At 39.1% G+C, this 67242-nt stretch overlaps 5 protein-coding genes across 8 annotated transcripts in view; 4 read left to right on the forward strand and 1 right to left on the reverse strand.

The window, feature by feature from the left end:
• bola3 (bolA family member 3) overlaps positions 1-2365 on the reverse strand; it is a 3409-nt gene extending 1044 nt beyond the window's left edge. Inside the window, exons 1-4 of the mRNA XM_026320441.2 lie at positions 2118-2365; positions 1894-1999; positions 757-845; positions 1-631 (exon numbers count right to left, since the gene is read on the reverse strand). The exon at positions 1-631 is cut by the window's left edge and continues 1044 nt beyond it. Of these exons, the coding sequence (XP_026176226.1) occupies positions 566-631; positions 757-845; positions 1894-1999; positions 2118-2186 (330 nt within the window). The 5' untranslated portion in view covers positions 2187-2365 and the 3' untranslated portion in view covers positions 1-565. The remainder of the gene's footprint in view (positions 632-756; positions 846-1893; positions 2000-2117) is intronic.
• A 1944-nt stretch (positions 2366-4309) lies between these two features.
• Positions 4310-21692, forward strand: LOC113138191 (polycystic kidney disease protein 1-like 2). Its single transcript, XM_026320440.1, has 41 exons — positions 4310-4631; positions 5585-5743; positions 5833-6021; positions 6766-6876; positions 7091-7238; positions 7334-7563; positions 7672-8082; positions 8183-8301; positions 8446-8593; positions 8988-9186; positions 9580-9691; positions 9757-9898; positions 10106-10294; positions 10578-10720; positions 10852-11031; positions 11155-11292; positions 11515-11661; positions 11757-11881; positions 11972-12092; positions 12575-12703; positions 12783-13008; positions 13261-13451; positions 13582-13812; positions 13983-14084; positions 14222-14400; positions 14514-14660; positions 14757-14956; positions 15381-15607; positions 15696-15912; positions 16412-16884; positions 17204-17300; positions 17385-17525; positions 17618-17803; positions 18407-18737; positions 19349-19482; positions 19576-19703; positions 19801-19961; positions 20604-20814; positions 20929-21030; positions 21116-21247; positions 21443-21692. The coding sequence occupies exons 1-41, from the start codon at positions 4310-4312 to the stop codon at positions 21605-21607; spliced, it is 7443 nt and encodes a 2480-aa protein (XP_026176225.1). The 3' UTR covers positions 21608-21692.
• A 1374-nt stretch (positions 21693-23066) lies between these two features.
• Positions 23067-51913, forward strand: nfat5b (nuclear factor of activated T cells 5b). Of its 3 annotated transcripts, none has more exons than XM_026319897.1 (13): positions 23067-23354; positions 36640-36765; positions 39489-40113; positions 41106-41292; positions 42143-42333; positions 42620-42792; positions 44267-44401; positions 44738-44790; positions 45621-45753; positions 46204-46278; positions 46502-46605; positions 46749-48699; positions 49396-51913. In XM_026319897.1, exons 1-13 carry the CDS (start codon positions 23282-23284, stop codon positions 49632-49634), a joined length of 4065 nt encoding a protein of 1354 aa, XP_026175682.1. In that variant the 5' UTR covers positions 23067-23281; the 3' UTR covers positions 49635-51913. The 3 variants fall into 3 exon arrangements, with proteins under 3 accessions (XP_026175682.1, XP_026175683.1, XP_026175684.1); XM_026319898.1 differs by having other exon boundaries at positions 46541-46605; XM_026319899.1 differs by lacking the exon at positions 23067-23354 and adding an exon at positions 38944-39006 and having other exon boundaries at positions 36638-36765.
• A 1438-nt stretch (positions 51914-53351) lies between these two features.
• Positions 53352-60617, forward strand: kars1 (lysyl-tRNA synthetase 1). 2 transcript variants are annotated; one of them, XM_026320409.1, is made up of 15 exons: positions 53367-53440; positions 54175-54342; positions 54659-54803; positions 54915-55080; positions 55178-55271; positions 55717-55903; positions 56441-56566; positions 56733-56852; positions 57048-57210; positions 58099-58272; positions 58548-58633; positions 58731-58816; positions 58903-59029; positions 59163-59306; positions 59496-60617. In XM_026320409.1, exons 2-15 carry the CDS (start codon positions 54203-54205, stop codon positions 59568-59570), a joined length of 1833 nt encoding a protein of 610 aa, XP_026176194.1. In that variant the 5' UTR covers positions 53367-53440; positions 54175-54202; the 3' UTR covers positions 59571-60617. The 2 variants fall into 2 exon arrangements, with proteins under 2 accessions (XP_026176196.1, XP_026176194.1); XM_026320411.1 differs by lacking the exon at positions 54175-54342 and having other exon boundaries at positions 53352-53440.
• Positions 60618-62141: 1524 nt separating this feature from the next.
• On the forward strand, positions 62142-66850 carry gcshb (glycine cleavage system protein H (aminomethyl carrier), b). The gene is made up of 5 exons (XM_026320603.1): positions 62142-62333; positions 63480-63559; positions 65824-65887; positions 66117-66248; positions 66412-66850. Exons 1-5 carry the CDS (start codon positions 62183-62185, stop codon positions 66507-66509), a joined length of 525 nt encoding a protein of 174 aa, XP_026176388.1. The 5' UTR covers positions 62142-62182; the 3' UTR covers positions 66510-66850.
• The last annotated feature ends 392 nt before the right edge of the window (positions 66851-67242 follow it).

Raw genomic sequence — 67242 nt, forward strand, 5'->3', positions numbered from 1 at the left:
AGGATTCAGACTGAAGGGAAGGCAGACAGATTCACGTGAAATCCAATGGTTAGTAACCATTTAAAATGACACATGGACACTACACATGGAACAGTAACACAAAGTGTCATCACAATGCCATTAAAATAAAGATTTACAATCTGATTTCTCCCCATCTTAAAAACTCTGTGGCTATTCTCCAGTATTAAGGGTAGTTATATTGATTACTTCCAGGACTGCTTTTTATTATATTGCCATCATTTCAACCCTGAGAAGACCCAAAAGTGGGAAGAAATCTACATGACTTGACATTTAACCAAGTCACTTTGTGCGTATCGTAGCCTTCGCCAGTTCTATGTATTATTTTAGAGAAGATATCTCACTAGTAAATAACATGGTGTAACCTTATAGTTTATAGTAAATTTGTACACTTTTAATGATGATATCCCTCAACATTTCTGCCACTGTCACACTGACAATAATCATGAAGTTCATTTAATACACTTTATACCCTTTAAAACTCTACATTCATAACTGATTGGGTGAACAAAGCAAAGCATGTGGGTCAATAGTGGAAAACCTTGCTTTAGTCTTTTGGAACATCAGTGAATATTCGCAGTCCATGCATTCCTTGAATCTCCTCTTTGAGTGCCTGTGGAGGGCAAAACACAACAGCTAATGAATAAATTGAAATAATAAAAATCTTAAACAGTTTCCTAAATATGTTCTGACAGGCAAGACGAAATATGACAGACCAATTGCTATTATGATTTTTACCTGATTGACTAATTGGTGTTGTTGGACAGTCCTTTTTCCTTTGAACTCACTGGACTCTATGTGGATCTCATACATGGCCCCACAGCCACCTAATCACAACAGAGTCACACACAAACAACACTGATATTTCTCTAGAGTGTGATGTTACCATTAGTTGTCTTCACAGTATATCTGCATAATCTGAGGTTGGAGGAAACAAACCTAGACAAAACTAAATAACACCAACATTATGAATGTCCTTTAGCTGTGGGAAAGTATGATGGGCAGTTTTCACTTCTTACTGACATTTAACATTTCAAAACATTTATCAAGAAAATAATTAGCAAATTTATGAAAAAGAACATAACTGTTAGTGGCAGTGCAAATTATATACAAAGATTATGCCCAAAGCTATAACTTATTTAAAAAAACTATCTATGTAGACAAACACCATGCAGACTGGCAAAACTCAAGGAAAAATCATTTTCAATGCCAGAGTCCGCAGGAACATTAAATATGTCGGGCTGAAATCTGGGGGTATAAAATACGGCGGCCGACAAGGGCAAACGCAACGGCTGAACGCCGCAAACGAGATAACACATGCAAGAAAGAAATGCTGCATGTTAACGGAACGGAAGTGCGCCAGGCCTCTAGGGGGACCCCGGACTGAGGGATGCTATGAACAAAGTTTGGCTAACTTTTAGAGAGGTGACAAAAAAACAATTTCGTTTTCCGTTTATTTCTTTTTTAAAACACTTGGCCGTCATCTCACCTGGTGCACTTCCATTCCATAAATATGCAGCATTTCCGTCTTGCATGTGTTATTGGTATTTACAGCGTTTGGCTGTTGCAGCGTTTTTGTATTTGCGGCGCGTTTGCACTTCTCGGCTACCGTAATAACATGATAACATGGTGTAGAAACACCAAACCAGTCTTGGATTCAGTTTATTTAATCCAGTAGAAGCACCTAAACTTCAATGAAGAGCTGAAATAAACTGGCGATTAAACGAGAGAAAAAAAAAACAATCTGCAGATGAACCGACAGTGAAAACAACCAAAGGTCTTTAAATGCATCGTGTTGTAACTGTGGTCAGTGCTGTCATTCTTCCACAGTTGCTGCCATAACCTCATGCAGTGCGGCACAGAGAGGTCGGTTACCTGAAATGTCCACAACCCTGAGGGCCGAGGCTGAGGGAAACTTCTCCTTCAGTATCTTTGCGATCCGGACCTCTCCGTCTGTTTGCGTGGCCAGACATCTCCGCACCTGAGGAGACAAAAAGACGAGTTAAGGCGAGTTAAAGCGAGTTAGTCAGCTGCTGTCCGCACTAACGGCAGACAGTCACCGTCCATCCTGCGGGGCAAGGACGGTAAAAGATATTTACTCCATGAACGCGCAGAGTCCGGACTGCAGACATCATGGTGCTAGTCAGGCTCCCTTTACAAGACAACATTATGAAGGCGCAGCAGCAGCTTATTCATCCGACCCTTATCACATCCACACAGCCATGTCCTCAGACCATGGATGCAGGATCACAACATGGCTCCCATTCATCCCAATGGCTCTGGTGCATTAGCCGTACATCCATGCGCATATCCGAAGATTGTCCTTCCGGGCCCACCGCACATGCGCATTTTTGTCGTTCCCATAATCCCCTCCGCTCATCTGGGCCTACGTGAACGAGTTTACCGCGTTCTGGGCATAGATCAGCGCGTTCACGGCGAGTCTGTGTATGTGACGTCTCCATTACTGGCTCATTATTCTTTAGTTCTTTATTTTATTTTATTTTATTTATTTTATTTCCAACATACTTCAGAATTATAATGCCCACAAAATTAGTGTTTACTCCCAAAATAGTTGCAGGCTCAACATGGATTCATAAAAGACATGACTGACACATGAAATTTGATTTGACAAAATGAAAAGTACATAAATGACCAGTCCAGGTTGAACCCCTGCCCAATGGATGGAGGGAAAAGTACATAAAATGGTGAAAAAAAAATAGTGAATCTAAAATGTCAAAGAACATAAACTGCATAGGAAGAACTATACATTCGTGATAGGGGGCAGCTATGTCAACATAGGAAGGAGAAAGTCAAATAAACCATGGGCTGCAAAGGCTGAGGCAGATTGAGCCTGTGATGGGAGGAGGTTAGGGTGAGTGTCCTGGGGGAATAGAGCAATGAAAACATACTGAAAAAGCATAAATAAATAAATATGGGTTTACATTTACTTGCTGCTTTTACTTGGTTTTACAGATACTGGTTTTACAGATACAGATGTCACAATAAAATACCTTCAAATCTAACGCAAATTCAGTATGTTATTCTTGAAGTGTTACATGTTTTGGAAATAACTTAAATCAAGGTTTGTCATATCCTTGTCTTGTCTACTGATCCCACTGTTGAACTGCACTTTGCCTTGGTGAGGGTTTTTATCTGTGACAGGCCTACACGTTTTTCATTACTGTGTAAGGTCATTAGATGACATGGATTGTAGATGCGGTAAATTGTTTAAAACCATGGGCGCACATCACATAAAATGATCTCATAATTAATTTTAACAAAATGGCTGGTTATCAATGATCATTTACAGGAGCAAATAAATGAAAACAGTGATATCTAGAACAAATTAGGCAAACAGTCTATCAATGAAATGGCAAGCAAATGACAAAAACCAAAATAAAATCATGTTGATGTTTTAAAATAAAGGTTCATGTGTGTGTAATTCATTTGGGTTTCCTCTTACCTTTAGCACATCTGTGATGTCCTGCTGAAATAAAGAGCTTTTGGAAAAGTTTTACAAAGATTCAAACCCTTCATGAACAGTTGTCTCTTTAATCACTAAAGTCTATGGAGAAAATGCTCTCAGGGCTTAGGAGGGTTTTTCGTTGCAATACTGAAAGTAACAATACAATACAATAACTGTTAGGTACAAGGTACAATATGTAGCCTAAATGAGTTTGTAAAGTAATCATTTCTGAGCAAACAACATTTCATAAATTTTAATAACGCAAAATAATAGCATTGTGAGTAGCTTTCTATAGCTAGTGGTCCTATGTGTTATTAAACTCAACCATTGCTAACATAACTAGTAAAATACAGGGAACACGAGCCACTATTTTTGTGGTAACACCTTCTGTTTTTCCTCTTATGACAATAAACATTTCTGCCATGAAAAATGCCTATTGATCTTTTCTTAAAGGGAATTAAGCTTTTTTTTTTAAAATAAAATAAAGGCTACTGCCTGTCAAATATAATGTTTTTAGTTCAGCCTTTGATATCACTCTGAGCAGCATCAGGCAGTTTTTCATGGTAGGAACAGGTATGAATGGGAAGCTTATCTCTCTCTGCAGGTTCTTGAGCCATACAGTAATGGAGACAGAGGAGCATTAAGTGGCTGTTGACAGGTGGCTATCCTTTTTTACTGCATGTCTGAGCTTTGTTTGTGCCCAGGAAATATGGACCTGACACAAAGCTTAATGTCAGAAATGATCTTGATTGGTGTCTTTGCTGCTGACGTCAGTACCCTTTAAAGACATGTTGTCAGAGAGTCTGAACAGATGCCGAGACTGAGATGGACAACACTGCTGTCCCCACACTGATTTTGGTGGGTCTCTTCCTCAGCTGGACTTGCTACGCTGTGGAGGATACAAAGACACCGTCCTGCCCCGAATACCAGGAGGGTTTTGATGACTCCTGCTATGAGTTTGTGGGTCTGCAGCGAACCTTCCTTAGTGCCCAGGGATGGTGTGAGCGAGGTGGAGGACACTTAGCATTTGTCCTGAATGATGAAACACAGCAGTTCCTTCAGAAGCACCTGGAGCCAGACAAGGACTGGTGGCTCGGACTGGCACCTGCAGCTCCAAACCTCACACTCGACTCTGTTGCCACTGAGGGTGAGAGGGTATGGGAGCAGGGGAAGCAGAATAGATACTGTATGCCTAAAGTTCTTTTATACATTTTTCATAAGTTCACATGTATTTGAATGATATGATATGTGCTTGCTAGAGCTGTGTCACAAGTGGAAATTGTCATTCATTGATGCCAGTAAATGGTGCTTGCATGGGTTTACTCCAGGTACTCCAGTTTCCTCCCACAGTCCAAAAACATGTATGTCAGGTTGATTGGTGACTCTAAATTGCCCATAGGAGTGAGTGTGAGTGTGTGAGGTTGTTTGTCTATATGTGGCCCTGTGATGGACTGGTGATCTGTCCAGGGTGTACCCCTGCCTTTCACCCAAAAGAGAGCTTGAGTAGGCTCCAGCAGATCCCTGTGACCCTGGTTAAGAAATAAATGGAAATAAATGGTATAGATGATGGATGGATGGATGATACCAGTAAATTTTACTGAAATCTGTCTTTCTAACATTTTATGTACTTTGCTGAATATATGAGCAACAAATTTTCAATGTCTTTGGTGGATAATTGTACAAAATGGGGATATTATTCCCTCAGCTCTTATCTCATTAGTCACCTTACATGCCTGTTGTAAAGATCTGTTTGTTTAGTGACATTTGTTAGAAGACAATTGGCACGTTTGGATATCTCCCTCAAGCAGCAGGTGTAATGAGAGATATTTCACTGGAACTTGTCAATTTGCTGTCAAGTGGGCTGATTTACAAATGTGTCTTTATTTCCCTTCACAGGCAATGAGCCATTCACCCTTGTCATTAGCTAAACAAACTGGATTGTTGTTTTATGATTCCTTAATTACAGCTTAACAATTAATTCACCACAAAGAAAAGCTATAGAGAATGGACTGAACACCCACAGTGATTAAATCTTTTGCCTATTAGCAGAATTCAAAACACAAATTTGACCAAATTATGTTTTTTTTTGTCCTTCTCCAGGTTCCCTTGCCTGGCTGGATGGCTCAGATGTCAGATATAGTAACTGGGTGAACAGTCCAGATGCACAGGCTGCCTGTGGACATATCCTGAGACATTCAAGCTTTCAGTGGGAAGCCACAGGGAACTGTACTCAGGAACTCAACTTCATCTGCCAGTTTGGTATGCACTCCTAAATAAATCAACATATGGCATAAAATTTATGCTGTTTTTGTTCTCCTTCAATAATTTTTGATTTTCTTCCCCCTTAGAATTTGGGAAATCTATTGCATGTGATGGCCAAAATGCCACATTGCAGTGTGGTTCTGGTCATGTTATACAGATTAACGACAGCTTCTATGGCCGAAAGACAATTCACTACTGCCAATCCAAACCTACAGCCTCACCCACACCCTCCCAAGTGGAGTGCAGCTGGATAGATGTGGTAGATTCTGTAACAGGTATTATAAACATATTCTTTTCATAAACATGTACAGTTTAGATAATATCAATTTTTAATTAATTGTTTGCTATTAGTGATAGAATATTTTGTGTAAAGGCATATTTGTATTTACAGTACTGATGTGAACAGTGAGTTTGTTAAAGCCCCATTACGAAAAATACCAGGTAAAACATACTAAAAATTACGACAATCTATGCACAAAAACCATCATGATTGCCCTGTGACTGCAAATAAAAGCATTACACTGCCAGAAAAGCCACAAAGCAAATCACCTCCTAGGAGATAAATAGATGGACTTGACATTCACATTCACCTCAGTCTGGGAGTACTGATGCTGGAGAGATTTGTGCAGTCTCTCAACAGTTCCTATTTCTCCTTACTGTTAATTCATTTCTCAAAAGTGCTATTAGACCTTTTCATTAGAAGGTTGTAGAAACACTAACAAGATTATTTAAATGTAATAAGATTCAAAGATTTTAAAATGACCTCTTTTTAAAACCTTCTAAGACAGACTTTGCAAAATGTCTCACTTAGTAAAATGAAAATAAATCTTGCATTCTTGAATCCAGGCTGATAAAATAGTGATATTGGGTATATGTGGCCAAAGATAACATGCCATATGGAAAAATAGACATCTCTCCTGCTTTGTTGGTGTGTGGGTAATTTCTCAATAAGTAAGGTTAAAAATAATCCTGATAACCTGTAGTAAATTATCCAGCTCTCTACTTGTGTGTCGTTTCAGCCCAGTGCCATGGATTGCAGGCTTGCCAGGCTTCAGTGGATCTGAGCTCTTTTGGTGAACCATGTCCTGCACTGGGAAGTTACCTGTCTATAGAATACTACTGCAAACATGGTCAGATCGATAACATGTCCTTTCTACTCCCACTATACCTAGGCTTTGTCTGTGTAAAAAAGGAATGCAGATCATTATTACATAGGGCAGATTGCATAATATCTCTAAAACATGCCAACATGTTTGATGTTGTCACGCTGCTGTTGATGTTGTCACCCTCAGACTATGTGCCATGTTCTGTTGTTATTCAAATTACCATGTGGTTTCCTCTCAGGACTCCAGTTATTGTTGAGTGCAGTGGCGGCCGTTTTTGATAATGTCACCATCACTATGAAGTGGCTCCTTCACCCATTTCAGGGAAACTTGACGTGCACATTGAATGCTGGAGATGGTTATACTATTGATTCATACACCCCAGAAGAGTGAGCACATCTTTGCATTCAGCTAGACATTAAAAAAACATAGACAGATGGAGGCTTATTCATTCATGTTTATGCAAATGGTAACTGTTTCACAGGATGGAGAGCACTCTGATGCACAAATTCAGCCGTCCTGGTGTTTTTGTGGTTGGGATGGAGTGTACTACCAGTGACTGGCATGTCACGGCTCAGAAATCCGTAACCATTCAGGAACCTGTCGGAGAGTTTCGTGTGGTGAAGTGCTATAGCAGCAATGAGTCAACAGATGGCACTAAATGCAACATGCTTTATGGCAGACCTGTTTATATTGAGGTTGTGGTAGAGGCAGGTGAGTCAATAAAATGCTGTGGGTAAAAAAAAATAAAATAAATGCTTCTAATAAATCATTCCTCAAAAAAATACAAAATAATTTGATTTTCTTGTTTGCTGTTAACAGGTACAAATGTCTCCTACACAATTCAGCAAGAAGACAGTTTGGTTGCAAACTTGACAGTGGACAGAGGGGCCACACCCCACAACATTACACTGAGTCCAAGTGTGGTAGAGGAGCTTGGACATGGCTGCCACAACCTGACGCTAAGTGCGTCTAACAGGGTCACAACCCACACAGTGTCCACTGATCTGGAGCTGTGTCTGCTGGAGCCCGTGGAGGGCCTGCAGGCCTCGCTGATATCAGAGGAGGGCGTGTGTCCAGACTCCACAGATCTCACCATAGGCATTTCATTGGAGCGAGGAGCTCCTGTTCAGCTTCTTTTCAACCTCACAGGAGCCAGGGACACTTTGTCTGAAACCAGAAACATGCTCAATAGTAGTTTACAAGAATATACATTCTCCAGCCCCTTGGAAGGTAATTAAAGCTTAAGCTGTGATGAAATTACATGAACATAATTTTGCTATGTTAGTTCTGCATGTGTTTAACCCACTGACATACAAACTCTTTTGTAAAGGATCATTAAAAGTGACTGTACGAGCCATCAACGCCTTTTCGGACTCTGATGTGGATGTGGACATTGAGAGCATACTCAAGGCTTGTCAGAATTACTCTGATTTGGAGCAAGGAAACACAGTATGTAAGATATTGGTGTCGAACAATAACAGACTGGTAGACTTGTGCATGAAGGAACTGTGCCCACCCCAACATTACCTTTTCAATATGCACATTTATCTGTTTGTTGCTGTGTAATCTCAGTTACATTGTTTTTATCTACAGATGAGTGATATGAGTGTCTACAACTCTACTCACTTGAAAATAATTGCTGCTCCTGACACTTTGGTTGACTACAATCAGAGTGTTACTTTGAGGGTATCTGGAATTGAATCATTACCCAGCAAAGGATTCACATTTGAATGGAGATGTAGTAAGTACAACAGCTGCCCAGAGAGCATTTAAAATTTGTTTTAAATGGCTAAACTAAATTAAAGTAATTATGGTTAGGCAAACACATTTGAGGAAACACAGGTTGTCTAAGGCAGTAACCTTTTAAGAACGCTGAAGCTTTAAATGTTCTGCGTTTTTGACAGTGAGAAGGTTTTTATGCACATTACTAATATTGGTCTTATTCCAATATTAATCATAACCTGGATATGATTTTGACAAAGAACATGACAAACCTGGTTATTCATCTCCAAGTCTTAATTCAGGTCTGCGGTTGTAGGTAGTGATGGTGTTCTACTAGATCACACTGTGTTCTTGTTATTTTGCCCATGTTGAAATGTTACTTTTAAATTCTGCCTCTGCTTCTTTCCACACAGACGGAAACTGCAAATGCAGGAACGTAACAAAGGATGAATCTTATGTTGTAGAGAAAGCCTGCCTTCCAGATCCCTTTGAAATGGTCAAATACACATTAACTGTGAAGAAAATAGCCTGGTTTAGGAAATGGGCTAACTTTGCTTCAGTTTCAAAGTGCATCAGTGTTGTTCCAAAGAAGTTCACAGATGTCACCATCAGGTACAATAGGACCAATAAGAATAATTACATAAATAACCGTAAAATGATTATTCTGCAGGTTGTAAGTTTTTGAAACATTGCTAGCTAAAGAATTCAATCCAAAATGAATGAACATCAACTTAATTGTGTCTTTAGAACAGACTTGGTGGTACACCATGATATTTGTGTATATATTTTTCAGTTGACCTTATATTAAACAGGTTCGACAACAGGCACCGTTTCTTGCAGTGGTCCCTACATGCTCTTGGAAATCGAAATCAAAAGATTGTCCTAAATTCAACTTTTGAAAACATTTGGTTTTACAATTTTGGACCCAGCAATGCTATGTGGTGCTACAACTGTTTCAGAATTTCTGCAAGACTTATAGTTATATATTTACTTTTATTTTTGCAGTTGTGATAATTGTGCATCAATAAATGTGAGCAACCATGTAATACTAAGACTGAACTGTGTGACAACTTGCCCAGATGTAGTTTGGTATATCGAGGACCCCAAACCTTTGACGGTGAGTTTGAAACATCACTTAAATTGGTTTCAGTGAATAAATATTAACAGATGATGCTTTCCCAGGGTGACTTTGAAGACTGTTACTCCAAAGCAGGCCGGAGGCCACCTATTGAGAGGCAGGATGGCAACACTGAATATGCTGTACAAAGCCAACATTTACTGGTTTCGATGGACACACTGCACAACATTACTGTGATTGCCCACGGTGTGTTTTCCTCCCATATAGTCATCCAGTTAATTCATTATTTTATGAAATGCAAAATTGTGAAAAATTAACATCAAAGTAAAATAATTAATGATGAAAAATGAATGAAATCATGAATGAAAAATCTATCTAACTGTACACTGACATACCTGACTGACTGTACCTGATATACTGATTTTTTTTTTAAAAAGTTTTTCTTTTTTACAGGCAAGAAAGACCTAGGTTTTGCCAAATACACACTTCCAATACCAGGTCCTGAGATAACAACACCTGCACACCCACTCTCATGCAGCATTTCTCCACCATCAGGGACAGTTCTTGATGCATTTGACATTACATGCAAAGCAGGCTCTTTCTGCTCCTCTGGCTGTGATTATTGCATCAAAACCAGCACAGGTGAGAATGTGTTGCACTGCTGTGCCTTTATTTTATTCACAAACATTAGATTGATGTGTTAAAGCAAAGGAGGTGAACTTGACTTTGCTATAGATGGTTTAGTTAAACAATACATGGTGCATATAATGCTTCTAAATTATTAGTCTAGTTTGTGGATTGTGGCATTAATGGTTAAAAATGAGTTTTGCTCTAAACATTTGCATGATTAATGTTGATGCTACATGCAGATACATTTTCAAGAAATCATTGTAACAGTTACTAAATGAACTTTTTTGCTATTAAGGCACACATCTCCGCTGCAGTAATACAAATGAGGTGAAGGCTGTCTTCCTGCCTCTGGGAGATAAGAGCAACAATTATAGTTTGTCTGTCGTGGTGACAGTTAAAAATGAAAATGAGAAAGTCACCACATCCGTCACCACTCAGGTTTGTCATCTGCTAGTAATCGTGTACCTCAAATACAGGACAGCTAGAGAAATCAAAAGTGGGAAGAAAGTTGGTTGTCCAGTTGATGTAAAAGACTTTAAGTAATTTTGATTCATTGGATCTTCTTCAAGGTATGGAAAAGTGAAACCAGTACCTCAGTGCAGACTCTCCAGTCTGCAGTGGAGGATACTGTCACTCAGCTGGAGCAGGAAGGTCTGCTTTCTGGTGAGGCACTAGGGCAAATGTTTAGCTCAGTTTCTGACATGCTGAACACAGAAACTGGCCAGGATCAGAAAGATGCAAGGACTAAGGTAACAGAATGGAGTGAATGATGTAATAGGAGAGGCAAATATACTGATGCAATGCTTGTAAGGCTTGTATTGCGTGTGCGTAGAGAGCATCACAATGTTAATCAGTATTTCCATCTGTTTTAGCTCAGAGAGCAAATGCTGACCAAAATGACCACAGTGCTGCTTGACTCGCCCACCAACACAACTCAGGAAGTGCAAGTGACGGCCAGAGCTGTGGCTGGACTGACCCAGCGCTCAGATGAGCTCAGTGATGCTGCGCAAGTACTGTACATTAGATCAGTTCATCAGTATCCTCAAAAATCTTGCTAAAACGTTTTTAAATCATTGGGTACACGCAGGAAATGTCCAATTTATTGAAGAACTGTGAACCTCTTAAAGCCAGTTAATGTACAGTTAATGCAGTTAACGAAAAGTTTACAATCAATCACTTGAACATAGATTAAGGCTAATCTTTACTGTCTTCTGTTTCTATATCCTGTCCAGGAAGAAGCGGGTTCACTCTTGGTAGACCTCAGCTCTTCCCTAAGCACTATCAGTGTTATCCAGGACAGCAAGGAGGATGGAGAAGTTTTGCAAGCAGCTACTCCAATAGTTGAAGCAGCCAGTAATATTTTGAATGTTTCATCAAATGTAAGAAGAAAGACCAACTGAGATTTCCAAATTTTAGTTCTTTTGCTGTTTGGCATGGTCTTCACTGAAAAGCTGTCAAATTATGTTTTCATCAGAAAAAAGTCTCAGAATTTCTTCTGACTGGGATAAACAATGTTCAAAGTGCTTTGCTGAATAATAAAAAGCTGAATGGAGACCCTGACATCATTGATTCTGGTCAGATCAGTGTGTATGTCAACAGGTAGGAGATAACTGACACCGACTAGAACATGTGCTCAAGAAAAAACTGGTGCTAAAATCACTGAAACAATTTTGATTTCTCTTTGTGCAGAGTATCTCCAGGAGCCATGCAGATGCATGATATAAATGTCCAAAAGAACAGCTCATCCAGATTTTCCTTCCCTACGCTGCCTGGAGATGTTGTCTCTCCAGAGGAGCCAGTGGATGTGAGAGTAAGTGTATGGACATGTGGCATAACATTAAAAACAACATTTAATTTACAGATGTTGATGCGGCCACTATAAGGTACGGTGTTCCTCTCTGCTGAAAATGCATGCTGGACCGGGTAAAAAAGGCAGAAGTAAACTAGTTCTTTCCTCAGAAATGATGAGTTCTTATTGGATCAGTTATCATCATCTGCAACATGGAACCAACAAAAAAAGGAGGCGACATTTTCGCTAACAAAAAGAAAGGAAAATTGTAGATAAAGCCCATCTCAGATACAGTCTGATGAGCTGCCTTGTAATGCTTTGTGTTTGTACCTACATGTGCAGGTAGTGCAAATAGAAATTTGCCAAAATCTGGTACAATGCACTTATACTGTTAAGAATAAATGTTGTTTTTACTCTCTAACAAATAATATAAACCTAACAAAATCTTTAAAGTCATCTTTTAAACAGTTTTGCTTTTTAAATATACACCTTTCTCCTTCTAGATGATGAGCTTTGAGAAAAATCCATATTCTTGGAAGGAAGATAACATCACAGGAACTGTAGGATCCATCTCTCTCACCAGAGTGAATGGCACTGTCATTCCTGTCGAGAACTTGCCTGAAGAGATAGAGGTAATATTTGTTTTAGAGATACTTTTTAGTTGCTTTTAAATCTGAGCCGCTAGATTGTTCAGAATAATGGGTCTTTCAGATTCTCCTACCAAGACTTGATGTCGGGCAGGAGAACAGCACAGTCCTCGACCTCACCAATTTCAGCACATTAATAATTGACGTTCCGTCACCGGATGTAACACTGGTGCTGAAAATGGAGCCATCTGAAGACATTTCCTTTATGCTATTCCTGGGAAGTGAAGATTATCCGACTGAGGAGAACTATGTTGCCAAGACCAGGATCCCTCTAGAGAACACAAAAGAAGGTAAAATTAAAACGACCACATTTTCTTTTTGTAGCACACTCTAGATAATAACACTGAATATCAAATTGATACTATACTAAAGAGAGGCAGTAAGATGACACAGCTTTCAACTGGTTGTCCAGAGATGAGACAAGATGAGATGAGAATTAAAGATCATATTGCTATAATTATGCAGTTTTTTACGATTACAATTTGTTTGTTAGTCTGCATGTGTGTTTTTGTACATGAATATTTCTGTTATTTTTAACACAGAGGAAAAACATACCTGGGTGCTCAGGCCCAAAGACAGAACACAAGCTGTTGGAGTGCACTACCTTGTTATAAAGCCCATCGTAGAGCCAGGCACCAAATCCATCAACGCCACTGTCACTGTCATTTCCATTGCTGCCCAGTGCAAATACTGGAATGAAACTAAGTCTTCTTGGAGTGAAGATGGCTGTAGGGTGAGCGAAATGCAAAAACAAAAGCAACACATTCAGAGTAGTTTCTTCAACACTTCTTAGAAGAGTGAGCTGTGGAGTTTGACCAGCTGTTTTTTTGTTTGTTTGTTTATTTGTTTATGTTTTTCTATAGGTCGGCCCGCTCACCACGCCTTTGGTCACTCAGTGCCTCTGTAACCATTTAACCTTCTTTGGCAGCTCTTTTTTTGTCATGCCAAACCTGGTGGATGTTTCACGGACCGCAGAACTTTTTGCCACATTTACTAACAATCCTGTTGTGGTGTGTTTTGTGGGGGCCATCTTTGCTGCTTATCTCCTGGTGGTTATATGGGCGCACAGAAAAGACATCCAGGACTCAGCCAAGGTAATTCGTTTTAGATATCACTATGCCATGTAAACCCTAGCATGAGATTAGCTTTGGCTTGTTTATAGTGTAACAGCTGGGCACAGTATGTCAGCTAGTCATGTAAGCTAACTGTTTTTATACTAATTAGAAAGATTCCCTGAATGCTGTGTCCGTGTATTCATTGTTAGGTCAAGATAACAGTGCTTGAGGACAACGACCCCTTGGCTGAGTATCGGTATATGCTGAATGTCAGCACAGGGCATCGGCATGGTGCCTCCACCTCCTCACAGGTCAGTGATGTCTGTTAAAGCTTTGTGTCGCTCACAGAAACAAAACCTGTCTGATGTTTCTGTTGCACAACACTTATGATGCTGACACTTTCCAGGCATCTCTGTCCATCTTGACTGACTATTTTTTTGTCTTTTAGGTGACGATTACTCTGCTGGGTACAGAGGGAGAAAGTGAACCCCATCACTTGACAGACCCTGAGAAACCTTTGTTTGAGAGGGGAGGGGTGGACATATTCCTGCTGACCACACACTTTTCTCTTGGAGATCTGCAGAGCCTCAGACTGTGGCACGACAATTCAGGAGATCACCCTGCATGGTATGAGTTAAAGAGCGAGAGCCTGATGTGACAGCAAAAATGACTACGAGTGTAAAGTTTGATTTGAATTTATTATTATGAGCACAGTAGATAATTAGTAATGTTATGTCCAGGTATGTCAACAAAGTGATGGTGCAGGATCTGGAGAATGGTCAGAAATGGCATTTTCTGTGTAACTCCTGGTTGGCTGTAGATGTGGGCGAGTGCACTCTTGACAAAGTTTTCCCAGTAGCCACAGAAATGGATTTAAAGCGGTTTAGGTGAGATCCATTACCATGAAATGAGACTTAATTCTCTATTATTCACCCTCTATTATTTCCTCTAACACTCTGTTATTTGTCTTCCTAACTTCCTAGTAACCTGTTCTTCATGAAGACAGCCAAGGATTTCCGTGATGGTCATATCTGGTTCTCAGTCATCAGTCGGCCTCCGTGCAGCACCTTCACACGTGTGCAGCGAGTGTCCTGCTGTTTCTCTCTTTTGATGTGCACCATGCTGACCAGCATCATGTTTTGGGGCATCCCAACAGATCCTTCTGAGCAGACCATGGACCTGGGTATGTGGCAAAATCTAAGTCATTCAAAGTTTTCAACAAACTACAGGTGAGATTGAGTGACTGAGCTGTTAAATTCTGATTATTTTACTTAACAACAGAATTTTCAAATTGGTTGTTCAAAACCTCCCAAAAGCCAACTGCAAATCTTTTCATACACATATGGTAAAAATGTGATTATTGAATTTTTTTTCTTCCTAAAACATCATGCAAACTATAAATATTTCTAATAGATTTTTAAATTGATATTTTGCATGGCAAGGGCAAGGAAAGTATACTGGTGTATATATGATGACTACTTGAACATTTTGTGTAGATTGTGCATTCTTGGATCCAAGTTAATTGAACTCAAAGTCTCACCAAAAGATTAAGTGAAAGAAACTCTCCTTTGCTGACATCCATATACACTCTCTTACCTTTTTTGCAGGTCACATTGAGTTTACCTGGCAACAGGTTATGATCGGCATTCAAAGTTCAATCATCATGTTTCCCATCAATCTCCTTATTGTGAGTATCTTCAGAAACACTCGACCCCAAGAGAAATCCACCAGGACAGACTCGTCTAAACAGGGGAAGAGCGGTCGAGTTGCTCCCTCACACACTTCTTCCCCACAGAAGGAGCTGAAAGACATTACACCAGACACTGTGATCAAGGTGAGGTGGCGGGTATCTTCATTAGAACTTGAAGTAGTAACCTCCCTGTTCTCCATGTCTGAAGAACCTGATGTTATTTCTGCATTAGGACATAAAAAGAATTGCTCAGTCTCTCTCAAAAGCCATGAAGAGTCCACTGCCACATCTGGAGCTCCATCCAGGTCAGCAGACAGACATCAATACTCTGCTGTCTCTGGTGGAGGATATCATCAGGCAACAGAACCGAATGGCTGGAGACTTCTACACCGACTCTTCTAAAAGGGACCGCTCTATGATCCTCAGTTTAGGTGCAGTCAATCTACAAGGTAAACTGCACCAGAGTCTTTACAATGGTCTTATCATATAATGTGTTCTTGTTTTTTTTTTTTTTGGATGGTTTGTTTGCTAGACCAACATTATTATGCATAATTACACAATAAAATATTATTACTATTAATATATTACTACTGTTTTTTTTTAAATGCCAGTTGAAAGACTGGATTAAGCTACAGGGCAAACTTCATTTTATAATTTATATTCAGATTATAAAGTTGCCAAGCAAAATCTAGTTCTAGACTCATGCTAGACTGATCAGATGATGGTTGATGAGCTAATTAACAGAATAAATCATGCAAGCACCACAAAGAAAATCCCACTAAAGAAAAATAAATGATCTAAAGTTAAATTCCACTGAATTTGAAAACTAGAAGTATATTTATTGTTTGATATCCAAAATTACCCTTTTAATTGAACTTTTGATTCTACATTGAAATTTTAGCATAATGTGTTCAGTGAGTACTAGCTGAATAATTGTGATTTTTGCAGAAGACAGTGTGTGGGGCAGCCCTGAGAAGACTTCAGATGAAGTTCACAAGAAGAGTAACAACACCCGATACCTGTACAGGCAGCTGCGTCATGTTGAGAAAGAGCTGGACCTGTTGGGAGCGTCTCGTTTTCCAAACCCAGAAAGCTACAACCAAGCCATGCAGCAGGTTCACGGAATGAAGGGTCTTCTTGAGTACCACCTCCCTTTCTCCAGCCTGGAGAGAGCCCATCTCATCCGCAGCCCCAGTCCAGATGAGGGCATCAGTGGTGACACCAAGAAGAAATGCTGTCAAGGAGGGCTGCCATGGTGGTTTGTCTATATTGGCTGGATACTGGTGATTGCAACCAGTGGTGTGTCAGGATATTTCACCATGATGTATGGGCTGACCTATGGGAAAGACCGTTCCATAAGTTGGCTTATATCGATGTTGGTCTCCTTCTTTGAGAGTCTCTTTATTACCCAGCCCCTGAAGGTGAGGCATGATTAAAATATTAAAGGATCACACTGTATTCATCAACTGACATTTAACTGGAGCTTCTAGGATTTTCAACCAATGTTCAGTCACTTTTTGTAATGAATAAATTTCTATTATGCTGAGGCACATATGGTATAATTACCAACAATTGTTATATATATTATATATACAACAGTTATATATTGTCAGAGGTCATTGATTAATGAATTGCTTTATAAACATCTGTATGGCATTCCAACTCCCAGCACAGTAAAAAAACATACTAATCATTATGTCCTGTCCTTTAATGCTGAAGTCTGAAAATCTTCTGTCACAGGTTCTTGGTTTTGCCGCTTTCTTTGCTCTTGTCCTGAAGAAAGTTGACCAGGAGGAGTACGGAGAACCTCAAATAGATGAGACTTTCAGAAGCCCAGGTAGGGTTTTTTTCTTATTTATCATTTTTGTTTCATTGCTTTGTATGAAAAAACTGACACATGACTGCAAAATGTGTCCTTCAGATGATCCTGATGCAGTGCGGGCAACAAGAAGAGACAGCACCTGCAGCTTTTATCAGCCACCACCTCCCACTGACATCGAGAGGATGAGAAACAACATGATTAAAGAGCAGAAAGTGTTTGCCCTCATAAGGGAGATTCTTGGTAGGAGAACCATTTTGACAACATAACAACACAGGGCAATGCAATACAACTCTGAGATGCTGGTCTAAGATATTTTGCTTTGTTTGATGCAGTATACATGGGATTCATGTGGATGTTGCTCCTGGTGGCATATGGTCAGAGGGACCCCAACGCTTACTTTCTGACCCAACACATTCGACAGAGCTTCAGCAAAGGGATCTCAGACAGTATGAGCATTCAGGATGTGTTCAACTGGGCAAACACAACTCTGCTGAGCAACCTGTTCGGAGAGCACCCAGGTCAATATGTTCTGAATTCAATAACTGTCACACAAAGCTGCTTTGCAAATCTGTGTTTGTTTATGACATAATGAACAATGCATGCATGTTTTTTTTATTTTGGAGTTCATTTGGTAAATTAGCTATAGTTGAAATTAACTTATTGTTAATTTTGGCTTCAGTTGACTGATGGTAATTCTAGTCCTATATTAAAGCTCTTTTTATATATCTTTATTTGCACAGTATATTCTTGATTCTTGATTAAGTAAAAAAAATGAAATTCTAAAGACTTATGGTGACAATATTTTTTTATTTATTAAGACATTTCTGCATTTTTCAAATTTAATTTTGAACTATGCATTTAATAGTACTAATCTCGACCCTATGTGTCCCACTAAACATTACTGTACTTCAACATATCGTATATAAGTCTTTAAACTGAATACTCACATGTGCTTTGTTCCCACATATCCAGTACTGCTTATACTACAACATATGAACAGTAGCACATAGTAGCACAAAGCTGTAACAGTGTTATATGGTTCAACTGAAACTGAAACTGTGACAAATTAACTGCAAAATGACACAAATTCATTGTCACGTTTGACTGAATGTCTGTCACAGGGTTTATCACAGATGGAAACTCAAAGCTGGTGGGTAATGCTCGCCTCCGCCAGGTGAGGGTGATGAAAAACTCCTGCCATGTTGCTCGTTCAATGCAGCAGTCTGTGGCGGATTGTCACTCGCCATACTCATGGGAGCTGGAGGACATGGGCTGGTATGGTCCAGGCTGGAACCGCTCTGCAGGAGGTAACACCTCCCTGAACCTTCACAGCCCATGGACATATCAGTCCCAGGGTAAACTGAGGGCCTACCCCATCTGGGGCAGTGTGAGGCTCTACAGAGGAGGAGGGTTTGTGGTGGATCTGGGACCAGATTTAGAGAACTCCAGAAGGTAAAGCACTCACCACAATTAATTTAGCTGTATGGTATGAAGATCTTTACTACTGGAAGTAATAACCAACTTATTGCTAAATATACCAAACATTTCAGCCCTTGTACCAGCACTTGACATATAGTTCTCATCCATTAATCAATTAGTTTCTCAGCAGAAAAACAAACATCCTCACATGTGCTGCATTTCATTGTCGTATGTGATCATAAAAGGACTCTCCTTAGAGCTTTGGAATATTGCTCAGAAAAACAAATTGCTGCTATCACTGTTTGCCAGTTGTCATGGGCAATTTTCATTATTTTTTTGAACCAAACAATTAATCAATAAAATATTATTATAAAATAGTCAGCAGATTAATCGAAGCAGTAATAAATAAATAAATAAATATTAATTACAGCCCCAATAGTGGCCCTAAAGAAAAGAAGACAGAGTAACATAGTTTAAATACTAACTAAGCTCATCAATGAGGTGCTATACATGGGTTGCTGTGATGCTTCAGTAAACATGGTTTAGAGTTTGTCTTTTAGGACTTTAGGAAATAACTATTATTCTTGAGTCCCATGTAAAGGCATAATATGTATAAGTCATATTATTTATTCGTCTCTATGTAGATCCCTACAGTACCTCTATGACAACACCTGGTTTGATATGTACACCCAGGCCATCTTTGTTGAGTTCACTGTGTACAACGCCAACGTCAACCTCTTCTGCGTTGTCACACTCATGCTGGAGACCACAGCCATAGGTAAGCAGTCTGTGTTTGCAGACTCTGTGAGAGCTCCACAAAGACTGGGCAGTTACAAGAATTGTGTTGGCTGTAATGTCATGTTTCTCTCAGGAGCTTTCCAGTTTCGCAGTGAGCTACACAGTGTGCGTCTCTACCAGTCGACTGGTGGCCTCCACATCTTTGTCATGGCCTCTGAAGTCATCTACTTCCTTTTCATCATCTATTACATGTTTGTTCAGGTCTATAGTCATTGTCCTTACATTACTACCATTACTAGTAATCATACATAATAAAGTAACTCCCCTGAACACTTGACTTCTCCTTGTGTCCTGACAGGGAAAGCTGATGAAGCAGCAGAAAGGGGCTTACTTCAAGAGTAAATGGAACCTGCTCGAACTGGCCATCATCATCCTCAGCTGGAGCGCACTATCTGTCTTCATCAAGAGGACTTTACTGGGGAAGCGGGACATGGAGTATTACCAGAAAAACACAAACCAGTAAGCAATAAGGAAAACACAACCTAAATTTATAGAAAATCAAAGAGCTTAACATTGAACAATACTATGAACAATAACATGCTTATAGTGACTGTTCCAGCACATCCTCCCTGCAGTACAGTACCTGCTGTGTACAAAGCTTTTATCTCTGCTTCACCATAGAGTCTGATAAATAGCAACTCACTGACATTAAAACCATCTTCAATTAAGTGCTGAAAATGTTGGTTCAATATTAGTGAGATGCACGGTATGTTTATATTGTCATCTTTTCTAGCTAGTGAAAGAACTTGTGTACCATATAATTATATGACATATTAGGGCTGTATACTTTATATAAAATAGCTTATTTAGCTGTTTGATGTATGTCACACTTATATAAGGCCGATCTAAAGTAATCCTAATGGGCTCTGTATTTACCTTTTCCAAAATAATTTTTACACAGAGAATTTGCAATTTATAAAAACATCAGTTTCTGAAGCTGTTTAAATAACCTTAGTGTGTTCACAATTGTAATTTTTAAGTGTGTGTTTTTTTGGTGATAAAATGTGTGTTGTTAAGCAGAAACATTGTACAGCGCAAATTATATTTTTCTTTAAAGTTGTGAAAACAAAAAGGCTGTCTTCTCTCATGCTCTGTCTCCAGATATGCAAGTTTCCATGAGACAGCCAAGGCTGATGCAGTCCTGGGATATCTGATTGCTTTCTTGGTTTTGTTAGCTACAATCAAACTGTGGCACCTGCTGAGACTGAACCCCAAGCTGCACATGATCACAGCCACACTGCAGCGAGCCTGGACTGATATTTCAGGCTTCCTAGTGGTCATGACCATCATGTTTCTGGCCTACTCCATTGCTGTGAGGAATTTTCCACACTTAACATCAACATGCTTCTGGAGTCACAGATTTTTTTCCTACTTTATCTGTACTTTCTGAGATTCAACTAACCCTGATGAAATTTCTACTTTACAGTCTAATCTCATGTATGGGTGGAAGCTGTACTCCTATCGGACTCTGCTCGATGCCACGTTGACCATGGTCAGCCTGCAGCTTGGTATTTTTAACTATGAAGAGGTTAGTATGGGAGTATTATAATTTTACAACAGCAGATTCAGACTGTTGGTAAGAACCAGTGTATTTCTGTCTTTTCGTCCTTTAGGTTCTGAATTATAATCCAGTCCTCGGTGCTTTCCTAATTGGCTCCTGCATTGTGCTCATGACCTTTGTGGTGCTGAACCTCTTTATCTCTGTCATCCTGGTGGCATTCAGTGAAGAGCAGATACATCACAAGGTAAGTCACCCATGCTGACTCTGAAATGTCTTAATACTGCTGATGCCAGTGTCTGCTTGTCCTAGCAGCCAACTGGCACCTATATCTGAAAGTTTATTGTACATGTGTTTCAGAGGAAATCGGATTACTATTACAGAAACAGCCTCAGAAGAAATGATAATCCTTGAGTTACATGTATCACTTTCTGTTTTACAGCCATCAGAAGAGGATGAGATTGTGGATCTGATGCTGATGAAACTCTGCAGCTTGTTTGGACTCAAAAGTAAGAAACAAGGGAATGACAACTTATCTCAGAGGCCAGGTGTTTCATCTGCTTCAAATGGCGGACTGTCAACAATATCTTCTGGAAATGTTCATTAGGCTTGATATGCTACACTACAGTCAAATGCCAGTTCCCAATTATACGACCTGCAGAATGCTTTGTGTCAGCCGCTGCTTGCCAAAGCTTGCTTGTTTTATTCAGACCATCTTGTTGTTGCTTTATGGATGAATATTAACCATTGCAAGTCTACGAATTCCTGGCGTTTCTATGTAGAGCTGTGCATCTGTATTGTAGGAGACGCTGAAACACTGACTAAAGTAGGAACTGCTCATAATCCTTATGTTATGCATTGAAACATTGTATTTAAACTACAGTACATTTTGTTAAACATATCAAATGTTTCTGTGACTAGGTATGTCCCGTAGTAGATATTAAAATATCCAGCAACATGTCACAGTTAGTGTGTCATCATGTTTCTCTCTCTCAAGTAAAATATGAAGAAATGCCCTAATAATATCCAGTTTCAGTGACAACAAGGTCAAGCTTTTGTTATCACTGTCCTCTAAATAGTTGACAAGACATATTTTAAACAACTTATCACTCCATGCAATGAAGGCCTAAGTAATAACAATATATTTCGACTGGGAAACAATAGATATTAAACTACTGAGTTGATTTTAAAATGCTGTGGTTCTTAAAACATATGATGCATCTAGATCTGGATGCACCATTACCAACCATTCACACTTGATATCCATTGAAAGCTTAAATAATTTTTTTTTTTTACAGTTTCAGTATGTTGCTCCTACAACTCACCTGTGGCTCTAATATGCACAGATTGATTAGACATTATTATCAGGTATCCTCCCCTGTACTGAGGAGAAAGCAACCATGCTGCTGTTTACTGAATCTTGATATTTTGTTTTCTGTGTTGCTGATGAACTGACCCCATTACTTACTAGGGTGCACATGTTTGGGTACATGGTTACAATATGAAAGGGTATGATCTGTAGCAAAAAAGATACTTATAATAAAATGTAAAAGTCAAATGACAAAAAATGCCATTAGTAGAGCAGTATGGATCGATCGATTGAGACTGGGGAAAAAAGGAAGCTGATTTGAAGATGACAGCATTATAGACTGATAAATATCAGTCTATAACATAAGTAGAAATAGGGAAGCATAAAAAATGTGGTGAAACTGTTTGATATAATTTTACAACTTGACTATTTTCCAAGATGTTGACATAGGGTCCACCTTCCGTCAAAAACTAAATATTAAATTAATATATATGCTACCAACGGTTATATCTACAGTTTATAGTTGTGGGGACACAAGTCTATAATATTTACATCATTTTTTTATTATAAAAACTTGATCAAGCCCTTTTTGTCACAAATAAAGGTGATAGGACTGCCACAGACCTAAATTCATCATTTCATGTTTAGACTGAAGTGAAAAATGAGTGACCCCTGTTTCGGAGAAAAAAGCCCGACGTAGTATTTTCCACGTGATGTCATCGGGGTGGGCGTGGCCTCTCGGGTCGTCCGCTGACAACAAGCGTGCGTCGTAGGCGGACCGAGGAGCGACTCAGAGGCCAAGTGACAGCGACACAGTTAAGCGGCCATAACGACAGAGCTGGGCTAGTGACTGTACTTGTCTGAGTACAACTTTGAGGAGTTCCTGGCAGGCACAGAGAAAATCATATTGCTCAGCGACGTCACGCTGTGTCTGACCGAGGGTGTCCGGTTTCCTCTCTCTGAGGGATTGCGATGCCCTCTGACTTTATCTCCGTTTTCAACGGGGACCTCGACCTGAATTCTCCCAAATCCTTGCACTCTAAAGGTAATACCAGCTCTTACGTTGTGTTTTGGTCGTCGCTCCTCTTTTTTGTTCTTACTCTGCTGTAGTTTGTTTGTTTGCTTGTAACTTATCTTTTCAGGCATGCGTCTGGTTCCGTTCAGCCTCCTTAGTGCCATTCATCCATAAACACCACACGCCTGTTGCTTTGGGGTTTTGAAAATCTCTACACAAATGCCTTTTGTCTCTTACTATTTGCTTTGTTTTCTAATGCTAAGGTGAGCTCTTGTTTTCTTTTTTTTTTTCTGTTTTTATGAATTTGTTTATTTTTTACTGAAGTAGGTGTGCGCACCCCAGTCAGGCCAGAGTACCTTCCCTCCACCAGCAGAAAAGCAGCGCAGTCTATTTTGTGTGGGTTGCTGCCATAGACCATCAACCCCCCCCCCAACCCCTTTCCCCCCGCCCTCCCGTGGCACAGCATGCACCACACTGTCCCTGACAGTGGCGCTAGTGGGACCATTAACATAAACCACCAGTCTGGGAGCCTCAGGTAGAATAACTGAGACCAGGTGTTAAGTGTGTAGAAAAAAGAAGAAACTCAAAGAGGTTCTGTGTCCTCAGTACAGCATAGTCTGGTGTTGGTGTATCAGCTGGGTTTCCTTTTTTTTAAAAAAAAAAGATCCCCTATATGTGGTTACTAAAGATGTAGATAGTTTATGTACTGAGCAGGACTTATTACAGTTGAAAAAAACAAACTACTCAACAGTACTTTTTCTGTATTAATGCAAATATATCTTTAGCATTTACATCCTGCAAAGTAATGTTGCCCAATCAAAAAAAATTTTTTGGGATATTCTTTACAATCAAGTCAGGACTTCTTAGACGTTGTCTGTAACCATCACACCCAGCTATTGTGATTTTTGGAAGCCAGTACAAAGACTCAGACCGACACTAACACCACACCCCATAAAATGTAAACTGTTTTTTTTTTTAATGCAAAACTGTTTTTACTCTACATCTGGTTATTAGATTGACTTTCAAAAATATATAAAGCTCTACACTTTTTTGCACCTTCTATTCGTTTTAAATTGCTACATTTTTTCCCAAAATGTTTTTGGAAATTTCTCCAAATTTATTAAAACTCCAAAACAAATATACAGTATTTAGACTCTTAACTCAGTACTTTGTAGAAGCCCCTTTGGCAGCACTTACAGTCAGGGACTTGTCCTGTGGCCACTCCAGCGTTGACTTGGCTGTATGTTTTGAGTAGTTGTGCTGAAAGGTGAACCGTTACCCCAGTTTCAGGTCGCGTGCACTCTGGAGCAGGTTTTCTTCAAGGACCTCTCTGTATTTGGCTCTTTTCATTCTCAGTTCTGACTAGTCTCCCTGCCCCTGCTCATGAGAAGCACCGAAAGCATCCTTCTCTACAGGGATGGTATTAGCAGGTGATGAGCACAGCCTGTTATTTACCTGAAATAATGTTTGTAGCTCTGCTCAAAGAGTTCAGTTTTTCTCTTATCGGGCCATAAATTCAAACAATTCAAACGAAAAAAGTCTAATTGAGAAGTCATACCCTGCAACTATACATGCTCTCAAAGTCCTACCAGTCCTGTACCATAAAGGCCTGATTAATAACTACACATCAAGAAAAAGCAGAATTCATTTGACCATGATTGAAGTGCCACAGCTGAGGACTTGACTACTGTACTTTTATATATTGAAATTTGCAAAAGGTATAAATAAAAAATATTCAATTTATTTATCAGCTGCAACCCAGAAAAAAAGCTATTTGCTATTAATTCACTGTATTATTTATTAGTACAGTTTAACTTGACTCATCAGAAATACTTTTATAGACTTTGATCATTTTCTGTGCACCATACAAATCATCTAAAGTTCCTTTGATATCTAGACCAATGGTAACCGGTTCTTTCACCTATCCTGTTTGTTTAATAATCACACTGTTGTGTATTTGTGTCAGCATGACTGACTCAGCTGTGTGTGAGAGGTAAAGTTAGTTGTGCATCTTGGCCAACTTGGTTGTGTGTAGGATTGCCCTTTATTGAAAAAAAAAAAATCAACTTAAATTGAAACAATTCAAACAAAATAATCTAATTCAGCGGGCATACCCTGCAATTATACATGAGAAACATGAAGCTTAACATGCAAGTAATCCAGGAAGAACCAAAGAAAAACCAGTCTTTCTAACAAAGGCAATCCAGACAGAAATAATAGTCATACTACCTTTTGTTGGCTGGTAAAGTATTTCCCATCAATTTCCATCAAAGCTGGCAATTGTCATGGCTTTCCCATAATTTATATCATATCCCAAGTTTAAGATCTAATTGTAAAATCATGCACCTTGACATAGTTTGTGTTTTTTTATTGACACCCATCAAAGCTCAGTCAATTATTAACTCTCTGTCTGCTCTGTGTGTAAACTTAGGCTTAAACAGCACTCTATTAATATTGACTTTTCTGTGCTAAACAAACTTAGCGGCATGCGCTTAAAAATACTTGATTACCATGAAAGCTCGTTGATATCTGATGATAAAAGAAGAAATGCTGTAGAGAGAAAGCATCTGAAAGATAAAGAAAGTTAATTTAGCAGTTCATAAATATTCTGTTCCAAATGAATCAATAGCTGGAGTCCAAACTCAAATCTGTAGTTAGGATACATAAATAAAAGACAGAAATATATTTTTTCTCACTGTTTTGAATATTGACATAATTAACTCAAGGCTCAGAAGTCTTGTGAACAGGGATGTCCTTACATTTTTATCAGTGACAATGTTTTGTCAGTGTTTCGTTGTCAACCACAGCTTCTTTATGGTGTCTTCATCTGTTTAACATTAACCCCAACCTGTTCTGCATTCTTCCAACAGTCGATGGGATCGTCTTGATTGGCTAGTTGCCAGGCATCACAGAGACAGCAAATGATCTCTGACACTGTACTAGTTATTAATTTGTTTGGACTCATTTTTTGGACTAAAAATGTGAAGAACTGCTAATTCCCCATACTGTACTCAATGTTGGCTTTATATCATATTGCCTTAATTTTATAACTGTGCTGTATACTATAATGTAGTGCTATGAATGCATTGGATCAGCACACTTAAATTTGCTCAGTATAGCCAACCGAACATGAGATTAACCCTAATCCTAATAAAACTGATCATATCACTCAGGTATTTTCTGACATTGTACAAATGTGAGTCTGGATGTAGATAAAAGAACCTCATTTTCTCCAGGGCCCATGGCATTCACCCCAGGGATTTGGGTGTGGCCTTTAGGCTCCTCAGTCATTTACAAATGCTATACTTGTCAAATCTACAAAGCCTCAATGTGATGTCCATCCCACTCAGGAGCTGTATCTCTATTTTGACTACAGTTGTGTTTGCAATATTGTAAGCTCTTGGAATCTCTTAAATTTTATGGGATGATGAGAAGAAAGAATAGAAGTTCAGAAAACCAAATTTAGCTTTGCTGTTTGTTTCAGAGTAGTTACATACTTACTAAAGTAGGAAACAAACCAGAAACACTTAGCAGGTTCTTCCTGCACTACAAGGCATGTGGCCTTGATGGCATATTTATCATATCTAATTCTGCAGTATACACCTAAATATCCACACATTCACACAACAGCACATTTCTGAATGCATTATTAAAATACTGAGTTACCTTTAGAATCTACCCTTTTCTCATCCATGATGATTAAAATTGTGTTAATCATATGCTGCAGTAAGTGTTCAATTGACAGCATACACGATGGTATTAAAGAGCAATCGTCTTTTATTTGCTCTTATTAATGAGGGCTGAGTGCTGGTGCTGCTTATAAATCGCTGGTGTATTCATTGCTCTGGTGAACTGTTGATTAGCTCATGCAGTGCGTCCTGAAAAACAAATGATTTAATGGTGCAAATTAATAAATCACACCTCTAAATGTGGGGTCACTTTAAGTCTTTACTTTTAAATCTTTTTTGCTATTAACACTACCCTAACTACAGTAACAATTCTAATCAAGGTTAAGTTATGATTTCATCTCATCTTGTATTTACTGCATACTTATGCCATTATTTTGGTTGAAGCAAATCATTGTATACGTGGATAAACCTGTTAAGCTGTAGCACTGGTTTATTTTTTTAACCTGCAGGTAATCATGTACTATATAAAATACATCTGGTTTGCAAGAAAGTTATCATCAAACTCATAATTAAGTAACAAACTCTTTGTCAGATAAGTAGGATACCGCTCCTTGGGTTGTATTGGGTTAGCAGGTTAATTGTGTTATGAAATAAAAGTAGATCTTTGCTTAGCCTGAAGCAGCCACAGACAGAGTTTATTTTTTGGCTAAATGTTGCTGTTGAGCAGGGTAACACATAGACAAATTACAGTGCTGCATACCTTCCAGTCAACACCCGTGGCAGGATTTAGTTCTGTTTTTGTTTTCTTACTGTGGTAAACTGAAATATCTGCCTCTTCATTAAAGTGTTTTGTTCTCCCTAGCATGAATATTAATTTATAGTTCAGCGTAAGACTTCTGTTAATTAATCTGTAGATGATATTGTTTTCAAAATGGAGAGAGAAAGCAATGTATTTTCAGATTTCTTTAGATTTGGGTTTGATTAGGTTTAGATTGGGTTTAGCCTTGCCCCTGCCTTGTCTAAAGGAAGACTGCATAACCATTAATGCTTTTGTTTCCGATCAGCCCATGGAAGATTTCTCATATTCGTCTGTGAAAAGCCCAAAGCACCTGTGAGATTTAACGTCCCCCCCTTGTGCTTCTCTCCAGAGCCGGATGATTCTGAACTAAGACATTAAATATTAAGTGTGCTGAATCTTGGCTGGCAGGAGTCTTTCCACTGGCAGATGACAAGTAGCAGTTAAGGTGTCATAAGCTCATAACTAGGCTGCACACACTATGTTACACAGCCAGCCAGGCTTATTCCTGGCTCAAAATGACAGAAAGACTGTATCTAAACTGTGGCCTATTGAAACATAATTTATGAAAACATTTTTAATTCATGCAAGGCCCAGCCAGTCTATGTTCTCAGTGTTTATTAATGAAAAGTTACAACATAGTTCAACAAGAATTTCTATAGACCAGCTGATTGACAAATACAACTGAAGACAGATGTCTGTTTTACAGTGTGATGTTTCACATGCACACACAGGACCATTGGTTATCATCCTATACAAATACACTAGAACACCAACTTCATGTAATTCAATATATAAGCCTCACAACAAACCCTTACCTCTGGGAAGCTTATCATATTCAGTTTTTGTTGAAACTGTGCCAGAGAGCTGTTGATTCAAGTCTTTGTACATTGTGGACAAATGGACTGAATCTTGTGTATTGTGTATTGTGTAATTGTAATGAAGTAAAATAAGCTTCAATCTGAAACTAGCTGACATTTAACACCTGCACTCTGACTCTCCTCTCTCTCTCTCACTATTCCTTTCCTTTTGTATTCTGTCTGTTGCTAAGCCTCACAGCTGTAATAAGCTCAGATATAGCATGCAAAGCTGATGGTAATGTTTCTTGTATCAGTTAGTGTTGGTGTTCTCACTCTGGATCTGAGCCATTTGATTACATTTTAGGTCTCATTATTCTCTGGTTCTTTGAACTGGGTCGTGTCTTCTTTTTTTTTAAAAAATCAGGTCACATTTTTGAAAATCATTTTACTTAGCGCTTACTTTTCCATGAGTCTGTTTTGGATCAGCTCCAAACCTTTGGATTTTGTTTGTTCATTTTAGTGAATTCATTTGTGTCCTGAGTAGCAATGATTTGCTATCTATCCATATGTTTTTTTCCATCTTTCATCCATCCATCTATCTTGCATTTTGTAATACATAATAGCTACAGTCGCATAATGGTTTCCAAACCAGGATCCAAGTTCATGTGTCTTTCAGGGGATGAATCTGTTCTCATCAATTCTTGTTTCTGCACTGTCATATCTCAAAGTTTCCTTATAGGGACTTAAAAAGAGGTATTTACTTTGGAAATGCTGAATACCTTTGCCATAAAAGCAGTAGTCAAGCTTAACAGTTTGGTATCTCAGTATCCTGTGTTTTCATGTCTTTTCTGAGTCATCACCTGCTGCTTCCTTGGCAGAATGGCAGGGCTATAATGAGTAACGGCATTGGACTGTCCGATTCCCGCTACATCCTGTCATTGTTGGTATTCCTTCTCGCTGTCTTGATTGTGCCACAGGTTTGGATCCTGAGAGAAATGCCTGGTTTGGCCAGAGAAATTTTATGGTAGCAGAGGAATGCTCCCAGCAAAGAGAAGAAGTAACACCTTTGTGTGTTCTTAATTCGTATAGGATGATAACCAATGGTCCTATGTTTTTAGAAAGGGTGTTGGCATTGAGAGGTCAATAACCATAACCACACAAAATTTTATTCTTCACAGAGTGTAAACTTTGTATAATCGTACATCATCTCTCAATTTATCCTCTTTCCTACAATGTTCAGGAAGCATCAGCCAGCATGTTAGGTTGATTACAGTTGTTGCTGATGTATTAAAATTTCTGACTTTTGTACTCCCAGGGGTAGTATAAAAAAGGCTGTAGCATAGAGGTGCTTACCAACATCCTACATGGGAAACTAGCAACAACAACTGGAAGCCACACAACACGGCAGCACTTTTCATCATTACGGAGTAGGACTGTGCCAAATGTCAATTTTTGTTGCATCGCTATAAGATTAAGGTCAATCTCGATGATAGGAGTTGGCCATTTTTTATTCGATATGGACAGGTATAGAAATATAAGAGTTTAGCACACGGGTACGGTTGCCACCCACTTTTCTCTAACTCATTCCATCATTGTTTTGATAGAAAGCACGAACAGCCAAGGATAAAAAAAACAATCATGTGACTGGAAGAGAGTTAGAGCACATCAGTTAGGTTGACGCACACAGCACAGAGCGTGGAGGAGCATCCAGCAGCAGCTCACATGCTAATGTTTGGGCTGCTGCCGCTGTGTAAGCCAGTACATCAGGAGTGGGACCTGATTAAAGAGAAGATGAACAGAATAGAAAATGTTGATGACAACTCAAGTTCCAGTGTTAATGATGAAAACACTGAAACAGACACAGCCCAGGGCTCAAAAGTCGAGAGCATTGTTGAGAGGAAGGGTCTGAGGACTTTGAAGTGTGGAGATATTTCAGGTATTTAAAGTCCGACAAGAAGCAGAGTAGCATGCACTGCAAAACATAGATGTATATTTAACAAGAATATACAAATGTCCCACTAAAAACAGTTAATACCACTAATCTTTTTTACCACCTAAAGCAGTGCCATCCTCTGGAACACATAAAATGCAAGACTTCACAGTCCCAGACCCAAGCAAGTATTGCTGGTCCCTTGAAACAAGTCACGAAAGAATTTAGTTTTTATTCTTGTGTAAAATGTGAAAGCTTATATTTTAGTTGTAGATATAAGAAATAAGATTCTATATTTTTATATTTTAAATAATTGACCAAATTTAGTGTGTTCTCCTGTAAGAGGTTTTTGACTCCTCAGAATATAGATTTATTTAATTTATTATAAAATAATATTTAAATAAAAATAACATATCTTTATATGTCATATGGGAGTAAAAAGGAACCATTACGTTTGACTGAAATAGTGCTTTGGTTTATAGCCATATATATCGATATAAATTGTGATAAGATTTTTTTCATATCACCCAGCCCTATTCTGGAGTCAGAACTTTTTCTATCAGAGCCATTTGAAGATGAATAATTACATGCAAATTCTTCACTTCCCAAATGCAAATCAGACTTCTACTGATCCAAAGAAGTTGAGAAAGCACAAGGAAGGTCTCAGGATGTCTTGGACTACACAGCCAAGTGATCATTTTGGAATTTTACAACATTTTGAAAATAGGCTCTTAGTCCTACATTCTATTGCTCTATTTAGGAAAAAGAGCTTTTGTCATATCAGTAGAGTCAGGTTTTGATATGATACCGTTCTAAGTTTTGACAAGTTGTGGTTAGCATGGCAGTTTGGTCACTCTGTTAGTGAGTACGTGTGTGCAGTGTTACTAAAGGCTCTTCCTGTTGCCTCAGCATGGTTTTTCCTGTCAGCCAGAGAGCATTGCCTGTGGTGGCAGACCAAACAATTGATGAACAGTTCTGCCTAATATTTGTTTGTATGTGTGACTGTGTTTGTGTGTGTGTGTGTGTGTGTGCTTGAACTACTTTCTTTGAGGACCATTTTGAGCATTGAGCATTTTGAGCATCCATTGAAGTCAGGACATCTTGACCAGTCCTCAATTTTTCAGCCTACTGTTTGAGGGTTAACAGTTGTGTATAGGTTTAAAGTCAGGGTTGGGGTTAATCATTTAGTTGTAATGGTTAAGGTTAGGGAAAGGATCTAGGCATGCATTATGTCAGTGACTGTCCTAATATGTGTCTGTGTGTGTGTGTGTTTGTTGTGATTGGAAGCATTGTGTATTAGTTTACTAAATGTTTGTAGCTGTGTGCATGACATTTTGTGGTGAGTGTGTATGTGTTACGTTTGTGTGTGTGTAGTCCTCTATAAATATTTTGAATGCCATCGCTTCCTGAAGTCACACTTTCATGTTAAGGTGTCTGTTTCATCTTTCATCGTCCACTGGTAAATACAGGACGATGTAAAGGTCAATAGAGCATAATTCTCTGACAGAATTTAACATTATATTTGTAAATTTATTAAATGCAGGTCAGAAAATAAAAATTGATATTATGTGTGTAAGTTCATTTAAAGGTACAGTGTGTAAAATGTGAAAGATTTAGTACCATCTAGTGGTGAGATTGTAGAATGCAACTTTCTGAGCGCTCATCATACCCCAACCTTTCCAGCATTGATGGGGTTACTGTGGCTGTCACCTTTAAACAAAATAAGATTCCCAGTCTAGAGCCAGTGTTTGGTTTGTCCATTCTGAGCTACTGTAGGAACATGGCAGTTCAGTATGGCTGCCTCTATAAAAGGAGACCCGCTCCCAATGTAGATTTGTAAGGCTTATCTAAGCTAAAGATAATGCAACACTTGGTATTTTCCAATTATTACACACTAATGACAAGGTATTTATGACTACTATATTGCATTTCTGCTAATAGATCACTCTGAATATTACACATTGAACCTTTAAGTCTGAAAACCAAATGGTTTTTAATAATAATATTATGATATACACGTTGTTCTTAGTGTCTAAAATTTCTTTGGGCTTGTGCATTTAATATTTTTGCCAATAGTCAAAAATGTGCTGTTGTAGTGTTGCTGTATTTATATCAAAAATTCAGCGGCTGCAGAATTTTGACAAACACTGAGTAGCTGTGATTTTATTCACCTCTTCTTCTGTGGTGTGCCATTCCTGTCTGTTGTCTGTTTCTTGTCTGTTTTAATACATGATAAAGGCTACTGTTGTGCTGAGCTTTTCTTGAATATAATCTTTCCCATCTATTTATCACCATTTATCATGTCACTTTTGCAGTATGCATGCTTCTTGTTTGACAAGCGGTAGAATTAGCCAGCGAGTAAATGTACATTCAGCTGCCAGTTTATTAGATAGACATACTTAAGACTCTTCTTCACAGTTGTGAAGGTCATAATGTTTGGTTTTAGTTGAAGCTGTATTATAGAGGTGTTGGCTCATCTTTTTAAACATGTGTGGTACCAAAAGGATACTATAAGCACTATAAGCACTTCTACACTTAACTCTTTGACATAGTACGTGACTTTCTCTTGTGTACCGGCACTTCTCACAAGCTTTTCTGCCCAGGGACAGGATGTCAGCAATTCAAACTATTTCAGAGAGCTGCTGATTTAAGTTAATGATAATTTTGGAGTGTATAATGCATTATAAAGAAAGATGTTTCTGTTATTTACCCCAGCCACATAAACATAAACACTGTGGATAAAATACTACAAACATGGGTCAGCCAATATGAATTTTGAGCCAGGCCTATAGCCTGTCACGGTGTAAATACACAATGTCCAATGACAAAGTTTCAAATTGGGGACTATCCTTTGTCCTTGTTTGGAGTAAGTATTATGCTCCCAGCTATTTTAATGAAAATGTGACCTAAATGTAAGTGAATTTATAACTTCATTATACATGAGGTGTTAAGATATTAATCATTTACATGTAATAAAAATCAAATTATGTGACTTGGTAATTTATTACTATTAAAGTAGACGTGATATACAGAGGTCCTTGCATTAATTTAAAAAGGACATGCATTAGCAGTACATTATTTAAGCTTGAATTAGTTTGATCTTTTAGTACAAGGAGGTGGCCAAAAAGATTAACTGTGGTGACATTTTGCAGAGACGGTTCCATGTTTTGCCACAATGTTGTGGTATTGTTCATGTAATGCCTGCACTGTTAATGCCCAGTTCTTCATCTAGATCTGGATAGTGCTGTTTTAGTTTCTCATTTTCTCACATTATGTCACGCGAGATGCAAACGCTCAAAAGTCTTGGCCACTGATCTGTGTTGCTATGGAGTCCCTGGCAGCCTTCATGTAGGCTTGGCTGTAAACATTTCAGGGTTGTTGTACATGGTTTGCTGCAAGTGCCAGCCCCTTCGCTTTTTTCCCTTGCCTGCTTGGATTAATTCCCAAATGTACTGACAAAGTGAACTTAATCTTATCTTCATCACTTTTTGTTCAACGGTATACCACAAAGTTAAAAAATCCACTTAATGTTTCCCTTTAACCTGAATTTTTTAATTGCTTAATTTCTGCTTGATAGGATTCCACATGACAATACCACTAACCTGTTGGGCAAGTTGAAGTACAGAAGAGGGACTGGGAGCATAATAAACAAGACAGAGAGAGTGAGATAGGTAGGTTGAGTGGAGGAGGGGGGCAGAAGCGGGGTTAAATCAGTCACTCAGCCAAAAAAAAACAGTGCCACGCCCCAGGTGCCAGGGCTAGTAAGAGCAAGCAGCAGGAATGTGAGAGAAATGAATGGGAGTGTAAGTCCTGCCATTCACATGGTGAGTGCTTTCCTTTTTCACCTTTAGCCTGCACTACATGCCATATAAACATTTCACAACAAATTGTGAGGGTTTAAAAGCAAAAGTATTTTACCGTTGGCTCCAAAAATATCTAACTTGATGCAAGATTACTGATGATAAACCTGAATTGAAAGTGTGTTTTTCATAATTTATCCTTATATTTACATTTAGCATTAGTGTCAACTTTAGTTAATGATGGCCACTTTTTTTGTTGATATTTATGAAAAAAGTAGTAACAGTATGATAAGACCTGATCAAAACTAACCAAATGAATATGTTGTCCATCAGTATAAATATTTCTGATTTTGTTACTATGATTATCACAGAGAGATAGAAAATAAAAGTTTTCTCTCAGTGATCTGCAAAACATGACTGCAGTGTTACAGAATATCACGTGGGGTGTGAGTCATTACACTTTATTTCCCGGCTAATGTAGCTGACCATTTTTATTTTTTTAACCTTCTCCTGTGTGAAAGGGTCAGTGTTTTGTCATGTATAAATAAAGAGCTTCACTCTGTCCTGCTTTCAACGAAACATATGCAGCAAAATAAGATTTTTTTTCTTCTTTAAAAACGTCAAGGCACTGTGGAAACACTTTGAACAGGCTAGCCAGTGATTCAAGACCACTGCTTTGAGGAAAGAGTACATATTTTCTGTCTGTGCGGTTGTGTGTTTACTGGTAGGGCTGCTCGGTGCTATGAGCACATGTTCCTGCATGTGCAGTCTGTTAGGCCTAAGAAGACTGTAAAGTTAAAGTGTAAATTCAGGGGCAGAGAAAGCGCTTTTGTGTGTGTGGGGGGCGGCTGTTCGTGTGAATGTAATGCATGTGTGTCTGTGATTGTTTTGTTTGGAGAACTTTGCAAATAACCAGCAAAACCAGACTAAATGCAGTGTGTATGTGTGGTTCAGTGTGAGTTATATGAGTTTGCTGAGTCCAGATTTAAGCTCCCTTTCTGGGAACCAGCATTCCCTGATTTTCTAAAGCGAGCTGTAAGAGACTGGAGGGCTTTGGGAATGAAGAGGCATGGGCTGGTTTCAGTATGTCCCAGGTTTGTCTATTGTACACAGTGAGTGGTAACAATGGGAGGGTTAAGTATCTGATGTACACACCAAACCCTGGGACTCAGCTGCAAGTAATTAAAGTTGGCAGTTGGCAGAGAAAAGAGTCAGGCGACTGTAATTGCCGCTCCAAGTTCATACCATAATATTTGGATGATGAATCAGGCTGCTAGTAAAAGTGTTGTCATGCTGTTGACCCAAGGCTTTCTCCCCTCCCTATGTCCTGTTGGCCCTGGGCCAAGGCCATGGTGTCAACACTGGGGGGGATCAAATCAGTTCAACCATACTGCCCCGCAAACACAGACAATTTTTATGTCAAAGAATGCATTGGTTCTACTTTTTTCCATCCTTTTCTTGTTTAACTGTTCTAATAAGAGATAAGGGATACATAAACAACCACAACCAAATGGAAACAAAAAGAAATTATTGGATGAAGGCTAATCCACACACAACAGTCAAGGTTCAGAAAATAGTTTTTATTTAAAAATGCCAAACTTGCATGAATATCTTAAATGAACATCAGGCTTAGACTGTTGTGATGCCATTACAGTTGATCATCAGTAATTGCTCCTTTCATCACTTACCTCCACATCACCTGCTCTCCTGTCAGTGTTCTTCTTCTCTCCTCTCTCTCCCTCCCTCTGTACTCTGAGTCCACCAAGGTGACAAAAACAAATGCTGTTGCTTACCATGACATTCAGGAATGGTTTACTCAGTTTCTGATCTGAATGGCAATTATTAGGTTATTATATCAAGAAACACTGGCACCTATTGTATGTGGTGCTGACACTGCTACAGATGTTTCTGCTTGAGGCTAGCAGTTCGAGGTTACATTAGTTGCTACTTGGGATCTGAGCTGAGGCAGACTTGCCATGCAAAGTTCCCATAAACATAACTCTGTGCTTGTGGGAATTTCTTTGTCATTTATTCTTTGCCAAACAGGTTAGTGGTTCTGTTCTTAAAATTGTGTACTAATTGTGTTTGTATTCTTCTACAGTAATGATGCAGATGCAGATACAGTTACACTGTAATTGAAACATTGCCATGGCTTGATTTACAATACATAGAGAAACTGTATTTCTGAGAAAAGCATGATATAAAACCACAGGGAGTCATGTTATTTTTATGTTTCATGTCTACAAGCTAATCATTGAGTTGAAACATTTATGTCATGACTTATATCATAAATTGCTGAGCTCCTGTTATTAAGTCATCTTATGATTCATTTTATCTGTGCTTCACTCCTTTCTCAACAGAATCAGTGTGTGACCTTTTTCCCAGAGAGCTGCAGTTGCCTTCCTCCACTCAGCTAAACCCAGCAGTCATGAGCCAAAAGAGCGGTGGAGAGACAGGGCCTCCCCCTTCAGTTTCTCTACCGTCAGGTAGGATCCTATTTCTCCTATTCTTATTTCTCCTCTAACAGCAGGACCGATCAGGCGCCACCCCCACACAACACCACTAATGTAACAGTCTGTACCTGTAGGCAGACAGACACCTGCCTGCGGTGGTAAAGCTAGTCAGACAGCTAGCGTAGTACTTTGTCATTCTTCTGTGTCAGTCCTAAAAGGAAGGAGATTATGTCATCGCAGTAAATAAACTGAACATGCTCGGTATCTGTACTTTGAGAGATATTTGTGTGATCTTCTATATGTTGTGGTCTCTTGCAGCAACAAGGTTTTGAAATGTAGGCCATGCACAGTGGGTTCAGAAAGTGTTTGTGTTGTGTTTTCCAGTTTTTGTTTTTTTTTTGTATTGTATTAAAAACTTAATGTATATAAGGTAAGATTTGTCAATGTCTTAAACAGTCCATAATACCTGGCAACAGCTTGTCATTTACAGGGGCTTGAACATTTCTTTCATGTTTTTAGGGACTTGACTGACTGTATTCAATGTGTGTTGTTTTGCATTCCATTGTGGAGCTATAAAGAAACACACAAGTCTAGAAATTAAATATGTAGTGAGGCCTACAAACTAGTTCAGGCAGCCCCTCTTGAGTTAGTTACAACACTAACATCACAGAGTCCTCTCACTGCAACACATCACACACACCTTTTCAATCATAGCATACCAGTGCTCTGCTCATTCTCTTGTTGCATGGCTGTGACCACTGCTCACCTGAAAGCTATGCTGCTGCTACCTGCAAGGCTGCCCCTGCTGGCAGTATTTCAAAAGCTCCACCTCCACCCTACCACCCACCCGAAGGTTCTGAGTATGACTTCCAGCTTTAGGCGAACATAGCATTATCGCCACAGTGTCAGAGCAAAAACATTGTTAATGGCAAATTAGGGCACAATTTAAGTTGTGGCCATTTTTTTTATAGCTGATATTCTTGTAGCCACACTTTAACCCATAATGACTAAATGTTACCTGGGAAGGGAAGGAAAAAGGTCATTTGTAACAGTTTGGTGTGGTGCTTTTTAGACAGACTCCAGCTGTTTTGTTGGATATGTTATGATAAAAGAGTATTTAATTGAACAGATCTTTTACAAGGTATTGGGAAAAAAATGTATGCATGTAGCTGGATTGTCTGGTTTTTGTGTTAAACATCGCAAAAAGAACAGATATTGTACAGACCAGTGTACAGCTCATACACACACAACAAAAGACAAACAGGTTTGAAGCATTTTTTTTTTAAATCACCTTTTTATCTGTTGTTTTTAAGAAATCTAAATATGTTTTTGTTTTCAGGAAAATGTGAAGTAATTATAATCTTTCCCTTTATTTTTATTTCACTTAACCCCCTCAAGTACTAAATATTGAAAAAAAAACATAAAGATAAATGGGAATAATACATCCGAGACAGGATTCCCGTCTGAAAAGATCAGGCGACTGACTCTGAACTCAGAAAATCCAGGGTGCACAGCAACATGTGGAGTGTTAATTTTATTGAAAATATTCAGTATAAAAGTGCACTATGAATTGCCATGATGATTACTTGATAGTTAAAGAATACAAGGCACAGGTCATTACTTACAAATATAATCCAAACTAATAAATATTGGACTAAAATATTTTTAGCTTTTTGCAGTTATGCAGGATTTTTCTCAATCTCTCAGAGCATTGATGTCTTTCCAAAACCAGAAAAAAACATTTGTTCTGTAGCAGAAAGGCAATACAAGGGTAGTCAGACAGGGGCAATACAAGGGTAGTCAGACAGGATCAACTATCTTTCAGTACTTTTGGGTTTGAGGTCAGCTATGTCTTTGTGTTTTGATACTTGCTCAAAATGAACCTAATTCAACATGTTTTATGTGCTTCTTTTTTGTCACTGTATGTTTTGTAAACTAATGAAGCACCAAACAACCCACGATGTTAACAAGCAGCCTAACTCTTTTTTTTTACAATCTGCAACTCAACCACACTTTGCTTCACTCTTCATCTAGTTCATTGTAACTATTGGGATGCTTTTGCAATTACAGTGTATGTCAGCATGCTGGAGCAACATTTTTTGACACACAAAATATCCTGTGTTATTTCTTTTATTTATTTATTTTATCTGAAAAAAAAAAAAATTACTGTTCAGCTCTTATTGCTCATTCGCTGTCTCATTTTTATTCCAGGAAGTTCCCTCTGAAGCAGGGAGTGTCTGCATATAAAATGGTCTGCAGTTCTCTGCTTCATAGGTCAGAAGCTTGTTTATTTTGTCTCTGCGGCTACGTTCAGTCCCAACAAAATGAACTTTTGTAGAAAAAGAAGAGAAAAGCTCCAATAATTGGCATGCATCATACTATTCATATTACTATTTTGAACTTCCCTCTCCATGTCATCATTTTGACTATTTTTTTTATTTAGTTGTTATTCAATTTTTAGTTTTGTAGTTGTTTTTTAATATATTCACATTTTTTTTTAAATAAAGGGGACTGTTAACCTCTCTTATTTGGCCCCTTTTTACTCACACCTATACTTTACATATTCAGATACCATCACCACCACAGATGCACACATCACATTCAATGACAAGGGGGAAATTTTAATTGGACATATGTAAAGTACTAAACAAAAGCAAAAAATAAACAATCATGAACAGATTTTGCTGCTTAAATGGGACTGCTAGCCAACACCTGTTGAGATGCCTTTATTTACTTTCAAATTGTTTGTACTGTAGATGCCTCTTCTCTGAATATGGAAGGCCCCCGCAGTGCTTGTTCCACCTCTTCCAGTTCTACCATGCATTCCAGTGCTTCAACCGATGACCAGAATCCAGTTCACAGCAGCAATGTTGACCCAGAGGGTACCAAGAGTAGCCGAGCAGTTACAGAGGTCATCGCAGCTGAAAATGGGGATGGCAATGGCAGCAGTGGTGGTAACTGCAGAGGTAACACTGAGCTAGGAGGAGGAAAAGGCGTGACATCCCAGGATGCCCAGCCACATCACCAGATGACCCCATCTAAGCGGCGCACCGTACTGAACATCTCTCCACCTCCACAAGATCTGTTTGATGATAGCAGTATGTCCTGTCAGAATGAAACAACCCTGGACTCTGAGCAGAGTAACAGTATCTGGGTGGATGACTCTCTCTCCAACTTTAGTATCATGAGCACTGTCTCTTACAATGACAACACAGAGGTGCCACGGAAATCCCGCAAACGTACTCCTCGTCAGAGGCCCGGTCCCAAGTCTGTGCCCACAGAGGAAGCCAGCATGGACATGTTTGATGCAGACAGTGCCAAAGGCCCACACTTTGTCCTGTCACAGTTAGGCTCTGATAACAAGACTGGGCCAAAAGGAAGGTTTGTGTAACCCTTAGACATAGTTAATTTGGGATATTTTAAATACACATGTACATATCATGCCACCTCTAGATCTCATTAAATTGCCAAAGGAAGCTATGTTTATGTACAGATAGGTTATGACTTGAAGGAAAAACCAGCATTAAGTATGTTTAGAAAGCTTCCAGGGCAAAGTCTCTGAGGCTGGTCTTGAGGGATGAACAACATACTTGCAAAAGGATAGAATCCAATACATTTTTACTCGTTTGGTGTTGTAATGACAGTGATGTGAAATACATATATATGTGTATATATCACTTGTAGTTACACAAGTTCTTAAGCAGCTGCTTATGTTATAGTGCTATTCTCTTTAAGCTCTTTCTGTTTAATCACATACAGCACTTATTGTGATTGTCTGAGTAGGTATTAGGAAATGGCACACCAACTGATGAAAATCGAACAAACTGCTCTTGCTCCAAATTTCCCACCAAATTTTGACTGAAGAAGAGCAGTTAGATCTGAGGGGAGGGAGGGGCAGGATACTGAAGTACAAACAATGGTTAGCCACAGTGAATCAGAGAGCCTCTCTCAAAGACCAAGGATAAGCAGAAAGATTAAATAAACAGATAACTCTGAATGCTTTAAGAGCTGGGGATACAGTTTGCTTGGTTGATAGGGGGCCTCCTAACTGCATTGCTCTGAGCACCATGGCAACTTCTTTTCACTGCTCAGGCCATGAGGGAAGTTTTACTGTCAGATTCAGTATATACACAGATATTTAATAACGATGTGGCTCAGGTTGCAGCCTAGTTCTGAACTAATGTAGGTACGTGTTGTAGCACACATTACCACTTCATATAAGGGATAGTGTCATATTTTGTCAAAGTAAGTTGAAGGCATACATTTTAATCCACCATAATGCCACAAGATGCCAGCTAGATTATATTTATTACAGTAGAATTGCCAGAAAACATTAGACAAGACATGATCTGTCAAATTGGTGTTTATTGCAGCTCCGATGATACTCAGGCTACTAACCAAAAAGGAGGAACTCTTTCAATGCAATACCCACAGAAGAGTGAGGGGAAGGAGCTAAAGATCCTCGTCCAGCCTGAGACTCAGCACAGAGCCCGCTATCTGACTGAAGGCAGCAGGGGGTCAGTGAAAGACCGCACTCAGCAGGGCTTCCCTACTGTAAAGGTAAGTATTACCTTTAGACACCCCTGACACAGCCTCTAAATGCACTTTGTAGTCAGTGTGTCTTTGTTTATGATTTAAGTTCATGTGTAGATCATTGCCAGGGGCTTTGAAATATATATTCGTGTTGGGATTGCTAATATTAGAGACATAGGAGCAATGAGGAAAAATATGAAGTGGAAAAGCAAAAGTCCATGTGTGTGGAAAGAGTTGAGATAGTTGTTGTGCAGAGACCTAATATGTTCAGTAGGCATGTCCCAGTCAGGGGTTTTTTAAGGGGTTGCCCCAAAGTGTGTTAATGCTTTTTTGATTGCATCCCAGTGCCAGGTATGTTCCAGTATTTGTTTCATATATACACTGTGGTTTTCTGTTATATTTTCATACTTTCAATACACACACTTATATAGTATGTAAATACACAAATGCATTCTTCAGGTCTATGTATGAAAATATGATTTTAATCTTTAATGTGTGTAACTATGTTACTAAACTACATGTAAAAGTCAGGGAGTCAGTAATACAAGCTTAATTGCTTGAGGAGAAAGATGCCAAAATGTACTTGGGTAACACACTGAGAGCATCTGTTGGACAGGTAGGGAAATACACTTAGTTAGCATCTGCAAAGCAAGAGAAAGATGAAGACAGAGGAACAAGTTCAGCTGCAGACACAGCTGTGATGGGATGGGATATGGTAGAAAATTATCTGACTCTTATGATACAAGTTTTAAAAAGTTGTTCATAAGTGTTTTTGGCACAGTCTCTACTTGCCCTGCACTGTATAAGTTTTGTATCAGTTCTTCTTAGTCACTTTATTTTAATGTTTCTTATACCTTGTCTTTTTACACTTTTACAGCTGGAGGGGGTAAAAGAGCCAGTGGTTTTGCAGGTATTTGTTGGAAACGACACTGGGCGTGTGAAGCCTCATGGGTTTTATCAAGCTTGCCGTGTGACTGGCCGCAACACCACAGCTTGCAAGGAAGTGGACATTGACGGCACGACTGTCATTGAGGTGTCCCTTGATCCGAGCACCAACATGACACTAGCGTACGTTCTTTTGTTGACCCTGATTGAACAAGCAACCGTTTTTTTAACTATTAGTGTTGCTTTTGTGTGTCCAATTATACTTCACTGATCCACATCAGTTGAAGAGACTGTGTAATGAACATCTTGAACAAATTAAATAAATACATCCTTGATTGATCTCCTTGGGAAATCAGTTATCGAAATGAAACCTAATAGGCTGCTGAGTATTAAATATTGTGAAGACCTGTTAGTTTAGTGACTAGTTGTGTTACAGTGCCTTCCAAGCTAACATAGTCTCTGTGTACAGGGTGGATTGTGTTGGGATCTTGAAGCTACGTAATGCTGATGTCGAGGCTCGTATTGGAGTGGCTGGGTCGAAGAAGAAGAGCACACGTGCTCGTCTGGTGTTTCGAGTCAACATCCCTCGTCCTGATGGATCAGTGCTCACGCTACAGACTCCCTCATCTCCAATCCTCTGCAGTAAGTGTGTTAGCATTAGATAGTAGATATTATTATATAATAGATTCTCTAAATTAAATTCAGGTGTATTATTTGCCTATACTGAACCAGGTTTACTAAAATTGATGACTTAGAATAGGCAGTTGACCTGCTCAGTTCAGTAGTACCATTGTACATTAAATTCAGCTTTTTTCTTACTGTCTTTTCAACAGGAAAACCTGGCATCATAAGATTTGTCTTTATGTCAGCATTTGAAGTCAATATATAGAGATCTCTGCAGATTAAAGCATTATTTAATAAGTGTGTGGGTTTATGTATAAGTCTGAGGGTGTGGTTGGTTTCATAAACAGGAAAGACGTTTAGGGCCAATTTCTGTGTAAGTGGATTTGGGAGAGACATGGGAGAAAAAGAAGGAAAGGACGAAACAATAGATGTGTGTGGACTATTGTTTATACAAAGCCAGCAAGCAATCCAGGGAAATATCTTTCTACAAAGCAAAACAAATAGTAATCCCCCTTGGCATCTGTGAGTGTGTTTGTACGTGTGTGTGTGTGTGTGTGTGTGTGTGTGTGTGTGTGTGTGTGTGTGTATGAGTAGTGCAGAGTAGTGGAAAAGGTTTGTGAAAAGTTTTAGGTGGAAACAGTAGTGGCCATGTGAAGGCCTGTGAGAAACAACCAACTATTTGACTGTATCAACATAGTGTGGTTCATAGTGAGTGTGATTCAGCGAAGGTCTTCAGCTGCAACTGTGGCATTACTTGTTTCATTGAGGCCAAGGTAACAGGCCACTGAGTGTAAACTTTTGTGATTATATCAATTGCATAAAGAAAAAAAGATTTCCAGTTTCAAGAAAAGGTCTTATAGCTGCTAATAACAGATTGGTTACTTCCTGTAATGTATTGTTATGATTATATATTTATGCATGTATGTGCTGATTTTACATTTTTTATGATATTGAAAAATAAATTTCTGATAGCTTAATTCAGTGCTTAGGAATTATTTAGTTTTACATGTGTTGTATTTTAAAACTTGAGCAAAACGTGAATTGGAAAGAACCAAGTGATCAGTTACTTTGAAAGATAATCAACTACTCCTTTGCATTTTCTTATGTTTAAGAAGCACTTCCTGGGCTTTCCTTCTTGCAGAGGACCTAATTTATTGTTAAAATGTAATGAAATATCTTCTTAAAACAGGGACTCATTTTTGGATACATAGGGACATTAAAATTTGAAACATAGTTCTTACCAATTACCTTTTTAAAAATTCAGTAAAAAGAAAAATGAAATTGATAATCTATCCTTATAGCTGAATGGTTTAAGCACATACAGTCCCAAAGAACTGCCAAATTTCTGGAGACTGATTTTACTTGTCATAGTGCTGTCTAACATATTGTTTCCTGTCCTATCTGATTAAAATTAACAAAGATAATCTACAAAGAACAAGAAAAGAAGAACTCAGTGACCTATTAATGAGATCATATTTGCTGTGTTTTTTAGCCCAACCTGCAGGGGTACCTGAAATCCTGAAGAAGTCACTACACAGTTGTTCAGTGAGGGGTGGAGAAGAAGTCTTCATTATTGGCAAAAACTTCCTTAAAGACACAAAAGTCATATTTCAAGAGAATGTTTCCGGTAAGAAATCTTTTTTTCTTTTCTTTTTTTTTCAAATATGTGTGGCCATGGACATGTCAGGTTTTCTCTTGGTACAAAAACATGTATGTCAGGTTGATTAAATTGCCCATAGGAGTGAGTGTGAGTGTATGAGGTTGTTTGTGGCCCTGTGATGGACTGGTGACCTGTCCAGGGTGTAGCCCTGCCTTTCACCCAAAGAGAGCTGGGATAAGCTCCAGTTGATCCTTGTGACCCTAATTAGGAATAAGCAGGTATAGATAATGGATGAACTTGTCAGACTCGATTATTTATGTGCTGTTTTTTTCCCCCAATCCGCATGCTGCTTTGTCTCTCCAGATGAGAAATCATGGAAAGCAGAGGCTGAAATTGACATGGAGCTATTTCACCAGGTAAAATTGTTCATTATTTTAGTACCAAGTGGTTATTGCCAGTAAGGATTGAGCAGCCGGTTCAGATTTGTATGGGGCTTTATATGTAATCATCTTAAATGGATGCTGGTTCAAAGGTTTGAGTGTTCTGACCCGATTAACTCAGTCTCAGTGGGTTGTGTGTGTCTCAACAGTCCAATAAACCTTTGCCCTTATAAAACACGTGATCACAAATGAAATGATTAATTTGTAGCTAATAGAAATAACACCAGTCTTTTTTTTTAATTGAAAGTACACTGTGTAGGTACAAGGCCTAACAATGATTATATTTTTAGAGCATTTTTCAAACCTGCACTGTTTAGGTTGGCTAGTGATCTTTTTTTCTAGTGAGAAAATGCTACATTTTTCGAGGCTTTATTGCCTCCAGCTGTTTATAGGTAGACCTGTGTGAAACTGATTTGCCCCTGCACTGAATAAAAATGCCCCAGAGATACGAAATTTAAGACTATATTTTTCTGACCTGAATCTGTGAAAAAGGTGACTGTGTTCCATGCTCATACCATGTTTTACACATTTACATTAAAAACGCCTGCACTGTATGTATCACATGACCCTCATGATAATGAGCTGGCAGAGCACAAGATACAAAATGATGATCGGCTCAACAAAATATTGCTTGACACTGTCTCTATAGTGGTCCAGCTTAATTGTAAAATTGAATACATATATATTCTCTAATATTTAACTGTTGTACTGATGTTTCCTTCACCTGTCAGATGTTAGATGCAGCTGCAGATAGACTTAAATTTGTTCTCGTTACCTGACTTTATTTTCATATAATTTTCCCAAAGAATCACTTGATAGTGAAGGTTCCTCCGTACCAGCACCAGGACATCACCTCTGGAGTATGTGCGGGAATCTATGTGGTGACCAGTGCTGGAAGATCTCATGATGTTCAACCTTTTACCTACACTCCAGATACAGGTTTTTCTTTTTTTTTTTTTTTTTACAATTAAGTATTGTTTTTGATGTATTCACTCCAATACTGGCTCACCCAGTTTCTCAGTTAGAGGGTAAAAAAACAGAAGCAAGAAGTGTATCTGTTTCTTTCCATATTTTTTAAAATTTAGAAGTTTAAATCCCTTAACTCCTTTCCCGTTGCTCAGCCACACCACCTACAGTTCACTAGGATCACAGCAAGTACTAACAGTCTTTATTTTGTAATGCAGCCAGTAGTGTGTAGCCACAGGAATCCAGGGTCATCAACATTCAGGGCTGTCTCTCATTAGTACGTGTGTTAATGGTTCTTACACGATGAAACACTGAAGAATGTAATTTGCTGTATTTTACGCCACACTTGGAACCTTTCCTAAAGACTGCTGTGCCAAAGATTTATGTTGATGTATGTTCAATATGTTGATGTTGCTCTTTCAGCAAAACATGACATTCCTGTGAAAAAAGAGACACTTTCTCCAGTGAAGACTTGTTCTTTTGATGATCAGCTTAAAGGTCATTTCCCATTTTTTAATTATTATATATAACAATGAGCGTTTGCTCTAGGGGTTTATTTGAAAAGGGAACTATTTAGTGGTCTGAGTTCTGCACTTTACCTCCCATTTAAAAACTGTTACATACATTGTACATAGTGTACAGTGCCTGCACTATTTTAGTTTTAGCTTACAGCCAAAACATTTTGACAATACGACTTTATTGCTTGCTCTTGCTCCTATAGTTCTTGATGGTGGCTTAATGCCCTCAATGTTGCCTTTAGTGAAAAGAGAAGATGTCACTCCAATGGAGGTGACCAGCAACCTCCAGTCTTCTGGAGTATTTAAGGTGATGTATTTATCTTGACCCACTTTACAGTTTTTCTTTGGTGAATATTGGTTTAACAATAAAAATATCACAGTGGTGATGCATAAATGGAAATTTAACTGCAAAATTGAGCTTTCTTTTTTTTCTGTTTTCGGTAAAAGCAGACTGATGACTTGTGTCCAGCCCAGCAGAACACAGACATGACTGCAGGACACCAAAATAAAAACACACCATTTTCCAACAACCTGTCTCAGCCTGCAAGCGACGCTGACAAAGGCCAGGCTCCTGTTTTTAACAACATTGAGCCCTTAAGTGCCATCCAGGAACAGGACATTGCTGCCACCAGCTCATTCTCTGTGCCTGCAGAATCCGTGCTCCAGCCAGGGGCACAGCAGTTCCTCCTGGAGCCCAGAGAAGGCCTTGGGCAAGAGAGGCCAGGCAGTGGCCCTGGAGCTGTAGGGAGGCTGTGTGGGGAGCCCACACCTCAACAGCAGCAGTTGTCGCTGTTCCCTTCAGATGAAGTGGCCCAGCTGGAGGAAGCAGTGAGGCAACTTAAAGCCAAAGGGTTCTGTAGCTTACCACTTCAGCCTGACAACTCGATGGCCAAACAGCAGCAGCAGCAGCAGCAGCACATCCAGCACCAACAACAGATCCAAGAACAGCAAATTCAGCAGCAACAACAGCAACAACAGCTCCAGCAGCAACAGCAGCTCCAGCAGCAACAACAGCTCCAGCAGCAACAACAGCTGCAGCAGCAACAGCAGCTTCAGCAGCAACAACAGCAACAAATTCAGCAACAACAGCTTCAGCAACATGTTTTGGAGAATTTACAGCAGCACCTGTTTCAGTCTCAGATTCAAATGCAATGTAGCATGTTTCAGGATGCCTCCCAGGGCAAGAATGCAGATCAGCAGGGTTCACCACAAAGAGTGATACCAAACCAGGGATCTCTTTTCCAGCAGGCCCAACATCAGCAACATCAGCAACATCAGCAACAGCAACAACAGCAACAACAGCAGCAAGCAGCTCTCTTTCAGCAGGCAGATGACCTGCTTTCTATTCAGACCAAATTCCTCCAGCATACGCCCTCTCACCCTTCACCACCCATGTTCCACAATCCTAGTTCGTTGGCTGAAACACAAAATCCACAGGAGGCTCTTTTTCAAAAAGCCTCTCAGGAGCAGGTCCAGGCCGCTCTCTTCCAAAACACCATGACAGTACTACAGTCTCCAGAGCAACAACCCTCAACCCCTGGACTTTTCCTCCCCCAGACATCTCTGTCCACTCAGCTTATAGCAAGTAGCTCTCAGCAACAACAACAACAACAACAGCAACAACAGCAGCAGCAGCAGCAGCAGCAGCAGCAGCTGGCTTTCCTCAGTGCTCTACAGTCCCCTGCCCCTGAACCACAATCAGTGTTTCAGTCTCAGAACCAGCTCTCACCCATTCAGCAGAGAAGCCCCATGGAGCAGCAGCAGCCCCCCCAGCCTCAGTCCCACACACAGCCAACCCAGCAGCCTTCCCTGTTTCAGAACATCTCTCCACATCCATCTGTAAACACACTCTCTCCAGGTCAGCAGCAACAACAGCAGGCTGACCTGCTGTTCTGCAATAATCCCCTATCCACAGCAGACCAGGCCTCTGGCCTTCTGTTCAGCAGTCAGGGCCAGATGCCTTCTTTGACCAGCAGTAGTCTAGTTTCTCAAGAGCCCCAAAACCCTTCTCTGCTTTTTTCCCAAGCCAGCATGGTGACAGTAAACCAGCAGGATCGCTCTGAGCCCATGGCCTTAGGGAACCCCACCAATCCACAACAGCAAGTCTTGTTTCAGGAGCAACAGCCGATGCAGCTGGGCAGCAGCTCAAACAACCAGCAGGAGCAGCCTGTGAGCCTCTTCATTCCGCAGTCCAACATGGCTTCTCTCCAGGGGGGGCTGGCTCAAGAGCTTGCACATTCATCCATGTTTGCCTCACAGAACGGCGTGGCAAACCTGCAGACAACCACCTCTTCCCCTGTTCAACAGCCAGGCACTTTGTTTCAAACCGCCGTGAGTGGGAGCATCAATCAGCCTAGTCAGCCTCAGCAACCTGGCTTGTTTCTTTTTGGGATTCAGAATGGTAAGGTGCTGATTACATAGATGTTAGCCCTTTGTTGAAATGACAGCAAGTTCAAAAACATTGCAGATCACCTTTAATTATGGGTGAAAGCCAATCAGAATTTGTAACAATTCCCTTAGCACATTAGGTTTTTCCTACAATGGCTGCAATTTTCTTAATGATTTACATGAAAGTGTTAAAATTGACAAACCCACAGAAAATGATCCCCCCACTTTTACTTATTTGGATATTAATTTTCAAAGTGTTGTTTTGTTTGTCTTTTCCCATTCAATTGATGGATCTATAATTTATTATCTATATACTACTTTTTTAATCTCACTTTAGCCTCCTGTTGAATGTCTAATAACATACAGTATAACGTATTTAATTTCTTTTTAACTTTTTCCTCTGAGTAGGTGGCAGAAATTTAGTATATTTAATAATCATCTTTCAGGGGAATACTGTTTTGATACTTTGTGATATGTTTATTCACTATACATTATCCAAACTCATGCCTATGTAATCCATGTTTAATGGTAAATAGTTATTGTGATTGACTTGAACCATAGTCAGGTTCTTTTACCACTTACAAAGTTTACATACAGTATAAACACCCAGCTAATTCATTACACACTCATGTACAGTATAAACACATGTATCTGCTTTTATGTCTGTAGACTCTTTTGACTTTTCTGCTTTTCTGCCCCCTCCTTGCAGAATGCAGTCGGCTGATGAACACTCCTGGAAACACGCTGTCCGATCAGATAATGGCCATCAGCCAGTCTGGTCAGAACCAAAGAGAGAGTGACGCACGCATCCAGTCCCTGCTCAGCCAATCTCTGTCTCAGTCTGGGACTGTGCAGAACAGCATGTCTGCTTCTCAGAACATGGAGAAGATTAATGACCTGCTGGTCAGCCTGCAGGAATCAGGCAGTAACTTAACGCATTCGTATTAACCTTTATACAGGTTCACAGATTTGTCTTTTTTTTTTTCCACTGATAATATCATACTTTTTGTGGGTTTTCTCCGGGTATTCTGGCTTCTTCTGACAGTCCAAACACAATCTATTTAATTGGTGAATCTAAATTATCCACAGGTGTGAATGTGAGTGTGAATATTTGTGTGTCTCTAAGTGTCAGTCCTGGCAGTCTGTCCAGGGTGTACCCCACCTCTCTCTCAATGTCAGTGTCAGCCTGTGTCCTTTTTGATGCTGTTCTATGTGATCACCTTATTTATCTAGGGAACAGTGTGGTGTCACAAGAGGTGGTGGTATTTTTTGTATTAAGTTGCCATTTCCACACTGTTTCCAGTGAATAAAAGATCTTTTTTTTTAACATACACTTGGATCCCAAACTACTGTCATTGCTGTCCTATGTCTGCATAGCAACATTTATGTAGTCAAGACAGTACCATTAATTCATTAATCATGCTCAATATGCCACCGCCAGTTTTGGTTTAAAGGTTTTGTTTTATGGTCTGGTCCCTCTGTGACTCTGAAGGATAAATGGTAGCTGGTAGATGATGTATGGGTGGATGGGTCTGGCCTTTGTGCCAGCCATGTAAAAACTAACACTGTTAATTTCCACAAACCTAATTATTTATTACTAAAAAACCAATTCAGAAAAATACACAAATGAGGAATAAATACGGATTAAAACATTTGTATTCAATTAATGTTATTGCCTTCACCTTCCACATCTTTTTATATACCCATATAATTACAATGTAATATAGTATAATTACTGTTGTTGTCAAAAGGCTAAGATCATAATGTGTTTTAGTCATTTAAGTGCGTCTTTAATGGGACTCTAATGCGTCAGGCACGCATGAACTGGAATGGAAGATTATTGTCTTGCGTGATGGATTTAGCCAGTGCTGAGAAGAAGCAATAGTTTGTTGGCTACAACCGTATTTGTATACATCTTAGCCAGATTAAGGTATAAACACACAGGAACAGAGCCTGTTTTACATATTTTCTTGTAAATGCAAACTGTACAAGTTCTACAGACCTTAATGTTCTCATCTGCAGATGGTCAGTGGCCTCAGGACCAAAGTTTGACTCAAATCTTTCTTTGCTTAAATCCTGATGACAGGCCAGTTTTATGGCTTTTAGTTTTGTTCTAACTTGCTGTTCATGATTAACATGGACTATGCTTGACCTTGAAAAATTCAGATTTTATTGTTAGGCTTCGTGTCCTGCTGTCAGGCTTTTCTTTCTGTTTGTGTTGTGTTCAGCTTCTTTGTAAGTGTATGCATGAACAAGGGGCTGGTCTCTGTTGATGACAGAATTAGCTCAGTTTTAATGCCTTTGTTGCTGTCTTGTTTTCTATGTAAATTCACAAACATCATTGCATTGTATGCAGTTTAGAAACAGTTATTTTATTATAGAAATTATGAAAGCATTGATTTGAGTGGTTTTCAAAAGGGACCCAGCTCCTGAAGTAAACCTGGATTTGGAGAAATGAGCTACTGTATCTGTGATTCATTTTCTTCACCTTGTGTAATGGAAGAACTAAGGTTTTTAGTGTCCAGTATTTATGATTGTTTTCGTTTGTTTAAAGAAAAGTTTAGAAAGACTTTATCCTTTTTGGTGTAGTACGTGTGCCTGTTTTCAGACAAGCATATCTTATTTATTTATGTGTTGGTTATTATATAAATCGGTTCCTATACTCATAGTTTCAGTTGTTCAGAGCTTTTCAAACATGTGTTTTGTCCCCTACACCTGATGATAATGTAACTGCCGCCTTGTGACAGTGGGTGAAATTCCTTTAAATGTGATAGTTAAGTATTTTTTAAACTCTGTATAACTTACATTCCTTTGCACAATTATTCTTTTGTGATTCTGGAAATGAAATAATATGCTCTTAATGTACACATATGTATTTGTTTAGGGCTTGTAATCGGACTGCTGGGCAAAATGGCAGTTTTGCTGTCAAAAAAAAAAAAAAATTCAAAATAGGACCAAATTATCATACTTTTACCCTGAATATAGCACTTAATGTCTCAAGATAGATTGAGAGTGTTCTTTTATACACGTACTGAGGTGGTAATTACTTTGTTGAAATTACAGTTTCCTCATTTGTGTATTTACCATGGAACTAATCAATGCTGTCGCATTTTTTCAAGAGGCTACAGCCTCTAACACTATTTCTTGCAATAGAACAAGATGTGGTTATTTTTTTTAACATTTAATTCAATATCAACAAAATGAGTCTGCTACCGTATGTGTTTAAACAGTTACATTTTCTAAAATATCTCTTTAGACATGAGTAAATACTGTACATGTGCCTTAATGTTTTAGTAGTGACCAGATTGACGTGTTACCGTTGTTATCTGTTTAACACACTGCTGGCCCAGCCGGTGATGAGTCCTCATTAACTAGAATGTTTTAGGCCATAAGACTTTAAATATGCTTTAAAGGCTAGACCAGATACAATAAGCAGATACATGTGGTTGATAAATGTGTTGTGCAATTTCTGTCATGCATCTAACTTGTTTGTACTATTGCATTTATGTTATACAACGTAGATGCAGACAAATTTTCTCTGAAACTGCTATGCAGCTAATATACTGTAAATGTAGATCTTTTAGTTCTGTAATATATATATTTTTCTATGTACTCTCCCCCATTTTCAACAAAAAAGACAAACCAAAATAGATGTTTTTCTGTTATTTATGTTGCTTATTGAAATATTTTCTTGTGCTTTGAGTGTGACCTTAAATCTTTTGCTTACAATGTAGATTTCTCTTAACAGCAATGATCTCAAACATGTTGTTTGGTGAAACAAGGGTCTTTTTAATTACCTTTGTTGCGTATAGGGTATATGTGAAGGTTTGCATTGCATCTTGGCTTACCATTTACTGATGCAGTGGTTCTAATCTTTTCAGTTTCTCTCAGGGCTTCTGAGTTAGCAGGATGTCATAAAGTTCTTATGTCTTCTTATTCAAAACAGCCAGTGTGTAGTAAAAATATCAATATCCAATGTAATTTGCCCCCAAGCATCATGTTCCAAAAACAATTTTCTTACTATGCTTTTGTGATATCTTTAAGGTCTGTTTCTGTAATGCAGGCAAAACACTCATCAAGTAAACAGCATTTCATAGTCCTGGAAAAAGCAACTAGGAAATTTGCATTTTTGTTTCTAATCATGTGAACAACTGTCCAGTAACCACCCTTCGTGGGTAAATGTTCTATATATTTGACTTACGTTGGGACATTTTGTTTCTCTTGCAAATAAACTTCTGTAAACTTGCTGCAATATATATTAAACATATATACATAAAATGTTTTGTCTTTGAACTTTTATATTATGTTTTTGTTGTAAGGTAGTTACTAGACAATACTTGGCTGCAGGATGAGGATCTACTAGCAAACAAGGCTTTTTATGAGAAATATTCATCACAGCTTGTCTATAGCCATTTTAATAGAAATCTGAAAACAGATAAACATTATTTAACCATGTACAGAGAAAGAACACAGGGTCAGAAGAAATGCTAAACATTCCTAAGTACCATTCATCCCAGTAAAATTATAATAAAAAAACAAAATAAAAAAGGTTCAAAGGGATCATTTCTTGTTGCCAAGCGCCGTTCAAACTCACAAGTAGAAGTGGTGCTAATGTCCGACTAATTTCCGTCACGCAAACGTCTCATCCAGTTCTCGCGCTTTTGAGGTGTGCGAGGGTTTGTTGGTCTTTCCGAGTGCGGCATCAAGAACATGGCTGACGTGACAGAGGTGGAAGGAGAGAAACTCAGCAAAAAGTGAGTTTTTTCGATTATTCCGTTGCATGTAAACCATTGTTAATGCTATACAGACTATCTCTTTTCTCAGATATGTAGTTGTTTCAGCACTTATGGCCGTTTAATTTTTGTCATGCAGTATTACTAAATGTTACATCAGGTCAGAGGGTGAAGCGAAGTGAGGATTCCATATGGTAGCACGTTACAAGACTACATATCTCATGATTCAGTTCGAATGTGTCTCTGGTAGTTGTAGTCGTAAATGTGATCGGGCGCCAGTCGAAGCAATGCGTTTTACTAATGAGAAAAACTACAAGGTCCAAAATACAACAAAAAAAAATGTCTTCCTCGCCGTGTTTTCTTGTGGTTTCTTGTACCACATATAAGTTTTAACGTACGAATTATTTGTTACGTTTTAGCTCTGCAATTTTGAATAATATAATTGGCTGCATACACAATTTAAATTATGCGAACGGCGTTTTTCTTCGTTTTGACTTTCTTTAATTGCTAGCAGTAACGTTATGTTACCTCTGACACGTCCACCTGCCTGACTATCCATTGTAAATCTATTCTTATATTAAATTCTCTACGACTTCACCTCTGCACTTAAGTTTGTTGTTTTTGTTTTATCTCATTGCATCTTGGTCCAGACAAAGGGGATTTTATAATCGCAGCAGTGTTTAATTTCGTCTGTTGGGCCAAGGACAGCTTTTGCCATATATGCTGTACTTCGTACTATATGTCTGTTTTCTCAGGTGTGTCTGCTGACTCTGGTAGCTCAGCATGCTCTGTCTGGGCAGGGCAGCCAGGAAACAGTTGTGCCAAGCCTTTGGGGTCAGGGGACAGTGGTTAAAATGTGCCCCCCCCTGTACACCTGCAGTCCCAGCTCAAATTTACGGGAACCGTTGGAGAGGTGACAAAAGGTTGGTGGCTTTTCCATTCCTGTGAGAAAAACAACCAACCTTTTGTCACCTGAGAAAATGTGTTTCCCCGTCTGCATGGTTTTTTGTTGTGCTTCTTTGTCATTAGTAGACTGTCTGTTTTTTTTTGTTTTTTTTTTTCTGTTCAGACGGCAGAATAAAATAAACTGAACAGTAACTTACATGAAAACTCATGTTTCCTAAGTTTTGTCAAATAGTTTGGATATCTGTTAAATTTCCTGTAGCATATAGTTGCATCATTAACAACCAATTTCATAACCAAAGCTGTAACTTATTTTGGTTCTCTTCTTCTTATCAGTGAGCTGAAGAGACGAATGAAAGCTGAGAAGAAGGCAGCTGAGAAAGATGCCAAGCTTAAGGAGCAGGTGGAGCAAAAGAAGGAATCCAATGACCAGGGAATGCAAAATTCCTGCAATTTGGATGAGGAGACACTTGATCCAACTGTGAGATTTTTTTATGAGATCAACATACCTTTCTCTTTGCCTTCCTTAATGCTTTAATAATTTATTTATTTATTTTTTACAAATACAATCATTTGTTTCCTTGTAAAACAGCAATACTTCAAGATCCGCACCCAGGCCATCCAGGAACTGAAGGGCACACCACAGGACCCATATCCACACAAGTATCATGTAGACTTGTCATTAACAGAGTTCATCGAGAAATACAATAATCTACAACCTGGAGACCAGCTGACAGATGTTGTTCTCAATGTGACAGGTACCAGGAATACTTTATAATTTTAAGCATATTTTAAGTTTGTGTTCAGCGTATTCCCGCAGTAGATTCCCTGTTAAACTTCATATATGATTGGCAGGCCGCATCCATGCCAAGAGGGCTTCTGGTGCCAAGCTTCTCTTCTATGACCTACGAGGTGAAGGCGTCAAGTTGCAGGTTATGGCAAACTCAAGGTTCGCACTAAAAAAACGTATTTTTTTCCCCTGTATTGTGTCTGTGGTTTTGTTTTTGGGTGTAACAGTAGTTTGGTCACACTTCACTACTCACCATGTTTTTACATAGTCACATAGCTGTGAAGATACCTTAACAAGTATCCAAGATGAATGTGGTTGATGGTGTTGTTGCATTATACAATGTTGAGTCATACTTAAAGGCATCATGGCTGCACACAGATTCAGATTTTACAGGGTGGCATGGATTGGCCTGAAGGATTTCCACTAGTTTAAAGACTTCATGTTTACATGTTATAAAACATTGTGTGAAACAGAAAGGAAAGGATGGGGGAGGGCGATGATGTGTTATCAAACATATCATTGCATCCTCTGTTTGTTTTTCTATCTATGTGGATACATGAAGGGTTTGATGAGTTGGTATGTGTATTTTCTTTTGCTCCATCAGAAACTACAAGTCTGAGGAGGCCTTTGTCGCCATCAATAACAAACTGCGCCGTGGTGACATTATTGGTGTCCGTGGTAACCCAGGGAAGACAAAAAAAGGGGAGCTGAGCATCATTCCCATTGAAATGACCCTACTGTCACCATGTTTGCACATGCTGCCCCACCTCCACTTTGGTCTCAAAGACAAGGTAAAGGCCACCATGATTACACTGTCTGTGTTACTGATATGTGCTACATGTTTTCTCTTTTTAAAAAAAAAAAAAGAAAGGAAAATTATACATTTCTGTAAATCTGTATAGAAAATATGATTTGTGATTTAATTCTTATTAAAACATATTGACCAAACAAATTAGAAGCATTAGTTAATACATCTCCCCATATGTTATACATTTACAGCAGAAGGAAGTAATCTCTTAAACATTTGCAGAATGAAAGGCGTGCACTGGAAACTTTGCTCTTATGTTACTATGTGGTAGTGAGAGGAAAATGTATGCTTGGTTGTTACTGTACAGTTGACCTCCTTACACAGGACAGTTTGGGTTGTCAAACACAGGCGTAATTAAAAAAAAAAAAAAAAACACAGCTTTTCAGCAAAATTATTTTAATTTTACTGTGACTTGGATCTCAGGGGTCTCTGGTGATGTGAACATGACAAATGGGCATTACAGCAGTAATGAACAATGATGGATAATTTGTTACCCCACTGTGTAATCTTTCTCTCAAAGGAAACACGATTCCGCCAGCGCTACTTGGATCTGATACTTAATGACTATGTGAGGCAGAAGTTTATAACTCGCTCCAAAATCATTACATACCTGCGCAGTTTTCTGGACCAGCTAGGATTTTTGGAGGTAAGTATTGGTGTATGTGTTGTAATCAGACATCTAAGTTCACCACGTCACACAGTAACATATTTGTTTTTAGCTCGAGTGGAAAGATTTACATAAATTAATTTTTTTCTAATTGTTTCACATTTAAGTGTAAGCCTGCATTTCTGAATCATGTTTGTTACTTCAGATTGAGACACCAATGATGAACATTATTCCTGGTGGAGCAGTGGCTCGTCCATTTGTTACTTACCACAATGAGCTGGACATGAACCTGTTCATGAGGATTGCTCCTGAGCTTTACCACAAGGTAATATGCTTTTCAAGAGTCATCCAGCACTTGCATGTGTCCTCCTTTTCAGTAATGAAGTACTTCCAGCTGGAATATACAGAAAATCTTTTGGATCAGTTTGAACTCAGAAACACACTGATGTTTTTATACTCCACTTCAAGTGTTTGATTCAAATATCTAAATATTTACACTGGCATCATATCTTTCCCACAGATGCTTGTAGTTGGTGGAATAGACAGAGTGTATGAGATTGGTCGTCAGTTCAGGAATGAGGGTATCGATCTTACTCATAATCCAGAGTTCACCACCTGTGAATTCTACATGGCATATGCAGACTACCATGACTTGATGGAAATCACAGAGAAACTGCTCTCAGGTAAGTGGAAAAAATGAGTAACAAGTAATTCTTAGCAGCTCTGTAATCTACAATAGTTGGTAAACGATGGTTAAGGCCATTGCTTTACTCTGGTGACTCATTTTACAGCCAACTCCAGGGAGCAGGTATCTGTTCTAACTGGACCGATGCTATGCATGGTTACACTGAGCAGGTCTGCTGGGTAAATTTTGTGCCACACCCACAAAGAAAATAACCACTTGTTTGCTTATGTTGTGCACATCTCACTTGCTTTGGTTATTATTCAGCACTTTTAGAAGATCTGCATTTTTAAATGGAATAAAAAGTAGTTGTGTAGCTGTGAGTAGCATGATGAGATTGTTCACGTCCTCATGATTATTACAGCCAGCTTCTGTGGAGCATGCCATGCGGTGAGCCTCTGTCTCAGATGGCATTGGTCTTGTTCCTCCTCCTTCTCAGCCTTGTCAGAATTCAAAAAACTCATCTCTGTAGGGAGTAGTGGCAGACTTCAATCTGAGATGAAGTGATGTCAGTGAGGTTCAGTCAAGACAGAGAAAGCCACTGTAGAACCGGAAGTGGAGTTTTGAAATTACTTTTCTTTCCACAGCATGAAGCTCTCGCATCCAATGAGATACATCAAGTGATTTTTCAAGTGACATAGAGAATATTTCACATAAAAAAAGATTTAGCTTGTTGGCAGGTGACACTTGTATATTGACACTGATAACATGCAATATATGAATTCATGTGTGTCACTGGGGATCAGGAATGTATTGTACTGTATATTTGAAAATATTAGTTTATTTGGTTCAGAGCTCAGTTTCTTCAGTCTTGTCACTTTACTGATACTTGGGATGCACAGGAAAAGTGTACAGTGAACAAAAAGGAAAACCTTTTTCCTTGCTTCAGGAATGGTGAAGCACGTCACTGGAGGATACAAGGTGACTTATCACCCTGATGGTCCGGAGGGACAGGCCCATGAGATTGATTTCACTCCACCATTCAGAAGAGTGAGCATGACACATGACCTGGAGAAGCTGATGGGAGTCAAATTCCCTCCCACTGACAGCTACGACAGTGATGGTAAGAACTGAAGAAATGAACAGGTAGTACTATCAGTCTATCTGAAAAGTGAGAGTAGCTTTTGTCCTTATGTTTCTTCTTTCGAGAAAGTGTTTTGAATATGTATCTGCATTTAAATGTCACATTGCCTCTGTGATATTCTTTCATTCTCTCTCTTGAATTTAGTGTTTGTTTTTTTTCCTTTGTTTTTTTTGTTATATAATGTCTGTGTTTCAGTTTGTTTACATTTTTTAATAAACAACATATTTCTGGTTTCTCTTCTCTTTTGTCTTCAGAGTCACGTAAATTCTTCGACGACTTGTGCATACAGAAAGGAGTTGAATGTCCGCCACCCAGAACCACTGCCCGCCTCCTTGACAAGGTACTGTTCTGATGAAGACCACCATCTGTTACAGTTGCAATTTATTGCTTTTTCTTCATTGTTTCCTTTGAGGTTTTTATTATCTCTTCCCACACAGTTGGTTGGAGAGTTCCTTGAGGTCACATGTATCAACCCTACGTTCATCTGTGATCACCCTCAAATCATGAGCCCCTTAGCAAAATGGTGAGAAACACCTTGTTTAACCTTCCTATTTATCATTTCAAAATGTGATGCTCAGGTTTATACTCACACTTCCTCTGTTGTTACAGGCACAGATCTCTGAAAGGCCTAACAGAACGTTTCGAGCTTTTTGTGATGAAGAAGGAAATCTGCAATGCTTACACTGAGTTGAACGATCCAATTAGACAGAGGGAGCTTTTTGAGCAGCAAGCCCAGGTGTGTATAAAGCCTACACTGACTTATTTCCCCCCATTTAACCTTTTACGTTGTCTCATGTCCAAAGGCTCAGGCTGCCTACTGTTGACTGAATATCAGTGTATGTTAATAAATTGAGCGGGACCTTTTTCAGGCCAAAGCTGAAGGAGATGATGAAGCCATGTTCATTGATGAGACCTTCTGCACAGCACTGGAATATGGTCTACCACCGACTGCAGGCTGGGGAATGGGCATTGATCGTCTGACGATGTTCCTGACGGACTCCAACAACATCAAGGTAAAGATGACAAGTGTGGTAGAAGTGTGCCCTTCTGTGTCGTTTTTGTGTGTAGTTGGTAGATCTCTTAGGGCACTTGAAGGACACATTAGTAGACAACTAAGGTCTTATATCAAAGGCAAAACAGGGAAACACGTGAAGTATACTGAGAGAAAACCCCTCAGCTGACATTTTTTTGTGCTTTCACAGGAGGTGTTGCTTTTCCCAGCCATGAAACCTGATGACAATAAGGCTTCAGCTCCCTCAGAGGGCACCTCTGTCTGATGACTTGACATCTAAGTTGTCCTGCTCTCAGCTCTGTGCAGCAGTCAGTAAAAGGAGCCTTTACCTCATTGTGGTCTTCAGTGGACTCTGCGGGTTTTGCGTTTTATCAATGTTAGTCAGTCAAAGGTTCAGTCTTTGCTGTTATTAAGGGACACCTTATGTCAGTTGTGGTTAATTGATACAACAAATGCATTTTTCTTTTTGTATTTCTTAACAACTTTTGATCATATTTCCTGCATCATCTTTGACTCTAGGGTGGTATTTTAATTCACATTTTCATCCACAGTAAATTGGTGGTATTTGATCAGGAATCTGCAGACCTGTATAAAATAGTTCTGAATATACTATGAGATACAGTAAGGGGTCCTTCTGGCTATCATAAAAACCACATAATTCAAAGCCTCATGCACCTGTAATACTTTTTCTTAGTATATTCATCTGGTTTTACCATGTCTGCTTGTATTACTTTTGGGATGTTTTTTTTTTTTTTTTTTTTGGTCATCTCCACACATTCTCCTCTGCAAAGAAGTTTAAACATTATGTCTGAATAAAGTTCATATGAATCTACATTATTCCATACGCCCAATGTTTGTGATATCCTTGCAGTATCTCAAGACCCTAAGCAGCCCCTACCCTCCTGAAAGATTTTAACTTTTTCAGAATTGATTAAGAAATATTTAATGTTAGTTAAATTTGTTTAATTTTGTCTTTACAGTGAAATTGGGTAGTATGAAGAAGTATTTTGGCTGAGTTTAACAAGGTGGAAGGGGAGCACCCTAATAAGGGAGTGGAGGCTAAGAAATGTAGAATAGATCATTTGTCCAGAATCTATTGTATATGTTGAGCCATCATTGGATTTGACTACCTGTGTTTTTAAACATTTAAGACCCTGGTGCAATAGAAATGGATTCACTCATCATTAGGTAGATGTAACTTGTCATAATATTCCACCATAGGGCCTAGGACTTGGTTATGCTGACCTTGCAGCTGAAAAAAAGTCATTTACCATTTACTATAAGTGATGCAACAGTAAAATAATTAATTGTGCCCGTTATCCTGTGATTCTTTTTGATTAATCTGCCTTAAAATAGGCCAACTGAACTGTTAAGTAAGAAAAGTGATTTTTAAAATTTACCATTTGTTAATCTCGTCATATTCTATGTCACAATTATTTTCTTACCCATTATTTGTCTCTTGTGATTACTTGAAAGAGTCATGTAATAAAAGACCATCATGCTTCACTGTAGTTTTGTAAGCTGGTGTTGTGTGTTGTAACTTGCACCAGTAAGTATTGTTTTGGGGATACTTAGTGCCTTCAAAGGTATCAGCACAACAGGATTGACAGCCCCAAACAGAAGCATAAAAAAAAAAAGATCTTAAAAGCTCTTGTCAGTGGCTTGGCGTGATTATGGACAGTGAACAGGTGTCTAAAGTAGCTTCCATCCACATGCAATCTTCAAAGCAGATTCAATGTGGTTTTTGAGTCGACAGTACATGCCAGATGGTTAAGCCCTGCAGCAAAACCTTACCTATGTTTTAGTCATCCTGAACGAAGCCTAGGTGAGGAGTGGGAATTGAGAGTTGCAATAGTCGAGCAAACATCTTCCCTTTTTTGCATGAATTCCATATTTCAAGCAATTGTTAAACATCCATCTGTGGCCATTTAGTAGTCTCCCAGGTCCTTCAGGCTTCAGCATGAATCAAATGTATAACTTCAGTGAGCACATGGTGTGGAGCCGTTGCATTTTGAGCAACTAAGGTGTCTTTTTGTCCCACAAATTATTGATTTGCAGCCCCAACATATACTATCTAGTCATTGCTTATTCACACACCTTAAGTGTCCATGAAGTTTTTTTTCCCCCCTGACTGTCACCAGGGGTCGGCTGCAGAAACAGACATCTTGGTATTGGCTGAATGCTAAGAAGGAATAATGTATACTTCTGTTCACTGTAGCTTCAAACATTTGTTTATTAGCACAGAGTACATAACGCACCTAATTTTATTATTTTCACAACACATTACACAAACATAGTATTACAGCTGTGTGTTCAGTTTTTAACCCTTTCCCCCTAATTCTGCTTTTGGAAACTGAATCAGCCAAATAAAGAAATAAATCAGTGTTCAGATAACTTTATCTGATCTCTTTTCCTCCTGGGGCTTAGGGTCATATGTAAAATGTGCACACACTGAAGACTTCAGTAAAGTGTTGTGAAATCTCACTGTTACCCAGGTACTTTTTCATATGGAGGGAGACAAGTGCAAAGACACAGACTACAAATATGTCTGTAATGGGCTGCAGCGTTCTTTGAACAGATTTCACTGTGCCGGCTGGTTCTGAATTAAACATGTCCCACACTTCTCAGTGTGTTTTTAACCCTTCACACAAACAGGCTAGTTTGGCGCAGGTCACCGGGAGACTGTTATACTAGTCTGTAATTATTTCACCCTTCATCCATCCATCCATCCATCCCTCCCTCTCCTCCCCCTCCTCCCCTCTCGCGGCGGGAGTCCGCAAACAAGTGGACTAACCCAGTGCGCGCTCCCGCGACCGAGTGTGTGTGTGTGTGTGCGCACGCGCATGGGATTAGTCAGTTTACGCAGAGTGAGTGAAGATGGCGATGAGAGCAGCGCTGCGGTGCCTCTCTGCTAACTTTTCTCCCAGACTGCCTCAGCTCTCGCCCGCAGCGCAGCTTTCAGCGACTCGGCTGCTGTGGAGGAGCGGCTCTCCGCGGACACTGAGCACCACCTCGGCCCTGTCCACAGGTAAAAAAAAGAAAAAGAGAGAAAGACACGGCCGGTCAAAGGAGCTGTGCTGTTTCATACTACATGCGGGCTGCTCCCACATTCCTGACTGTTTGCAATAGGCGAAAAAAAAAAAAAACTCACGCAGTTTGTGGAGCTGAGGAATGCGACAGGGAGGCTGCTCAAAGTTTGTTTTAGGAAGTGGCTGTCCTTAAAACACAAAAACTTTACCATGCAAAACTACCGAACACATGTTGTGTTGCCTGGTCGCCTTACACCTTTCTGATATCAATGGGAGCCAGCGAAAACACCAGCTCCAGGTTGCGTTGTAAAGTATTGACAACAGAAGAAGAAATGAGCTATTCCTTCTCACCAAGTAGCTAGTGGCTTATTTAACAAAAGCCCCCCCTGATCATGGACATGTGGTTGTGCCATAGCTGCGGAGTAATGAATTTTATGTGTACCTGTGGTGTAAAATGTCAACACTTTCAGTATTTCCTCATTAATCTTGGCATCATCACTTAGTGAGGGATACATTTTTATTAAGGCTCTCACACAGTTAATGAGTAGGAAAGAGCGGTTTCATGCAGGAATACTCGACTGTCAGCACTGTCAGCTCTTCCCACCCATACATCAGCATCTTGCATAATTTACAATCCGGTTCAAACCTGTATTTTTCTGCATGGTCCGATGCCAACACTGGAAATTGTTAAAGCATTAGGTGTCTTCCCAGGGGTAAGTTTATGACAGCAAGCAACCAGAAGGCTTTTTACATCTGCACAGCTGACTGAAGCAAAAAGTCTTGAGTTTTTGTTTAGGATCTAAACCCCTGATGGGCAGTCCTGCCCATTCCTCAAAAACTCAAGACTTACAGGAAGACCATGATCCTGACAAGTGAATTTCTCAGTCCCATTGCAACCAGCAAACTACAATTTTTTATTTTGTAATTACAGCACATGGTGTTGCGTAAGACACAGTCGACTTTTCCCTTTTTGGTTCCATAGTACAGTGTACAGGGTGTTCTTTGGACATACGAATTTTGTGGCCTTTTGTCTGTTGCCCAACAGTTATTTTAGCACCAGCTCCTTGTTTGGTTCATACAGATTAATAACATGTTGTTTGCACACACTAATTCCTAACTACAATATTCTCTTATTCTCTCTGCAGCGCTAAAGTTCACAGATAAGCATGAGTGGGTAAGAGTGGAGGGTGGCATTGGCACAATTGGTATCAGCAGTTATGCTCAGGTATGTTGTTAGTGCCTGTCTTTTGACTACTCATTGATCAATAACACACTTGGTTCAGGGTGTACTGATGGTAATCTAAAAATAGCAATATGCTAATGTCTGTATTGTGCAGCTCAGTGCTGTACTTTGTCCTGCCCTGCAGGAACTGTACTTTAACATATTTACAGTTTTTCTGATTGGTTTGAGACGAGTAGGTTGCTGCCACATTGCAGTGGTGCATAGAAAATTCAGAAGCCAGGCACTTGCTGAAAGGTTTAGATGATTTTGTGTCTCCTGCTAACTGGTCAACAACATAGTAAAATGTAAGGACGTGAGAAAGTCATAGTCGAATCTCAAGTCTCTTATGGTTGAAATGAGCTTTCATTCAGCCGCCACATAGAATCCAGACTGCTTAGAAAACTGCATTCAAAGCATTTACTGCATTGTCATCACTCATTTATCTATTAGCATACAGTATCAGCATTGATTAGTTGTTAATTATCAGGTAAATTATGTACTTTATTTACCCAATTTCATTCATTGTTATATTTTCTTCATCTGCCACCTTAGTGCCAAGAAGTTAAATGTGAATATATGACCAGTTTGAGAAGAAGATGCTCTGCTCAATGCATTATGTCTGGGCCCCTGTGACGCAAAGATGTAACATCTATTCAACTGTGGGGGGTTGAGATCTCCACCCATGTACAGTAGAGGGTATTCAAGGACATACTAATACAGCCAACCATTTCATCATGTTTTATAACAGTTAATAATTTTATTGCATCATTATGATATGATATTTGGGGGGGGTTGTCCTAGCCGGTCTTGATTGTTACAACCCCTTCATGCCCCTCATAAAATATGCTTATATTGTGACATCAGGTCATGGATTGGAAGAACAGTTCAGCTCATCAGACATTTCCTAAATGTTAACGCACACAAATAAAAAGGTAAAATAAAAATTCTTTACAAATCTGGAATCCAAGGCAGGTTTCTGGTCACTCTATATGTGTGACTTAAGTCCAGGTTCCCATCTCTGGTGGTATAAAAATGGTATAATTGACATTTTACCCCAGAAGAAGGTTTAAATTTTGGGAGAGCCTTGATTTGCTGGAGCCAATCCCAGCCAGAACAAAGCTCAGGGGGAATTGATAAAAGCCAGTCTTGAGTACAACACATCTGACAGCCCGCTTGGAGTTTATCAAACAGCATTTAGAAAAAATAAAACTCTTGAACTTATTCAGAACCCCAAGCACTATATTGTGTAAACACCAGGCAAGGCTCACCACCTGGCTAATACCATCCCTACAGTGGTGAAAATTTGATTCTATAGGTGTGCTTTACAGCAGCAGGAACAGAGAGACGGGAAACAACAACACCCACACACACTCTGTGCGTGTTGTTGATCCCGCGGCAACTCAGCAATAACTTTGCCAGCTCCTGGGTAGCATGTCTTACAGTGACCACCGCTCAGCTCACCAACCCTTGGTTGGCTCAAAGACAAACATTCTGTTGAGAACGTGACTCATTTATAATTTTGGAACTGAGATATGGCTGCTTGTTTGTAAATGCGGATTGGACTTAAGCCACATTTTGCATCTTTCACTGTTGAGATAAGAAATGAGCAGATATTTGTGCCAAAAAAGCTTTGGGGTCTTAAACACAGCAAGCACAGTGACATCTGGTGGCTTGCTAAATTTAATTAAACTTACAAACCAACAACTTAACCAACTGGGTGCAAATCACTACCGCACCTCACTGATTTTAATAGTTTGTGTCTCATGTGCAATTTAAGTCCAAGAATCCTCTGTGCTATTATGAAATCTGCAGAACGTTTTTTCAGACATCATTAAATATAGGTGTTGCTGTGCAATGTTACAGTCGAATAATTCATAAGTTGTCCAAAATGCCTACATAAAAAAATATTGTTGCTGAAACTAAGATATATCAGCACTACAAAACAAGTTTGAGTCTGGTGTCTGCCTTGAAAGTAATGATGTACCGCAATTGGCAATCAATATGGGTGACTGGCAAAGATTTACATTTACAGTGGGACCAAAGGGGTCTGGGTTACCTCAAACAGACTGCGGTATCAGAAACCAGACTAATGCATTGTTTTTGATCTTTTCACTGGTCACAAAATAATATACAGAATATAAGAAGCTGTAGCTCAAGGCTACACTTTAAAATGTAGAATTGGCATCTGGATATCAGTATATTCTTGTAATTTATGTGCTTTTCTATGATACTTTATGTGGGTTATAACTGCAGTGCTATCATTTTAGGAAGCATTAGGCGATGTGGTATACTGTGGACTCCCTGAAGTTGGCCAAAGACTTGAACAAATGGGTAAGAGGCTGAAAAACACTACTAATAAGTCAAATAAGAAGTACAGGTGTGTAAAGTTTGGACATCCCTGGGCAAATTTTGTATTTATTTATTTATTTTTTAACAGCACATTAAGATGCTTATATTAAACTGTTGTTGCAGTGTCACTTTTTATTAAGTGAACCTAAAAATGGAAACTTTTGTAAATAACTATATTATTTGTCACATTGTCTCTGTGTGTGCGTTGTAGAGGAGTTTGGTGCTTTGGAAAGTGTAAAGGCTGCCAGTGAGCTGTACTCACCGCTCACCGGAGAAGTGACTGAACTCAACACAGAACTGGCAGAAAATCCCGGGCTTGTGAATAAAGCATGTTATGCAGAGGGTAAACATCTTACAATCAGTTGTTCTTTTCCATTACATTTTCCATAGTCATTTCCAGGGATATCTTCTTTTTTTATTTATTCCCCAGGTAGATGAGAAGCTACTAAAACTGAATAATGTATCTGGTTCTTCATGGTTTTAAAATTTGAATTTTTACCTTTCAGGGTGGCTAATCAAGATGACGATTGAAAAGCCTGAAGAACTTGATAGTCTCATGGATCAAGCTGCGTATGATAAATTTATTAAGTCGCTTGAAGAATAAGCCACTAAACTTATTGTGCTGCTTTGTATTGCAGTTTCAATCAAAGATTCGCAGGTGTGGTTACTAATATCTTGTGTGACGCTCTTCTTTATCTGTGGTATTTATTTTGATACTGGGATTTTTCTATCAAAGTAATTTTAAATACCCTGTAACAACTTTCATTTAGAAAGTTAGAGGCTTTTTTTTTTAGCCATTAGCAGACCTAAAGGACTTTTAATCTCAAAATCAGTCCGTATTGTTGGATCCTGTTTCTGGTGCTTTGCAGAAATTGCAACAGTAAAATTATTGTAAGTGCTGTGTCGCATTCATTTAATAAAATGTGGTAATGACGTTTGAATTGACAACCATGTGAATATTTTTTACCATCCAAACTTTGGCAGATTTGGCTCAAATTCACCAACAACTTTAAACCCAATAGTAAGTACAGCAGAATGCACTAATGTATGGTGATGGTGTTTTCATTCAAGCAGAAATCCATAAAATACAACTTTACACCTAGTAGAAGAGGCTCATGCATGATTTCTGATGTTGTAGACAGTTCATATCATGTTGGTGTAGCTAATGCTATATACTGACAGTACCACACACCTTCACCTTTGCTCTGAGATGAAGAAAGGCAGAGATTGCAGAAGCTACTCAATCAATGATTAATGAAGCAGTGCTTTTAAAAACAGTGACTGCACTTTGACAATAGAAAATAACTACTGTAATTGATATTTATGGCTAAAATAGA

This window comes from Mastacembelus armatus, chromosome 3, assembly GCF_900324485.2.
Source record: "Mastacembelus armatus chromosome 3, fMasArm1.2, whole genome shotgun sequence".
In the NCBI taxonomy this organism is placed as follows: domain Eukaryota; kingdom Metazoa; phylum Chordata; class Actinopteri; order Synbranchiformes; family Mastacembelidae; genus Mastacembelus; species Mastacembelus armatus.

Coding starts and splice junctions, on each gene's coding strand:
- LOC113138191 (XM_026320440.1), top strand. CDS start 4,310: ATGGACAACACTGCTGTCCCCACACTGATTTTGGTGGGTCTCTTCCTC. Junction 8,594..8,987: donor CACATTTGAATGGAGATGTA/GTAAGTACAACA, acceptor CTTTCCACACAG/ACGGAAACTGCAAATGCAGG. Junction 9,899..10,105: donor CATTACTGTGATTGCCCACG/GTGTGTTTTCCT, acceptor TCTTTTTTACAG/GCAAGAAAGACCTAGGTTTT.
- nfat5b (XM_026319897.1), top strand. CDS start 23,282: ATGCCCTCTGACTTTATCTCCGTTTTCAACGGGGACCTCGACCTGAAT. Junction 40,114..41,105: donor AAGACTGGGCCAAAAGGAAG/GTTTGTGTAACC, acceptor TGTTTATTGCAG/CTCCGATGATACTCAGGCTA. Junction 46,279..46,501: donor TTTTGATGATCAGCTTAAAG/GTCATTTCCCAT, acceptor TTGCTCCTATAG/TTCTTGATGGTGGCTTAATG.
- kars1 (XM_026320409.1), top strand. CDS start 54,203: ATGCTCTGTCTGGGCAGGGCAGCCAGGAAACAGTTGTGCCAAGCCTTT. Junction 55,272..55,716: donor CAGGTTATGGCAAACTCAAG/GTTCGCACTAAA, acceptor TTGCTCCATCAG/AAACTACAAGTCTGAGGAGG. Junction 58,817..58,902: donor ATGAGCCCCTTAGCAAAATG/GTGAGAAACACC, acceptor CTGTTGTTACAG/GCACAGATCTCTGAAAGGCC.
- gcshb (XM_026320603.1), top strand. CDS start 62,183: ATGGCGATGAGAGCAGCGCTGCGGTGCCTCTCTGCTAACTTTTCTCCC. Junction 62,334..63,479: donor CACCTCGGCCCTGTCCACAG/GTAAAAAAAAGA, acceptor TTCTCTCTGCAG/CGCTAAAGTTCACAGATAAG. Junction 65,888..66,116: donor CCAAAGACTTGAACAAATGG/GTAAGAGGCTGA, acceptor TGTGCGTTGTAG/AGGAGTTTGGTGCTTTGGAA.